The 72,089-nt window shown below is 40.4% G+C and overlaps 2 protein-coding genes across 5 annotated transcripts; both read left to right on the top strand.

The window, feature by feature from the left end:
• Window positions 1-8,528: 8,528 nt before the first annotated feature.
• Lair1 (leukocyte associated immunoglobulin like receptor 1) lies at window positions 8,529-48,717 on the top strand. Of its 4 annotated transcripts, none has more exons than XR_013108219.1 (9): window positions 8,529-8,638; window positions 10,810-10,845; window positions 28,995-29,321; window positions 39,331-39,447; window positions 39,542-39,584; window positions 39,671-39,708; window positions 39,875-39,924; window positions 40,346-41,279; window positions 48,204-48,717. XR_013108219.1 is itself a non-coding variant. In XM_076927769.1 (8 exons), exons 1-8 carry the CDS (start codon window positions 8,605-8,607, stop codon window positions 40,490-40,492), a joined length of 792 nt encoding a protein of 263 aa, XP_076783884.1. In that variant the 5' UTR covers window positions 8,529-8,604; the 3' UTR covers window positions 40,493-42,534. The 4 variants fall into 4 exon arrangements, 1 of the variants encoding a protein (XP_076783884.1); XR_013108220.1 differs by lacking the exon at window positions 48,204-48,717 and adding an exon at window positions 42,494-42,573; XR_013108221.1 differs by lacking the exon at window positions 28,995-29,321.
• A 1,773-nt stretch (window positions 48,718-50,490) lies between these two features.
• LOC143440874 (leukocyte immunoglobulin-like receptor subfamily A member 5) lies at window positions 50,491-57,142 on the top strand. The gene is made up of 5 exons (XM_076927770.1): window positions 50,491-50,632; window positions 50,798-50,833; window positions 51,021-51,305; window positions 51,445-51,747; window positions 55,018-57,142. Exons 1-5 carry the CDS (start codon window positions 50,596-50,598, stop codon window positions 55,152-55,154), a joined length of 798 nt encoding a protein of 265 aa, XP_076783885.1. The 5' UTR covers window positions 50,491-50,595; the 3' UTR covers window positions 55,155-57,142.
• Window positions 57,143-72,089: the final 14,947 nt, after the last annotated feature.

A 72,089-nucleotide genomic window follows, 5' to 3' on the forward strand; every position in this document is an offset into this window, starting at 1 on the left:
CTCTGGATGGGTAGAGCAGGGCTGGAAGTACACAGAAAACTCTTTTCACCTTCTGGTTGGTTTTTCTGTGGACCTCAAGTTTCTATTAAAATCTATTTTTAAAAATGGATTCAAATGGCTGCTCTTCCAGAGGTTCAGAGTTCATTTCCTGGCAACCACATGGTGGCTCACAACCATCTGTAATGGAATCTGTTGCCTTCTTCTGGTGTGTCTGAAGAGAGCAACACTGCTCATATACAATAGATAGATAGAAAGATAGATAGATAGATAGATAGATAGATAGATAGATAGATAGCTAACTAACTAACTACATCTTTTAAAAAATGAAGTCAAATGAGTCATTTGAGTCTGGTGTCTGCTGGTGGACATTAGTTGGGTAGGCAGGGCTTATGAAACTGCAGGCATTGATCATTGTAAAAAAAAAAATGGATTCCAATTTGGGCCAGTCACTGGACCTCCTTTCCCTCAATATCTTCTCCAGTTTTGTACCTGCCGTTCTTTTAGATAGGGACAATTCTGGGTCAGAGTTTTTGACTGTGGGTTGGCAAGCCCATCCCTCCACTTGATGCCCTGTTTTTTGTTTTATATTTTATTTTTTAATTTTTTTTTAACTGGAGGTGGACTCTATAAATTCCCTCTCCCCACTGTTGGGCACTTCATCTAACGTCTCTCCCTCTGAGTCCTGAGTGTCTCTCACTTCCCAGGTCTCTGGTACATTCTAGAGGGTCCCCCCATCTGGTGAGGTGGGAGTGGTGGGGACATCCTCTTGGAGATGGAGGAGGAAGACTGGGATGAGCAAGTGTCAGAGGATGGATCAGGATGGGGATAATGGCTGAACTGTAAAAAATGATTGAAGAATAATAATAAAATAAAAAAGGAAGAAACTCAAATTCAAGCTAAATCTGGAGGTGGGGTTTGGATACAATCCCTTGTACTCACAAAACAGTATATAAAATTATATATTATACTCCGCTTATTATAGCTGTAACAAACCTGTAGCATTAAAACCAACCAACTGGTTCATTGATAGCCACTGATTGTGAGTGTAACATCGTTGTCACTACTACTAAAAATAAAAAATTATTGATACAAAAAAACAAAGCAAAACAAAACAAAAATACCTTCTAAATGTAGTGGGATCAGAGGCAAGAGGAGCCAAGTTTAAGCGGGTACTTCTTTTGTTCCCGTGAGACATCAGATGATGCAAACAGCACGCGGCGCTGTCTATGGTCACTCAGAGCATCATTATTCTATACACTCACCTGTTATTTCAGGCCTCAGAAATACAGTGACCAGAGCCAATTCTAGTAAAGAAAGTGCCAGTTGGATCCTTCATGTGATGGGACCAGCTGCTAAACATGAAGACCACCTGCTTCTCCACTTAGGAGGGAGTGGGGAAGAAGAAGGATGACACTTCTCTTTGAGGTGAGTGTCTTCAAATCACAAGGCTTATGTGCTACAGGTAAGTAGGCTGGATCTAAAGCTGGGGAATTTAAGCAAGAGTGGATTCTGGCTGAGGTGGGGGAGCATTGCACTCTATTGCTCTTTAAACCTGGCAGAGGAAAATCCTTCCCCTAACACATAGAATCTGTTCTCTTGTCTTACCATGGAGATCCAACTGTGGTTGGTTAAAAGGAAGAACTGGAGAGACTGGGTTTCTCTGCAGTCACCACTGAAACTAAAATCCCAAAAGTCTTCCCCTAAATCTATGGTTTGAGCTGAGTATGCATAGCTAGATTTGGCTTTGTACAGATTTGGATTTTTGGATTGTACAAACAGAGAAGGTGAGCTGAGAGCCACAAGAGTTCATTGCATTCTGCCTTTTGATTGCAGATGCAATGTAACCAGGTACTTCAAGCTCTTGCCACCGTGACTTGCTCATTATAATTGATTGTACTTTGAACTGTGAGCTAAAATGAATCCTGTCTTCACTAAGTTCCATTTGCAGGGGCATCTTATCATGAGAGAAGAAACTGACAAAGTGCTTACATCTTCTCTTTTATGTCAGGTTCTAGTTAATAAAATGTGAAAAGAGTCAGGCATCTCACTCTTCAGCTTATGGCTCTATTCCCCACTGAGTTTTGAGTAAATTGCCAAGAATGCAGCAGTTTAGAATAAGGCAAAATTATTGACTTACAGTTTGTGGGGTCAGAAGTCCCAACTGGTGCTATTTGTTGGAGAATCCAATATAGTCTTCTTTCCGAAATGTCTGTTCTAGTGTCTTCAATAAATTATTTTAAAGTTGTGTGTGTGTGTGTGTGTGTGTGTGTGTGTGTGTGCGCGCGCGTGCACGCATGCACCTGTAGTAGTCAACAGTGGAAATTGAATCCCCTAGAGCTAGAGTTGGAGGCAGTGTGTGCTGCTCAACATGAGTCCCCTGCAAAAGCAACACACATGCCTAACCATTGAACATCTTTCCAGCTCTCAAGGAATTAGGGTTTTAACATATAAGCTTTGATGGGGGAGAGCACACAAGTGTTTAATTTACAACAACATAAAAGAGAGTGTCAGATGAGACCTCAAAGAACTTCTTAAGGTCTGGAGTCTTATATTTTGGCTTCAGAGTTGTGACACTGGGATTTAAAAAACGCATGACACTATTCCCTCTGCCATTTATTTTTTCTTTTTTATTCACTTTACATTCCAGTGACCCCCCCCCCCACTTTCTCTCTTTCCAGTCCCACCCTTACAAATTCCTCTTCCCATTACCTCCTATCCTTCTCAAAGAAGAGGATCTCCCTTTGGGTATCACCCTACCCTGGGGCATCTCGTGCTAGGAGGACTACACACATCCTTTCCCACTGAGGCCTAATCAGGCAGTCCAAGTAAGGGGAAGGGGATCCAATGGCAGGAAACAGAGACTGAGTTAGCCCCCACTCCTCTTCTTAGAAGACCCACATGAAGACCAAGCTGCACATTTACTATAAATATGTAGGGCATCTAGGTTTAGCTCCTGCATGCTCCCTGGTTGGTGGCCCAATCTCTGTGAGTCCCCATGAGACCATGATAGTTAACTCTGGATCTTCTTGTGGTAACCTTGACCCTTCTGAGTTGCTCATTTCTACCCTACTCCTGGATGAAGCCTCTGAGGAGACAGTTATGCTTGATTCCTCTCTGCAAGCATAGCAGAGTATTATTAATAGTGTCAGAGGTTGCCTCTGTCATTTATCTCCTGTAAAGGATTCCTATTGGTCATATGAAGCTGGGCACTCACTATTCATCAATAAATGCATGAATAAGTAAAGAAAATGTATCCTGTTTATACAGTGGGGTATTTGGGCCACAAAGATGAAAGAAATTACATCATTCTCCAGGAAATGCATGGATCTGGAGTTTATTATGGTAAATAAAATAAACTAGACACAGAAGGGCAGATATCCTATGTTTTTTTGTCATATGTAGAACCTTTATTATATACAGTGCGCACACACACACACACACACACACACACACACATACACACACACACGAGAATATAAAATAAAATACAAAGTAAGATAAACTGGACCACACAAGGATTCAAGAATTCTGTTCTTTAAAATGTGCCAGTGAGAATGAAAGCTGTCAGATGGAAGTTGATATTTATAAATTATGGATTTGACACAGAACTCAAATGTTTGGCAAGAAAAGAAACTTCTTCCTATTTAACTAAAATATAACTTGCTTTTAAGAAAAGAGGAAATGAGAAAGACTTCTCAAAAATCCAAATATCATATGAAACTGGTCTCGATTGTGTAGTCACAGGAATTCAAACAGAAAAAAGGCCATCATTCCAAAAAGTGATTCATCTAAGATGAAAAAGCAGAAGCTTCAAGAGCCAGTGGAGCCATGAGGCGACCAGACAGACCACTCACTGTGCTTGGTGGGGGTTGATGATTTTGGAAAATACACAATAGCAATGAATGAAGTGAAAACAATTCAGGCCACATACAGCAACTGTAAGCTCACACCCACCAACAGACATGAGCATGCAGACCCAAGTTCTGCCTTCATGGATTCAGCCAACGGTGTATCACCCTTCCCACCCTCATCCCCCACAAGGCAGGTACTGCAAACATGGTCAAATCCTGTGGCTAGGAACTGAACCCTAACCCCGACCCCAACCCATGGCTACTGAGGTCAGTAGTCTTAGGGGAGAAAACGATAGTTGTTTTGCTAAATGAACGTGTTTTCAAAGAGCCTCTAAATATTTTTGTTTATGGCAGTGTATTTGTGCTGTTCTCAAACTTGGTCAGAGAAGCTTCTCATTGCAGTGCGAAGGGGTTAATGTTGACTCTCATAGCTATGGAAGATACTGAGGATAAGCAGTAGTGAGGGCTCAGCAGTAGATGGGAGAGCTGTCCTCTGTCTCAAGGCTCAGAAAGACAGCAATAGATGGGATAGCTGTCCTCTGTCTCAAGGCTCAGAAAGACACCATAGAAGAGGGGATAAAGCCAGAATGTGGGTCAAGAAAGTTGGGACTGAGTAACCAGACAGAAGAACTGGTAAGGCTGAGCAACCTCAGACCTTGGAGAATCTCAGACTTGAGAATGGCAGGAGTGGATCCAGCTCCCTACCAAACTACCTGATTTGGAACATGTAACCATGACACCCCACTAAGAACACCATGGCAATTAGTCATCTAGCATAAAAACCCGAAGTTCCCCATGCTAATGAGATATCTAAACAGGCCCCAAGTGTTCAGCCAATGAGCTTCCCTTCCTGGGCATTCCTTTCTGCAAAAGGAATTTGCTCCCTGGGTCACCCTGAGGAGAGTGCATACATTCACAATTGCCATCAAATAAAACAGTTTGGAAAATCAAGGGCCTTCTCCTTTATCAAAGATTGCCAGGGCCCCGGGGGATGGGGAGGGCTCTATTGGGAGCTGGCCTAAAGCTCTAGGAGATGGCCTGGGTAGTAGATACCCTGATAGGAAGCGCTGACCCATGGACCGAAGTTCCTAACTCAGCAATATGAGGGTGACACCTGAGTACACAGGATGCTGGGAACCACAGCATCCATCTCAGATCCTTGTGAAATCCTCTGTAAGAAAAAGAGGGTTCATTCCTAACAACCCTCAATACATAACGTTTAATCTACATTATCACTTGGTCACATTTGGTCATCTGAGCTTCTTTGGACAAGCTGGGCCTGGTGGCACAGACCTTGCAATCCTAGCTACTCAGGAGGCTGAGGTAGGACAATTGCAAGGTCAAGTGCGGGTGACATGTTGGACTGTTGAAATTGTCTTAGCTCAAACCTCAGTTCCTCTCTGTCCACCCTCAAGGGCTCAGAACAGATCTACTTACACAGAGCTAGGACTTTATGAGTAGGACAATTGAGCACATGCTGTTTTGTCAACCACCAACTGTGTCAGCTGGCAGGAAGGTGGGGAGTCATCGTGCCTGTCTTCAGACACTGATGACCTCAGTGACTCTGTAAGAGGATGCCACTACTCATCTTTTGCTCATGGTACACAAAGCGCTGCCTTTTCTCATCTTGACAGATGGCCATCCATCTGTCTCTTTTTTTTTTTTTTTTTTTTTTGATTTTTTTATTGGATATTTTATTTACATTTCAGATGCCATCCCAATTTCCCCAATTCCCCAGAAAACCCCTATCCCATGCCCCCTTTTTCTTTTTGCTTTTATACAATTTTTAAAAAATGTTAATCAAAGGTTTATAAGTTTGGTAATGCTCAATCAGAAGTGTAACCCAATACCCAACCTAGATATAGCAACCATTTTTGACTGGTGGAGACACGTGAACATCTGCCTCCATGTCCCCCTCTCTCTTTCTCTCTCTCATCACCTAGCTTCTCCTCTCCTTCTTCTCCTCTCCTTACTCCTTCTCTTCCTCTCACCTTAGCTCCTCCTACATATCACCCTTCCTGTTAAAATAAAACTTTTCTCTCAAAATACAATTAGAGCATAATTATCCCAATCTGTACCAGTGAGGTACAAGATAGTCCTAATACCCAGTCCATCATTTTGTTGACTATAGGTCTGTCTTTTGTGTATTCAGTTTCTTTAGGATTTTGTTTATGCTACTTTGTACCATCTAGTTTCAATGGTACTGAAGAATAGAGAGAGGAAGGGGAAAGTAAAGAGGAGGGAAAAAGGAAGAGGGGAGATGGGAGAGAGGAGAGGAGAAGATAGGGGAGAGAGAGAGAGAGAGAGAGAGAGAGAGAGAGAGAGAGGAGGGGAGGGGGAGGGGGAGGGGGAGGGGGAGGGGGAGGGGGAGGGGGAGGGGGAGGGGGAGGGGGAGGGGGAGGGGGAGAGGGAGAGGGAGAGGGAGAGGGAGAGGGAGGGGGAGGGGGAGGGGGAGAGGGAGAGGGAGAGGGAGAGGGAGAGGGAGAGGGAGAGGGAGAGGGAGAGGGAGAGGGAGAGGGAGAGGGAGAGGGAGAGGGAGAGGGAGAGGGAGAGGGAGAGGGAGAGGGAGAGGGAGAGGGAGAGGGACAGAGGGATCGAGAGAAAGAGCTAATTAGTGTTTTGTCAACTTGACGCAAGGCAGGATTATTTGGGAAGAGGGAACCTCAACTGAGAAAATACATCTATCATATTGGCCTATCTATGGGCCAGGCTGTGAGACATTTTCTTGATTAGCTATGGATATGGGTTAGCCCACCACACTGTGAGTAGTGCATGCCCTGGTGTGGTGCTCCTGGGTTGTATAGGAAAGAAGACTAAGCAAGGCATAGGGAGCAAGCCAGTAAGCAGCTTTCCTCCATAGCCTCTGCTTAACCTCGAGTTCAGTTAAAGTCTTACTGGAAGTCTAAGATGAAATAAACCACTTTCTCTCCAAGTCGCTTTTGCTCATGGTGTTTTATCACAGCAATGGAAATCCTAGCTAAGACAGAAAAAAAAACCCATAAAAATTTATTCTCTTAACATTTTAACTGCACACTTTACTAATATTGACTATAGATGCTGTGTTGTCTTAGAGTTATTCATATTAATTGACTAAAAGTTTCTGTCTATTGATAAATAACTTTCCTATGTTTTCCCTTCTGGTAGACAACATTCTAAATCTTGCTTTTATGAATTTGGCTTTGTCTATTTTAGTTTTTTGAGACAAAAAATATTGCTATATAGCTCAGGTTGGCTCAGAACTCATTATGTAGTGCAGGCTGGCCTTGCACTCATGACAGTCTTGCCTCATTCTCCCAGGTGCAGGGGTTACAGGAATGGATCAGCATGCCCAGCTTGAATATGACTACTTTGCATACCTCCAATGAGGAGAACAACTCATCACCCGTCCTTCTGGGTCTTGTTAATTTTACTTATAGCCATTTCTTGAAGGTTCAGCCACGGCTTTTCACAGGCAGCATCATAATCTCCATTCCACTGGCTATGTACACATTTTCTTCAGCCACTTTCAGAATGATTTCTCTATCACAGATCTTGTGAATAGAGTTGCAATGATTATGTGAGTGCTGACATCTCACTTCCATACTTCCCCCGACTACTGGGGTTCTATTTTTAATTTCTTTGTGTGTATGAAATCATAATGCTATTTCTAAAGAAGAAGAAGAAGAAGAAGAAGAGCATTCTTCCCTGTGGTTTCCACTTTTTTTTCCTTTAGTGGCATGGAGGGAGGTCATCAGTTTACCCAAAATGATCCTGACTCATCTGACTCATTAACTTAACTCAGAGGCAGCATTCCTCACAACAGTTGGGGCCCTGTTTTTTGTTTTTTGTTTTTTTTTTTTTTGAGACAGGGTTTCTCTGTGTAGCTCTGGCTGTCCTGGAACTCACTCTGTAGACCAGGCTGGCCTCGAACTCAGAAATCCGCCTGCCTCTGCCTCCCAAGTGCTGGGATTAAAGGCATGCGCCACCACACCCAGCCGAGGCCCTGTGTTCTTGTTATCAGTAAAAAAGATCAATCTATATATACTTCTGACAATATTTATTAGATTTTTAAAAACATTATCTTTTCAGTGAGATGGCTCAGTGGGTGCTTGCTTTTGAGTCTGACATCCTGAAGTTGATTCCTAGGACTTACACTGTAGAAGGAGAGAGATGACTTTGGTGAGTTGTCCTCTACATTCTCTCTCTCTCTGTCTCTCTCTCTGTCTCTCTCTCTGTCTCTCTGTCTCTCTCTCTCTCTCTGTCTCTGTCTCTGTCTCTCTCTCTCACACACACACCCCAATATTATTTAATAATAAAAGCATTATTTATAGGACACATGTAATGTGTAAAATATCTGGTTGAGATTTTTTATAAAAAATCATAACATCAAACGTTTCTCATTTTAAACATAAAGAAATATGAGCTTAGCGTATTGAAATGTCTTCCATAAACTGGTGGCCTTTACTTTCTACAATGGGGACTGATGTGTACAATCTTATTCTTGCATATTTACAGAGAGGCAAACAAGTTGAGGAATGATCTCAGCTGCATCTAAACTTAGGGGTCTGAAACAGTTTTGAGGACCTGACACCTTCTTGTGAACCAGTGGCTAAGGGAAAGAGTGAAAAGTCCAGAAGAGAAACCACTTCCTCTTCATGTGAGGAACCTCATATAGAAACCCTGTAGTGAGCTGCAGTGCACACATCCTGCTTCTTGTGTCTGCTGCTGGAGTTCTGCTCCAGCCAGACCAGGTAAGGCTGCTGGAGCCCGAGACATGTCACTTCATCCTGTCATCGCGCTGGTGCTCTGTGAGTCCTGGGAAAAACTGAGGGATGGGGAAGGGACTTTATTCCTTACTCAGGCTTCAAACCAGCCCAGGAGATTCTGGAGCCCCTGGGAAGAGAGTCTATAGGCCCCCATCTCCTACTCGGAAGAAACCTCTGCAGACTTATTGTTAGGAACAGTGATGGGGCATGAGGCCAAGTTCAGCTTTAAAAGGAGTTAGCGAGAGCTTGTTTGTTAGGGAAGATGACTCGGGGACATTTATTTTTTTCCTGGTTCTGGAGGTTGAACTCAGGGCCTTGTGCATGCTGGGTAAGCACACGGTAACTAATTTTATCTCCTACATCCCAACCCTCTTTATATTTTACAACCACAAATGTTATGTAGTATTGATTATCCTGCTCAGAATTAAAAAAAAAAAAACCTTTGTTAGTTCTTTGAGAGTTCCTTACATTATTCACCCTCAACTTTTCCAAGATCTACCTATCTCTTCTCCCTACCCTCTTAACTTTATTTCATTCTTTGTAAGCACTTTAAGACTAATTTGTGTTGCCCAAATACTCTTAAGTATGTGGTCTAGCACCGGAGCATGGTTGACTTTTATTTTATTTTATTAATTTATTTAATTTTATATTTTTGAGACATGGTCTCACTATGTAGCCCTGGTTGTCCTGGAACTCATTATGTAGTCCAGGCTGGCCTCAAATGCATAGATCCACCTGCCCCTGTCTCCCAAGTGCTGGGATTACGGTTGTGAGCCATTAAGATCAGCTTTAGGGGCTACACTTTTAAATAAAACAAAGAAAATTGACTCTCCCTCTTTTAGCAGTCAGCAATTTTCAATAGCTCTAAGACTAAAGCAGGGAGTGTGTGCCTAATTTCCCTTCCAATTCTGGTATTTGGTGTTGCTTGGCTTTGCATAGGTCTTATGAATGCTGTCACAACGGATGTGAGTGATGTGTGCATCTGACTTTTGTGTTCAGAGTACACTGTATTCCCTGAAGTCGTCTACTGTGTCTGCCTCTAGCATCTCTAGCACTCTTTCCATCAACTCTTCCTAAATGCTCCCCGAGCCTTGTGTGGAGATCTGTGGTTTGTATGTTCCCTTTAAGGTTGAGCATTCTGCAGTCTCTTTATATCTACACCTTGGACAGTTATGGGTCTCTGTGTTAATCTCCATAGAAGCTGCTGAGATATGGGTTGGGATGCATCAATCTATGGACATAGTGATAACTAAATTCTTGTTATTTAAAATAACTTTTTATTTTTATTATTTGTATATTTTTATTTTATTTTAATATTTGTATTTAAAATACCTTTTTGAGAATTTCTTTCTTTTTTTTTTTTTTTGAGATTTCTGACATTTATTTAAGAGTACTGAGAAGGAAGCAAGCAAACTCCTATGATGTTATGAAGCTAAGGAACAGAAATTATATACTAAGATTATAGCTTTATTAAGCCTCTGGTTACTGTGGTCTTCATAACAGGAAATATATTCTTTAGGCTTCTCTAAATAGTTAATAATCCTCAGATAGGATTTCTATTATAGAATAATTACCAATGACTAGAACCATCTGCCTAAGGGACAAAGGCAGGGGTTTTTGAGAATTTCATAGGTGGATGCAATGTGTTTTGATCACATTCACCTCCACTTGCTTGTAACCTCATACTCACTCACTCCCTAATTCAATATTGTGTTATCTTTAAAAAAATTATCCAATGAATATAATTTGTGCTGTCCATCTACACAAGGGTGTGGGACCATCTGCTGGAGCATGGTCAACCTACCAGAGGCTGTATCCTTCTGTAATACTGACCCTTTCTTCCCCAGAACCTATCAACTGTCCATAGCTCCTCCAGCTAGGGGTTGGGGCTTGTGAACCTCTCTCCCCCAACCCAGCCCTCATTTTATTTTTGGTTTTAAGACATAGTCTCACAAACATGCTCAGACTGATTTGAACTAATGTTGGAGTCCATATAATACTTGAATGTTTCCACCTGTGGCCTTGGGGATAATTTAGAGTTCTTACAAAACAAGATGGAGGATTATACTCTGACATTAATGTGGAAGAGGAGAGGAGGAATGTTTCTGTAATCATGGGAGGCTGGATGTCCCTACCAACATTTAGTTCTTCCTAGATCCTCATCTCTAAGCAAACTGTGGGTAATGTCTTTCTCACTGGAATTTTTCTTTCAGTGCTGTGCCTGGGATGGAAAATTAACACACAGGATGGTGAGTTATGTCTTCGGTTGCTTCTGTACCCATGGGCAACTTTGGAGGGGATCATGTGCACCTGGGACATCAGGAGGGAGACACTTGAATATTTCCTGTAATCATACACACTCCCAACTATGTAAGCTTCATCTATCTTCCTTTTTTTTTTCCTGCCTGCCTTCCTTTGTTGTCTTGTTTGCAATATTTTAGCTGACAAATAGCAATGAAATATACTTATGGAATGGAGCATGCTGTTTTGATGTTTATTTTACACTGCTATGATTTTTTTTTAAAATTTATTTAATCTTTTAAAATTGATTTTTATGTTCTATTTTATTATGAAGATGGCTTACTAAATTTTATACTAAAAAACTTTAAGTAATTCAATGGAAGGAGCAGGTAATATGACATGATGATATATTTAAATTAATTTTATGTTACATGTATGGGTATTTTTTTGCATGTATACCTGTGAATCTCACCGATGGAGTATTCATCAAGAACAAATATAGGTGTTGTTTAACCTTGAACTAGAGTTACAGATAATTCTATTCCATTGATCTTCCTGCCTGTCTCTGTACCAATACCATGCAGTTTTTATCACTATTGCTCTGTAGTACAGCTTGAGGTCAGGGATGGTGATTCCTCCCAAAGTTCTTTTGTTGTTGAGAATAGTTTGTGCTATCCTGTATTTTTTTTTTGTTATTCCAAATAAATTTGCAAATTGCTCTTTCTATCTCTATGAAGAACTGAGTTGGAATTTTGATGAAGATTGCATTAAATCTGTAGTTGCTTTTGGCAAGATGGCCATTTTTACTAAGTTAATCCTGCCAATCCAGGAGCATGGGAGATCTTTCCATCTTCTGAGATCTTTGATTTCTTTCTTCAGAGACTTGAAATTCTTGTCATACAGATTTTTCACTTGCTTGGTTAGATTCACACCAAGGTATTTCATATTATTTGTGACTATTGTGAAGGGTGTCATTTCCATAATTTCTTTCTCAGACTATTTATCCTTCGAGTAGAGAAAGGCTACAGTTTTTTTTTTTTTTTTGAGTGGATTTTATATCCAGCCACTTCACTGAAGTTGTTTATCAGGTTTAGGAGTTCTCTGGTGAAAGTTTTAGGGTCACTTAAATATACAATTATATCATCTGCAAATAGTGAAATTTTGACTTCTTCCTTTCCTATTTGTATCCCTCTGACTTCCTTTTGTTGTCTAATTGCTCTGGCTAGGACTTCCAGTACTATATAGAACAGGTAGAGAGAGAGTGGGCAGCCTTGTCTAGTCCCTGATTTTAGTGGGATTGCTTCAGGTTTCTCTCCAGTTAGTTTGATGTTGGCTACTGTTTGCTGTATATTGCCTTTACTGTTTAGGTATGGGCTTTGGATTCCTGATGTTTTAAATACTTTTACCATGAAGGGATGTTGAATTTTGCCAAGTGGTTTCTCAGCATCTAGTGATATGATCATGTAGGTTTTATTTTTTGAGTTTGTTAATATAGTGGATTATATTGATGGATTTTGGTATATTGAACCATCCCTGAATTTCTGGGATAAAGGCTACTTGATGATCATGATGGATGATTGTTTTGATGTGTTCTTGGATTTAGTTTCTGAGAATTATTGAGTATTCTTGCATTGATATTCATAAGGGAGATTGGTCTGAAGATTTTTTTCTTTGTTGAGTCTTTGTGTGGTTTAGATTTGAGCGTAATTTTGGCTTTATAGAACCAATATAGTAGTGTTCCTTCTGCTTCTATTTTGTGGAATAGTTTGAAGAGAATTGGTATTAGGTCTTCCTTGAAGGTCTGATAGAATTCTGCACTAAACCCATCTGGTCCTGGGCTTTGTTTGATGTGGAGACTTTTAATGACTGCTCCTATTTCTTTAGGGGTTATAAGACTATTTAGATGGTTTATGTGCTTTTGATTTAACTTTGGTACCTCTTATCTGTCTAGAAAGTTGTTCATTTCATCCAGATTTCCCAGTTTTGTTGAGTATAAGCTTTTGTAGTTGGAGCTGATGATTTTTTGAATTTCCTCAGTTTCTGTTGTTATGTCTCCCTTTTCAGTTCTGATTTTATTAATTTGGATACTGTCTCTGTGCCCTTTGTTTAGTCTGGCTAAAGGTTTATCTATCTTGTTGATTTTCTCAAAGAACAATCTCCTGGTTTTGTTGATATTTTGTATAGTTCTTTTTGTTTCTACTTGTGTTCCGTGCCCCTTTTCGAGTCCCCTTCGCCCGAGAAAGAGACACGTGAGGCGGTGTTCGGGTGGTTACCACAGTGAGGCTTTATTCTTGTATAAGCAGAAGCGGAAAGACCCAAAGCCCGGGAAAGGCACTGCTATATGTACCCTAGACTGGTGTGTTCACTTCTGATTGGCTGTTCACTCATCACCCCATATTACGCCCTGGGATGGGCAGTGACTTTGGCGTGCTTTTTGCCTTTTGCACCTGCGCAGTCAGTTGTTTACTAGTGGGAGGACAGGATGCCCGAGCCATCTTGGAATGGCGAATGTTGTCACACTCACACGGCTCCCAACATACTTGATTGATTTCAGCCCTGAGTTTGATTATTTCCTGCTGTCTACTCCTCTTGGGTGTATTTGCCTCTTTTTGTTCTAGAGCTTTCAGGTGTGCTGTCAAGTTGCTACTGTGTGCTCTCTCCAGTTTCTTTTTGTAGATACTTAGAGCTATGAGTTTTACCCTTAACACTGCTTTCATGGAGTCCCACAAGTTTTGGTATGATGTGGCCTCATTTTCATTAACTTCTAAAAGTCTTTAATTTCTTTCTTTATTTCTTCCTTCACCAAGTCATCATTGAGTAAAGCATTGTCCAGTTTCCATATGTATGTTTGCTTTCCATTGTTTTTGTCATTATTTAAGACCAGCCTTAGTCCATGGTGATCTGATAGCATGCAAGGAATTATTTCAATCTTTTTGTATCCGTTGAGCCTGTTTTGTGACTGATTATATGATTTATTTTGGAGAAGGTACCATGAGGTGCTGAGAAAAAAGTATATTCTTTTGCTTTAGGATGAAATGTTCTATAGATATCTGTTAAACTATTTGGTTCATAACTTCTCTTAATTTCATCGTGTCTCCATTTATTTTCTGTTTCCATGATCTGTCCATTGCTGAGAGTGGGGTGTTGAAATCTCCCACTCTTATTATGTAAGGTGCAATGTGTGCTTTGAGGTTTAGTAAAGTTTCTTTTATGTATGTGGTTGCCCTTGCATTTGGAGCATAGATGTTCAGAATAGAGAGTTCATCTTGGTACATTTTTCCTTCCTTATCTTTTTTGATTTCCTTTGGGTGAAAGTTGATTTTATTTGATATTAGAGTGGCTACTCTAGTTTGTTTCTTGGGACCATTTGCTTGGAAAATTGTTTCCCATTCTTTTACTCTGAGGTAGTGTCTGTCTTTGTCACTGAGGTGGGTTTCCTGTATGCAGTAAAATTCTGGGTCCTGTTTATATATTCAGTCTGATAGTTTACATCTTTTTATTGGAGAATTGAGTCCATTGATATTAGGAGATATTAAGGAAAAATGATTGTTGTTTCCTGTTATTTTTGTTATTAGAACAAAATTATTATTCTGAACAGAATGCCTTCCTTACTCGTCATGGAATATGCATTATCAAAGGCAATGCACTTCTGCCTTAGTTTGGTAAGGCTTTGTGCAGAATCTTACCCATCCTTGGCTTGCCAGCTTGTTAATTTAATAACTCTGTCTGGGAGTCCTTTATCAGGTTCAAGCCATGTACTTTGGCTGCCAACATGTTGATGTTAAAGATAAGCTTTAACACGATGGGCAGGAATAAAAGTACTCCCAGGACAAGAAGAGCTAGCCTGATCAAGCCATATATGACATTCCTGAGGTTTGACCAAAATGGAAATACTGACCTCAGGCCATGGATAATTTTATCAGTATCATCTGTAGCATCAAAGGTCAGCAGAGCAGTATTCTTTAAATTCATAATCTCACTATGCAAAGTTAACATACCCAGAGAGGTGTTAGGATTATGCCCAATACCCTACAAGTATCTTTAAACATTTTTCTAATTATAATGACAATCATTGTGAATTTCAAAAGTAACACTACTCCAATGACATTTGTCATGACACTTGGGATGGCTCCTAGCTCTTGAATCCTGAACCTCCTTCAGATTATTTGAATGGGTTTTAGAGCATCATTTGTTGTTCCAGATCCTTTTGTACACTCAATACATTAGTAACATTTTTTTTTTTGCTAGATGGTTAACAAAAACAGTTGTCTTAACTTCTTGTGTCAAAAAATCAAGCCTGCTACCCCCTTGCTTCTGCTTAAAGCCTAACTCAATTCTTCCAGCACTTTCAAGCTTTTTTTCAGAGAATCAAGGTTTTCTAATACTCAGGGCAGTGAGACGAAAGCTCGTTGATAGACTCCCGTAACAGACATGCCAGGTTTCAACACACTAACATAATTGGAAATTATACAGTCAATGCAACTTACAATAAATACTGTAGAAGAGACAAAACCAATTTTAGCTTGACAATTAAAAGAGCCTTAAAACATGCACTAACCCTTGTTTGAAATCTAGACCCTGTCTCAACATTATCTCTTGCTATCCTAACATCATAGTGAGCTACAGCTAGCTTCCAAATATGTTCCTGACAAAGTCCAGATCCAGTCTTCCAAATGTAGACAGTTATTTCCCATATTGGATTGATTTCTAGACCAGTACATGATTGAGTCCTGATAGCTGGTCACCTTTAAGAAAAACACAAGAGACATAATTTCTCTTTTCGATTCTCTATCCCACAAGGTCTTACAACTTGAGGCAAGGCAGCTTGTCCCATCTGGGATATAGTCAAGCAAACGTGGATCAGGAACATATGTCCAATACAGCTTCCCAGTCACCCTTGTCAGGGCACTCAGCAAGCTCAAAGGCTGGTATCATTCTTTGTCTCAGCAACAGTATGCCTCACCAATCTTTTTAAAGTTCCATGGGCTTCTTCCACAATACCTTGTCCGTAAGGATTATACAAAATCCCCGTTAATAAGTTGTTGACAGCCGGGCAGTGGTGGCACATGCCTTTAATCCCAGCACTTGGGAGGCAGAGGCAGGCAGATTTCTAAATTCAAGGCCAGCCTGGTTTACAGAGTGAGTTCCAGGATACCCAAGACTACACAGAGAAACCCTGTCTCAACCCCCCCAAAAAATAAGTTGTTGACAAAAAGTCTTGACTGCTCAACTACAATTGCCAGACCCATTATCTGTTTTTTTTTTTTAAAATTGGATATTGTATTTATTTACCTTTCAATGTTATCTCCTCTTCCATACCCCCCAAACCCGTTATCCTATCTTCCCTCCTATTTCTATGAGGTTGTGTTGTGGGAGAGGGTTCTTACCTGATGCGCTGAGTGCAGTGGTTTCTCTAGAATGGCTCAGGATATGGTGTCTTCCCAGGAGCAGACCAGCTAGGTGTCTGCCCCAGCCAAAAGGTCCAAGTGAGGGGCAGAAGGCTAATCTTTTTTTTTTTTTTATGGTCCAGATTTTATCTTCCTTCCAGTCCACCCTATGACTGTTCCACATCCCCTCTACCCCCACGTCTCTACGAGGATGCTGTCACCCCCTCACTCCCACCCCCAGACCTCCCCACTCCTTGGGGCCTCCAGTCTCTTGAGGGTTAGGTGCATCTTCTCTGACTGAGTCCAGACATGGAAGTCCTCTGCTGTATATGTGTTGGGGGACTCATATGCTGTATATATGTTGGGGGACTCATATGCTGCCAGGTTGGTGGCCCAGTGTCTGAGAGATCTCGGGTGTCCAGGTTAGTTGAAACTGCCACTCCTCCTACAGGGTCACCCTCCTCCTCAGCTTCTTCCAGCTTTTCCCTAATTCAATCACAGGGGCCAGCAACTTCTGTTCATTGGTTGGATGTAAATATCTGGATTGGACTCTTTCGGCTGCTTGTTGTGGCTTTTGAAGGACAGTCATGATAGTGTCCTTTTTGTGAGCACACCATACCCTCAGTAATAGTGTTAGGCCTTGGGGCCTCCCCTTGAGTTGGATCCCAAATCGGGCCTGTCCTGGGCCTCCTTTTCCTCAGGCTTTTCTTCATTTTTGTCCCTGCAGTTCTTACACACAGGAACAATTATGGGCAAGAGGTTTTTGGTTTTTGTTTTATTTTGTTTTTTTTTTTAATTTAAATTTACTTGTATTTTTTATTGGTTATTATTTATTTGCATTTCAAATGTGACCCCTCTTCCCAGTTTTCCCTCTACAAACCCTCATCCCTTCCCATCCTCTGCCTTTATGAGGGTGCTCCCCTACCCTCCCACCCACTCCTGCCTCAGTGCCCTTGCATCCCCATATGATGGGAGCCTCCACAGGACCAAGGGTCTCCCCTCCCAGTGATGCCCAACAAGGCAGTCCTCTGATACATATCCAGCTGGAGCCATGTGTCCCCCCATGTATACTCCTTGGTTGGTGGTTTAGTCTCTGTGAGCTTTGAGGAGTCTGGTTGGTTGATATTGTTGTTCTTCCTATGGGGTTGCAAACCCCTTCAGCTCCTTCAGTCCTTCCCCTAACCTCTCCATTGGGGTCCCCGTGCTCAGTCCAATGTTTAGCTGCATGTATCTGCATCTGTATTGGTCAGACTCTGGCAGAGCCTCTTAGGGGACAGCTTTACTAGACTCCTGTCAGCAAACACTTCTTGGCATCAGCAATAGTGTCTGGATTTGCTGTCTGCAGATGGGATGGATCTCTAGGTGAGGAAGTCTCTGGATGGCTTTTCCTTCAGTCTCTGCTCCACATTTTGTCCCTGCATTAGAAAGAATACTGGATCAATATTTTTGAGTTGGGTAGGTGGCCCCATCTCTCAACCGTGGACTGTGCCTATCCACTGGATATGGTCTCTACAGGTTTTATCTCCCCTTTGATGGGGTGTTTTGGCTACTGTACTCCATGTTGAGTCCTGGGAATCTCTTGGGTCCCTGGCATCTGCCATTTTCTTTCTTTCTTTCTTTCTTTCTTTCTTTCTTTCTTTCTTTCTTTCTTTCTTCCTTCCTTCCTTTCTTTCTTTTTTTTCGAGATACCTGCCATTTTCTAGTGGCTACTGCTAGTTGCCCCTCCCCAACTGCTACACGCCTCTTTTCAAATCCCTGATTCTCTGTACTTCTCACCTGTCTTCTACTATATCTGAATCATCCCCTTCTTTTCCCTCCTCTCTCACTCTCAAATCCTCCTCTCCCTCTACTTTCTGAGATTGTCTTCTTCCCCCTTCTGAGTAGGACTGTAGCATCCACACTTTAGTGTGGTCTTCTTTCTTCTTGGGTTTCATATAGTCTGTGAGTTGTATCATGGGTATTCCAAGCTAAATATCCACTTATCAGTGAATACATACCATGTGTGTGTTTTTTGTGCCTGGGTTACTTCACTTAGGATAACATTTTCAAGTTTTATACATTTGCCTGCAAATTTCATGAAGTCATTATAGCTGAGTAATACTCCATTGTGTAAATGTACCACATTTTCTGTATCCATTACTCTGTTGAAGGACATCTGGGTTGTTTCCAGCTTCCTGCTATTATAAATAAGGCTGCTATGAACATAGTGGAGCATGTGTCCTTGTTAAATGCTGGAGCATCTTCTGGGTATATGCCCAGAAGTGGTATAGCTGGGTCCTCAGGTAGAATTATTTCCAGTTTTCTGAGGAACTGTCAGACCGATTTCCAAAGTGATTGTACCAGCTTTCAATCCCACCAGCACTGGAGGATTGTTCCTCTTTCTCTACATTCTTGCCAGCATCTTCTGTCACCAAGTTTGCCATTCTGACTGGTGTAAAGAAGAATCTCAGGGGCATTTTGATTTGCATTTCCCTGATGACTAAGGATGTTGAACATTTCTTTAAGTGCTTCTTAGCCATTTGAGATTTCTTAGTTGAGAATTTTCTGTTTAGCTCTGTACTCCATTTTTAAATTATTATTTGTTTCCCTTTATTGGATATTTTATTTATTTACATTTTAAATGTTATCCCTTTTCTTTGTTTCCCCTCTGCAAACCATCTATCCCATCCCCCTTTACCCTGCTTCTATGAGGGTGCTCCCCCATCCACCTACCCATTCCCACCTCACTACCCTAGCATTCTTCTACACTGGAGGATCAAGCCTTCACAGGACCAAGAGTATCCCCTCTCACTGATGCCAGATAAGGCCTCTGCAGCTCCTTCTGTCCTTCCCCTAACTCTTCCAATAGGGTTTCTGTGTGCAGTCTGATGGTTGGCTGCGAGCACCCATATTTATATTGGTTAGGGTTTGGAAGAACCTCTCAGGAGACAGCTGTATCAGGATCCTGTCAGCAAGAACTTCTTAGCATCCGTGATAGTGTCTGGGTTTGGTGTCTGCATGTGGGAGAGATTCCCAGGAGAGACAGTCTCTGGATGGCCTTTCCTTTAGTTTCTGCTCTACTCTTTGTCCCTGTATTTCCATTTTTTAATAGAGTTGTTTGGTTCTCTAGAGTCTCACTTCTTGAGGTCTTAGTATATTTTGGATGTTAGCCCTCTATTGGATGTAGGGTTGGTAAAGATCTTTCCCAGTCTGTGGGTTGCTGTTTTGTCCTACTGACAGTGTACTTTGCCTTACAGAAGCTTTTGAATTTTATGAGGTCCCATTTGTCAATTGTTGATTTAGAGCATAAGCCACTAGTATTCTGTTCAGGAAATTTTCTCCTGTGCCAATGTGGTCTCGGTTCTTTCCAACTTTCTCTTCTATTAGATTCATCGTATCAGGTTTTATGTGTAGGTCTTTGATTTACTTGGACTTAAGCTTTGTATAAGGAGATAAAAATGGGTCAGTTTGCATTCTTCTACATGCTGACCGCCAGTTGAACCAGCACCATTTGTTGAAAATGCTGTCTTTTTTTCTGCTGGATGGTTTTGGCTACTTTGTCAAATATCACGTGACCAAAGGTGTGTGGGTTCATGAGTTTTTGACTGTGGGGTGGCAACTCCATCCCTCACTTGATGCCCTGTCTTTCTGCTGGAGGTTGGCTTCACAAGTTCCCTCTCCCCACTGTAGGGCATTTTATCTAAGGTCCCTTCCAGTCCTGAGAGTCTCTTACCTCCCAGGTCTATGGTACATGTTGAAGGGTTCCCCCACCTCCTACCTCCTGAGGTTGCCTGTTTCTATTCTTTCTGCTGTCCCTCAGGGCTTTAGTCCTCTTCCCTCTACCCAGTGCCTGATCATGTTCCCCTCTTCCACCCCCTGTCCCCTTGTCCACCCAGGTTCCTCTCTCCCTCTCCCCTCCTTCCTTTCTTCTCTCTCCAAAGTGGGATTAAGGCATCCTCACCCAGGCTTTCTGCTTGTTAACCCTTTTGAGTTCCATGGATTGTATACTGGGTATTCTGTACTTTTTTTTTTTTTTTTTTGCTAATGTCCACTTATTAGTGAGTACATACCATGCATATCCTTTTGGGTCTGAGTTACCTCACTCAGGATGATATTTTCTAGTTCCATCCATTTGCCTGCTAAGTTGCATGTAAGGCTTTTCTGACACTCATCTCTTTTTAAAGTTTAAAGCTACATATCTACCATTATTGGAATTTTGAAAGAAACAACCTGTCACTGTCTGCTTAGTAGTTCTCTAGAAATGTAGTCCACCTGTGAAATCTATTTCCCCTCTCCAGAGAGATCCTTCCATTCCCCCATACCATCGGCCATGCAGATCCCCTTGTTATTTAGACTTTCTGGGTCTGTGGGCTGTAGATGACTGTCCTTTACTTTACAGCTAATATCCACTTATAAGTGAATATATAACATGTTTGTCTTTCTAGGCCTGGGTTACCTCACTCAGGATGATTTTTTTTCTAGTTCCATCTATCTAGCATACAAATTTCAAGAAACTATTATTTTTAACCACTGATTAATCCTTCATTGTTATTGTACCATATTTTCTTTTTCCATTCATCAATATCTAGGTTGGTTCCAGATATCTAGCAATATCTAGGTTGGTTCCAGTTTCTGGCTATTATAAATAAAGCTGCTTGCTATAAACATAGTGGCTGTATAAATTTGCACACCCTCCAGCAGTGGAGGAGGTTTTCACTTGCTCCACATCCTTGCCTTGTCACCTGGGTTTTTGAGCTTAGCCATTCTGACATGTATAAGCTAGAATCTCAGAGTTGTTTTGATTTGCATTTCCCTGGTGGCTAGGGATGTGGAACAGTTCTATCAGTGTTTCTCAGCAATTTGATATTTCTCTGTTGAGAATTCTCTGATTAGATCAGTACCCCATTTTTAATTGGATTATTTAATATATCGATGCCTGTTTTCTTGTCTTCTTTAATTATTTTGGATATTAGTTTTCTGTCAGATAGTAAAAACCCTTTCCCATTCTGTGGGCTCCAGTGTGGTCCCATTGATGGTGTCCTTTGCCTTACAGAAGCTTTCAGTTTCATGAAGTCAAAATTTATTGTTATCTCAGTGCCTGTGCTATTGGTGTTCTGTTCAGGAATTTGTTTCCTTTGCCAGTGCCTTCAAGGCTATTCCCTATTTTCTGTTCTACTGAGTTCAATGAATCTAGTTTTATGTTTAGGTATTTGATTCATTTGAACTTGGATTTTGTGCGGGGTGATAAATGTGTATTCATTTGCCTTCTTCTACATGCCGATATCCAGTTAGATCAGCACCGATTGTTGAAGATGCTTTTCTTTTTTCCATTGTATATTTCTGGCTCCTTTATAAAAATCAGATGTGCATAGGTGAATGGATTTTTTCATCTGTTTCTTTGATTTGATTCCACTGATAAAAATGATGTGTCTGCTTTTATGTCAATACCATGCAGTTTTTATTACTACAGGTCTGTAGTACAGCTTGAGATCAAAGATGGTGATATCTCTGTAAGTTTTTTTTTTTTTTTTTTTTTTTTGTTGTTGCATAGAATTGTTTTAGCTATGTTTGCTTTTTTGTTTCTCCAATAAAGATTTAGTATTGTTCTTTTAAAATCTGTAAAGAATTGTTTTGGAATTCTGATAGGAATTGTGATGAATTTTTAGATTGCTTTCGGTAAGAAGGCCATTTTTATTATGTTAATCCTACCAATCTCTGAGCATGGGAGATCCTTCCATCTTCTGATATCGTCTTCAGTTTTTTTCTTCAAAGACTTGACATTCTTGCCATACAATTTTTTCACTTACTTTGTTAGAGATACTGCAAGATATATTATTTGTGGCTATTTTGAAAGGTACTGTTTCCATGGTTACTTTCTCATCCCATTTGTTATTTGCATATAGAAGGGTTACTGATTTATTTTTTATTTGTTTTGAATGAGTCTTGTATCTAGCCATTTTGTTGAAGGTGTTTATCAGCTGTAGGAGTTATCTGGTAGAATTTTTGGAATTGCTTATGTATACTATCATATCATCTGGAAATAGAGACACTTTAGCTTCTTCCTTTTTTCTATCCCTTTCAGCTCCTTTAGTTGTCTTATTGCTCTAGCTAGAACTTGACATCCCATATTGTGTACATATGGAGAGGACAGCCTTGTCTTGTCCCTGATTTTAGTGAAATTGCTTTGAGTTTCTCCCATATAATTTTATGTTGGCTATATATAGGCTTGCTTTCATTATGTTTAGGTATATCCCCGAGTTTCTCCCATATAATTTGATGTTGGCTATATATAGGCTTGCTTTCATTATGTTTAGGTATATCCCTTGTATTCCTGACCTTTTCAAGACTAAACATGAAGATGTGTTGGTTTTTTTTCAAAGGCTTTTCAGATCATGTGGTTTTACCTCCCCACCCCATCCCCAGTTTGCTTACATGGTAGATTACATTGACAGATTTCTGTATGTTGAACTATCCCTGGGATGAAGCCTACCTGGTCATGATCAATAATCATTTTCTCCCATTAGTCAATTAACTTACTTATTCACTTAAAATCCTGATTGCACTCCTCCTCCTCTTCCTCCTCCTCCCAGTGCTCCCATCACATGACCTCTTCCCTTATCTCCCTTTTCCTTCACCTCTTCAAAGAGAAAGGTCCCTTTTGTGGAACCAACCCACCATAGCACCTCAAGTCACTGCAGGACTAGGCATATCCTTTCCCATTGAGGACAACCGTGCTAGGGGAGTGGGTTCTGTTGGGGTCTGAGATATGCTCCACAAACCACATGAACTCCTCCAAAACAGGGATGTTTTATTGAAGGCATACCCTAATACTGATTGATAAGGACTGTAGCTCAGAATTCAGGACTGAGCCATGGCAACAAACATCTTTTTCAGTCATCACACACACACACACACACACACACACACACACACACACACACACACATCCCACGAATACCACAGTGAGCTCACATGCAGGAGTAGGAAGTGCTGCCTATTCATTGGCTCTGACTCAATTCATTTTAGATATAACAGTTTATATTGACCTTTAATTTGACGAGCCCTACATAAAGCTTTGTGGAATTCTTTAAGATTAATAAAGCTCAGTGTAGGACCGTGAAAGGCAGCCTGGTTATTGGTTGAGTTAAGGCTAAAAACCCTGGTGACCTTAAAGGGATGACAGGCATTTTGCTTGGTTCCTAGACACTAGGCTCCTGACAGGAGGTTGCAGTGCTCCATAGATTTGTGGCCATAAGTCATGTAAGAACAATACCTCAAGGCCCTCCATAGGTAGAGTATGTGACCACAGGTCACAAGCCAGATCTCCATTTTAATGAGGTACCTAAAGGCCTGAAGGGCTTAGACAATTAAGCTTCCTTCCCAGACACTCCTTGCAAAGGGTATTTAACTTCAGGCTCACCCTGAGAAGTGGGTACGGTTTTACTCATCAACTTTCCTCCATAACAATAAGTGCCTTAAAACCATAGCCCATCTCTTTTCACTAGAATCCACCCTGGGGAGCCATAGAGAAGGGCCACAGGGCTTGTCCCCTCTGAAAGGCAGGATGCCAGAAGTTTTGACTGCGCTTACCCCACCCTCTTTTATTAGACCACCATGGGTTAAAGCTAGATTTCAACAAAAACAGAAACAACAGAAAGCCTACAAACTAGGGAAACTGAACAATTCCCTACTGACTGACTTTGGTGTCAAGACAGAAACAAAGATAGAATTAAAGACTGCCTAGAATCCAGTGAAAATGAATGCACAGCATACCCAAACTTACGGGACATAATGGATGTAGGGCTAAGAGGAAAGTTCATAGCAAAAAGTGCCTTCATAAAAAATCAGAGGGAGGAACGGTCCTTTGGTGAGAGTGGGAGACTGAAGTCTACCACTATTAACGTGTGAGGTTTGCTGTGTGATTTAAGTTTAGTAATGGTTCTTTGCCAAATGTGGTTTTGCTGAGTATGAAAGTGCCCTTCTGTGGGAGAACTCTGCAAATTGAGGTTGAAGTTCACAATGAATGGATACTCTCTGGCCTCAGTGCCATATGGGAAACTCCCTTCAAGTGGGGCTTCTCCTTCTTTGACCTTGTCTGGGGAATTCTAAGCCCCTACACATGCTTTTATGTAAGGAATGTCGCATAGACTTAGGTGACAGGGTCAATTTCCTTTATCCTCACAAGAACATATTCAGCTAGCACTGAGATTCCTGGAATGCTTCCCCATGTTAATGAGGCATTTTGGTGCCCTAAGTCCTCAGCCAATGACCTTTGCCCATCTTGGCTCAGTCTCCCCAAACTTTATAAGCCCTAAATAAAGTTGATTTGCCTTCTGATAGCTGGTCTCAGTGTGGTCACTCACTGTAAGAACTCACGGGGATTCTGAAACCCGCCCCATCCCTACTGTCTCTGCTGCCACTGCCCTTGTGGATCATACACATCCTTCCTCATCTCATCTGATTAATGCTGGTAGAAAGTGTATTTTGTTAGACATTAGAATAACTACAATTCTAATAGCTACAATTGCTTCTTGGGCCTGTTTGCTTGGAAAATTGTTTTCCAACCCTTTACTCTGAAGTAATGTCTATCTTTGATATTCAGACATATTTCTTTTTATGTGTCCTCTTTTTAGGTTTTGCTGGTGTGATATTTTTTATTGCCTCTGTTTTCATGGGTTTAGTTAACCTTCTTGGGTTAGAGTTTTTTCTCTAGTACTTTCTGTCAGGCTGGAGTTGTTTAAGTTTGACGTTGTCATGGAATATCCTGATTTCTCCACTTATAGTGAATGAAAGTTTTTGTGAGTGTAGTAGATTGGGCTGGCATCCATAGTCTCTTAGAGACAGTTGAAGAGCCCCATACACGGGAGATCCTTCCTCAAGCCTCCAGAAATCGCGACCACCCAAAGATCACAAGAAACCATACCTGGATGCAATCAGCAGAGGTTTATTAGGGAAAGAGCCGGCAGTCAAAACGACAAGCTCTTTAGCTCCAAGAGCAGGGTTTTGGCCCCGAGTGGTGGGTTAAAGGGTCTTTTATAGCATGGGGTGGGGGGAGAAAGGCATTTTCGCGTGCTTACACATGAATGGTTGCATTTTCACGCACTTACACATGATTGGTTGTTTTACAAATTTTGAACATAGCACTGGGAAGACCAAGGGAGGGGTAACCAAGAACAGTGGAACATTTCAGAGAATCTAGCCCAAATGATCTAGAGTCATGTGAAAAATCACTGCACACTCATCCTTCTCAAAAATGTGGTTTTTACCATGCTATTGTGTCCTATCCTGCCATTTACCAACTATTTCAGATGAACTATCTTCCGGCTATAGCCCCACCTAGGTGGCAGCAACTTTATTTGTAGTCAGGAATGCCTTCCTGCCTTGGGTGAGGCTTGGGGAATGTAATCCAGCAATTACATGTGAATGTGAAGGCCTGAAATCTTATTTTCAGTTCCACGTTCTGTAAGGCGAAAAATCTACACATATTTTATAAAACGGCCTTTATAATTTTTCACTCTACACAGTCAAGGCCCTTCTTTCTTTTAGAGTTTTCATTGAGAAGTCTGGTGTAATTCAACAGGCCTGCCTTTATCTGTTACTTGGCCTTTTCCCTTCCAGCTTTTAATATTATTCTTTGTTCTGTATGTTTAGTGTTTTGATTATTATTATTTTATCCAGAAGTCTTTATTTATGTTTTATCCCAGAGGCTTCATATGTTTATCTCAACAGTCTTTTCTGGCCCTGTGAACTAGGCATCATCCACCTTAATTTTTCTTAATTTTAACTTATTTTTAATTAAAATATAATTGCATAATTTCCCCCATCTCTATAACCCCTAACCCCTTCTATGTCCCTCCTTTTTATGATCCCTTTCAAATTCATGGTCTTTTTTAATTATTGATACACACAACACAACCTGCTGTTTAATGTTTAGTGTTGCTGATATGTATGTGCTTTCAGAGATTGCTGAATGATATTGGATAACCAATTAAGAGGCTCATCTCTGAGGAAAACAAATTCCTCTCTCAGCAGTCATTAAATACTTTCAAGTCTTTATCTAGGAATGGCTCCCCATGAGATCCCTCAGCCAAGCTGGGATGTGGGATGTCAACTGATGTTTTTGTTCAGCGCATGTTTAAGTAGCCATATTTTTGTCACGTGGGTAGCTTCCCTGTTATATCAACATTTGATTCTTCTTGTTCCTGTTCGCTTTGTGCAAGGAATTTACTCTTGTCTCTTGGATCTCAGTAGAAGTATCTCTTTCCTGTCATCCCAGGGAGTGCATCTCTGATCTTACCTGTCTCTCGAGATTCATATATGCTCAGCTCCTCACATAAATTGCAGTCTTGCTGCCATTATGTTGGACAACTCTTTTCTCTCTTTTTTTATTGGATATTTTATTTACATTTCAGATGCCATCCCCTTTCCCCATCCCCCTCCCCCCTGGAAGACCCATATCCCATGCCCCTTTTCCTTTTTGCTTTTATACACCTTTTAAAAAAATGTTAATCAAAGGCTTTATAAGTTTGGTAATGCTCAGTCAGAAGTGTAACCCAATACCCAACCTAGATATATAAACTGTCTTTGACTGATGGAGACACGTGAACATCTGCCTCAATATCCCTCCCCTTTCTCTCTCTTTCTCTCTCTCATCACCTAGCTTCTCTTCTTCTTCTCCTCCTCTCCTTACTCCTTCTCTTCCTCTCACTACTCCCACCTTAGCTCTTCCTACACCCTTCCTGTTAAAATAAAACTTTTCTTTCAAAATACAATTAGAGCATAATTATGCCAATTTGTACCAGTGAGGTACAAGATAGTCCTAATACCCAGTCCATCATTTTATTGACTAACCAGAACCTCTGTCATCTCTCCTAACTAAAACACTTAGTTCTGAACCTGGCTTTTTCCTTGGCTTTAGAATGAATGTCATCTGAAAACCATCCACTCAAATCTTTTCTCTCAAGGAAAAGAGCCAGGATTGGCTGTGAGACTATAAGTTTTCATTCCCGTCAGAAATCCAGAATGACTGAGTTAACTATAATTGTGGGAAGCACAAAGCATAGCTTCTAAAACTTAGCCAATTTATAGAGACCTCTGAACACCCGGACACTCCCTATACCACAAAATGTTGGAGCATCTGTTCTTCCACCTTCTGGCCCAGGATCATCTGACAGACCTTAGTGATGCAGAATTATTAAGGGCTGATTACTCTGTCTAGGCAGATATAATCAGTCAACTGTTCTGCAAGTGTGTCCTTTTCTGGACAGTAATTTGTCTGTAGATGGAAAGAGGCAATTCTTGCCTAGTGGCTGTCTCACCACAACTGGAGTAACTCCAAAGATGCTCAATTTCTTCTTGGAATCCAATACAGTAAGTTGTCAGGAGCAGACAGGTCTCTAATCAAAATGAACATTAATACAGAAATGTTTGTAATGTCAATCCCATGGACTTCTGACGTTTTGAAAACCAACTATCCATGTAAGGTAATCTGGACTGTTATCTGTTAACTCCTCTCAGCTATTTGTAAATAAAACATAGAAAACACCCTAACAATAAACTCCAAGTCATGAATTTGCTATAGTCCCTTAACTCACAGGCTAACCCTCTCAAATCTGTTAAAAAAGTTAAAGAAGGACTGGGTCTAAGCCTTGTATTCCTAAATGTGTTATACAGGCACAATGCCCATGAGAGTATCAATATTCATCTCCCTTTTATATCAATAAGAAGCTCGTACCAATGAAAACCTTAAATTTGTAATCAAAGTAAATTTTGTACCATTTAAGAAATTATAACTTCATCTTAATAACAATTATACATATTTCTACCAATAGGTTATTGCTATGCAATAAATCCTAGCTAATCCTCCCTGTTCCCACAAAACCACTCCTTTCCCCTAGAAAGACAGCCTAATATTTACCACCTTAGTCCCCAAGCCCAGGGAATAGGGGCGCTGACTCTTCATTAACTTCTTCAAGGACAACTCTTTTGTTAACATCAGTTTTCTCTCCCATCCTTTACCCTCAAACGGAAGAAACTGTGTTCTTGTATAAATCAAAACATGGGATCATAGAAGGCATCTCTAGAAGATATTGAAAATGGTGAAAGAATGATTCAAGGGAGGAGAGCAGACTAGAGAGTGTTGGTCTAAGGGCACATAATCCCATTTACTCATAAATAAGGACTGGAGGCTTATTGTATGTTATGATTAGCATCTACACATTTGTAAGCTTGGAAATTGATAAGGGCGGGTGTGGTAAATAATCCACGTTATCTTCATAAAAAGGTAAATTCACATGCTTTAAATTTGTCTCTTGACGTAAGTATATATATATGTATATATATATATATATACATGTATGTATATATATACATATATATATATATATGTATGATTTTAGGGGGTGCTCCTGCATCTAGATACTTTGAAGCAGGTAGGCTTTTAAAGCTTCAATAACAGAATGCAAAGAAGGTGGAGATAAAGGTAGAGACTGCAGAGGTCTCTGGAGTAGGCAGGGGGTCAGTGGGCTCTGCAACAGACATGTCTAGACTGTTGTTCTGAGACTGCCTTGGATCGATCTTTACCAGACACAACATGTGCTCAATAAAGTCCTTATTGCCAGGTGATGGGTATTAATGCAGACAGAAAGTGGAGATATTATAATGCTGGAGTTTGATCATGTCTACGGAAATCTAAATTTGGTAAGAAAATGGAATGGTGTGCGTACATTGGTTTTCTGTTATGGCACTGTCCTCACTGTGTATCCTGAGATTCCTGCTCTGCTCTTTTCTAGGATCTCTGTCTGATGTCACCATCTACGCTGACCCAGGTCCTGTGATCTTCCCAGGGAGTTTTGTAACTGTTGTGTGTTCAAACTCTCATAACTATGCCAGAGTCCGCCTGGAGAAGGATGGCAGGACCTTTATGGAAAAGGACACTGAGCCTTCTATGAGGGAGGAAAGATTCCGCATTGGGCCAGTGAATAAAACCATCACTGGACATTATTACTGTATTTATTGGAAAGGGGACACCTGGTCCAAACGCAGTGAGAAGCTGGAGCTAAAGGTGACCCCAAAAAATGTCACTCAGGTTCCTGCCCCAGGTCCAACAATGACCTCAGGTTTGTTCTTAGAACCCTGGATTCTAACCATAGCTGTTATTCCCTGCCTCCATTTCCTTTGTTTTTTTTTCTTAACCCCAAGGCTCCTTTCCCCACCATCATCACATGTCCCCCTTAATCTAACACTTCAGATTCCCTGGAGCTTTACTCTTACCAGACACCATGAATGACTTGAATACAGCTACAGTCTGAGGGGTAGAGTGAAGAGCTGTCACTTCTTACTGGGTAACAACTGAGCCTCAGCAGTGGCAGGGGCAGTGTGCTCTCAAGGTGATTTATGTCTTTTCATTGGGCACAGTAAATTATCCTGTCCTTCTACCAAGTAAGAGCCTGTCATGGCTGCAGGAAATAATCTCTAGTAAGGTCCCACCTTACTAGACAGGTAATGTGATTCATGGATGGCTGGTAGGTAGGCCTGGACCATTGTTCTGGGGGTGTTTTCCAGGAGTTACTTAGTACTGATTCTGTGAGGCCAAGCAGAGCAAATGGGGAAAGAACAGAAGGAAGGGTTCCCCTCCCCAACTAATCCCCCCCCCCCCCACCCCGCAGGAGGGATTGAGAAGGGACTCTGTCAGGTTTCCTGTTTTCCACGTCCTACCCTTTCAGGCGTTTCTCATAGTCTGTGACTGAGTGATTGATAATTCACTCACTATGGATCAATACTTAGGATGGAGAAGAGGTCTACAGAGCCCCTCTCATAAGCTCTCAATCCTTCACCCTGCCTCTGTGCTGGTGCAGTAGTTTATTAGAGTTTATATATATGTTGGGTTGATGTCACAAGAAGCCTTTTGCTTATCTTTGGAACCAGGCATCAGGATGTCATTGATACTATTTATTTTATTTCATTATTTTGTTTTTGAGACTGTTTCTACATAATTCTGGCTGACATGTAACTTGCTATATAGACCAGGCTAACCTTGAACTCACAGAGATCCTCCTGCCCAAGCCTCCTGAGTTCTGGGATTAACAGAGTATACCAGCATGCCCATGCCCAGGGATCCTATTTTTTGTTTTTGTTTTAAGATTTATTATATTCACACTGTTCTGTCTGCATGTATGCCTGTATGTGGGAAGAGGGCACCAGATCTAATTATGTATGGTTATGAGCCACCATGTGGTTGCTGGGAATTGAATTCAGGGTTTCTGAAAAAGCAGTCAGTTCTCTCAACCTCTGGGCCATCTCTCCAGCCTCCTACTAATTTAAGTATGAAGAAAATTAACTTTTGGTCAAAGACACCAAGTTCTGAAGACTCTGGAAAGAAGCAGAAGCAGTCTCCATGGCCTCTATACCACTGTTTGCACAGCTCTATGCTACCCCCTTGTGGTCTGTGTCTCATTATACACATTGTGTGAGCAAGACCATCAGGGCCCAACTTGAGCCAGTTTAGTCTCTATGAAAAATAAGGGAACTTTCTCAGTGTCTGTACCAGACAAAATGGGAAGCCCTGAGAGGAAAGTGCACGGGAAGGGTGTGACCTGTGAGCAATAGTCAATCTGGGGCGCTGTGTGATGTTGAATAAACTTTTCTCACTCTTCCTGTCTCAGGCTGTTGGGCTGTACTTCTCCCTAGGTGCTGCTGCACTGTGGCCACATCCTCTCCGGGAGGAGATATGGTCCCGAGTCTTTAACGCTCATTCTGACCTAGGCTGTGTTAGTGTAAAGCTAAACTCCTAGCTCAGGCAGGTCGGTGGTGGACAGAAACACGGGGTGTGGGAAAAATAGAGGGGACTAAGATAGTGCTGTTTTGCTCAGAGCCTATTATGTGCTATCGTGGTGGGACATGTCATGATGTGTTTCCCAGCTGAACAGACCCAGGTCGCCATTCTAGCTTTGAATTTATTAATAAATATCCTCTCATTTGAAATGCGTTGGTCTGAAAGTGAGTTAAACTAAACACTTTTGGAGAGGGAAGAGAAATGCTCCAGCCCTTCTGAGCATTACTGGGGAGACAGGGCAAATAAAAGAAACACATTAAAATTTCAGATCGAAAACTAAATTTATATCGAATTATATAAATTTATATAAATTATATAAACATATAAGCAATATTATTGGCGTAACAGTGTAATGTACCTTTTTTTTTTTTACATTGCATGGTGTTTCTTTTTTTTTGTTTTTTTTTTGTTTTTTAAATTTATTTATTAGATATTTTATTTACAGTTCAGATGCCACCCCCTTTCCCCATTCCCGTAATGTACCTTTTAAAATTACATGTTATACTTTATTTTTAATTGGTTATTTTATTTATTTACATTTCAAATGTTGTCTCCCTTCTCAGTCTTTCCTCTGCAAACCCCCATCCCATTCCCCGTCCCCTTTGCCTTTAAGAGGGTGCTCACCCACCCACCCACCCCCTCTGGCTTCACCCCTCTAGAATCCCCCTACACTGGGCAGCAAGCCTCCATAGGACCAAGCGACTACCTCCCATTGGTGTCAGATAAGGCAATACTTTGCTACCTGGAGTCATGGACCCGTCCATGTATATTCTTTGGTTGGTGGTTTGTCAATGGAAGCTCTGGGGGTGGGGGGGTTCAGGTTAGTTGATATTGCTGTTCTTCCTATGGGGCTGCAATCCCCTTCAGCTCCTTCAGTCCTTCTTTTAACTCTTCCATTGGGGTCCCCTGGCCCAGTCTGATGATTGGCTGTGAGCATCTGCATGTGTCTTAGTCAGATGCTGGCAGAGCCTCTCAGAGGACAGCCATGCTAGGCTCTTGTCTGGGAGCACTTCTTGAATAGTTTCTGGGCTTGCTGTCTGCAGGTGGGATGGATTTGAAGGTAGGGCAGCCTCTGTATAGCCTTTTATACAGTCTCTGCTTCATATCTTGTTCCTGAATTTCCTTTACACAGAAACAATTCTGGGCTAAACATTTTGAGGTTGGTGGGTGGCCCTGTCCCTCAGCTGGGGGCCATGCCTGTCTACTGGGGGTAGTCTCTTGAGATTATATCCCCCCTCTGTTGGGTATTTCAGCTAATGTCATCCCCATTGGGTCCTCTCGATGATTCCCTGGCATCTGGGATTTTCTAGTGGTCCCCCTGCCCTCCCATTTCCCTACCCTGCACGGCTATATATTTCTATTCATTCACCTGGCCCTCTGGACTTCTCTCCTATCTCTTTCTATACCTGATCCTGACCCCCCCTTTTCCCTCCCCCTATAATCCCCCTCTCAGGTCTCTCCCTCCCTCTACTCCCATCATTATTTTGTTCCCCCTTCTAAGTAGGATTGAAGCATCCACACTTTGGTCTTTCTTCTTGTAAAGCTTGATATAATCTGATTTGTATTGTGGGTATTCTGAGATTTTAGGCTAATATTCACTTATCAGTGAGTACATACCATGTGTGTCCTTTTGAGCTTGGGTTACCTCACTCAAGATGATATTTTCTAGTTTTATGAATTTGCCTGCAAAATTCATGTGAAGTCATTTTATAATAACTGAGTAGTACTCCATTGTGTAAACATACAGCATTTTCTGTATCCATTCTTCCACTGAGGGATACCTGGTTTGTTTCCACTTCTGGCTATTATAAATAAGGCTGCTATGAACATAGTGGAGTGTAGGGCCATGAAAGGGGTCTTGGTTTTGGTCGAAATGCTGGCTGGAAATAGCCCGGAGACTCAACAGGTGTCCATTGTCTGTGAGAGACGGGCATCTATTCCACCATGCTCCCAGAATCCAGGCTCCTGACACGCCATTGACCTACATCGTTCAGTCATGTAGGATACAATCCCACCCAAGAAGCACAGGTAGATGGCGGGACTACAGGCCTCAGGCCCTAGAGAGATTTACATACTAATGAGATGCCTGAAGGCCAGAGGGCGGAGCCAATTAAGCAATTCTTCCCCAGACCCTCCTCCCCTTTTCCCTCCCTATTTAAGTCAGGTCTGAGCTGAGTTTCACCCGGGTGCACAACCAGATTCAACTACTATCTGCCATGAAAATAAAGCCTGTAAAACTCATGTACCTTTGTGTGTCATTGGGGCTGTGCTGTGAGGAACCATGGAGAAGGTCTTTAATGAGCTTCTGTAGCCACAACTGCCATGCCTAACTTCCTGCCTGGAGGAACTTTCAGCGTTCCTAGCCACCCTACCCACAGTGGAGAATGTCTTTGTTATATGTTGGAGCATCTTTGGGTATATGCCCAGTAGTGGTATATCTGGTTCTTTAGCTAAAACTATTTCCAATTCTCTGAAGAACTTCTAGATTGATTTCCAAAGTGCTTGTACCAGTTTTCAACCCCACCAGCAATGGAGGATTGCTCCTCTTTCTACACATCCTTGTCAGCATCTATTGTCAACTGAGTTTTTGATCTCAGCCATTCTGATTGTTGTAATGTGGAATCTCAGGGTCATTTTGATTTGCATTTCCTTGATTAATAAGGATGTTGAACATTTCTTTAGGTGCTTTTCTGCCATTCGATATTCCTCAGTTGAGAATTCTTTGTTCAGCTCTGCACCTCATTTTAAAAATATGGTTATTTGGTTCACTGAAGTCTAACTTTTTGATTTTTTTCTTTTACGTATTTTGGATATTTGCCCTCTATCAGATGTAGGCTTGGTCAAGATTTTTTCCAAATCTCTAGGTTATTGTTTTGTGCTATGGACAGTGTCCTTTGCCTTACAGAGGCTTTTCAATTTTATGAGGTCCCTTTTGTCAATTGTTCATCTTAGAACCTGAGCCAGTGGTGTTCTATTGAAGAAAAATTTCCCTGTGCTGATGTGTTTGAGGCTTTTTCCCACTTTTTCTTCTATTACTTTCAGTGTATCTGGTTTTATGTGGAGGTTCTTAATCCACTTGGACTTAATCTTTGTACTTAATCAGTTTGCATTCTTCTACATGCAGACCGCCAGTTGGATCAGCACCATTTGTTGAAAGTTCTTTCTGTTTTTCACTGGATGGTTTTGGCTTATTTGTCAAAAAATGATGTGACTATAGATGTTTGGGCTTATTTCTGGGTCTTCAATTCTATTTTATTAATCTCCCTATCTGTCTCTGTACCAATACTATGCAGTTTTTCTTACCACTATTGCTCAGCTTGAGATTAAGGATGATGATTCCCCTAGAAGTTCTTTTATTGTTGAGAATGGTTTTTGCTATCCTGGTTTTATTATTATTCCAGATGATGTTGAGAATTTCTCTTTCTATTTCTGTATAGAATTGAGTTGGAATTTTGATAAGGATTTCATTGAATCTGTAGATTGCTTTTGGTAAGATGGACATTTTTACTATGTTAATCCTATAGATCCATGAGCATGAGAGATCTTTCCATTTTCTGAGGTCTTTGATTTCTTCAGAGATTTGAAGTTCTTGTCATACAGATCTTTCACTTGCTTGGTTAGAGTTACACCAAGATATTTTATATTATTTGTGACTACTGAGAAGGGTGTTTTCCTAATTTCTTTTTCAGCCTGTTTACCCTTTGAGTAGAGGAAGGCTACTGATTTGTTTGAAGTTGTTTATTAGCTGTAGAATTTCTCTGGTGTTATTTTTGGGGTCGCTTATGTATACTCTCATATTGTCTTCAAATAGTGATATCTTGACTTCTTCCTTTCCAATTTGTATCACTTTGACCTCCTTTTGTTGCCTAATTGCTCTAGCTAGAACTTCTAGTACTATATTGAATAAATAGGGAGAGAGTTGGAAGCCTTGTCTCTGATTTTAGTGGGATTGCTTCAAGTTTTTCTCCATTTAATTTGATGTTGGCTATTGGTTTGCTGTATATATATATGTATATATATACATATATATGTATATGTATATATATACATATATATGTATATATATATGTGTATATATTCAAGGCACATACCTAAACATAATTATATATATAATTATATATATAATTATAATGTAATATAATATAATATTATATATATTATATATAATAATATAATATAAAATATATTATAATATAATATTATATTATAATAATTATATATATTATATATATATATATATATATATATATAATATATATATATATAATTATGTTTAGGTATGTGCCTTGAATCACTGATCTTTCCCAGACTTTTAACATAAAGGGGTTTTGTATTTTTTCAAAGGCTTTTTCAATATCTCATGAAATGATCATGTGTTTTTTTCCTTTGAGTTTGTCTATATAGTGGATTACATTGATGGATTTCTGTATATTGAACTATACTTGCATCCCTGGGATGAAGCATAGTTGATCATGGTAAATGATCATTTTGATGTGTTCTTGAATTCAGTTTCCAAGAATTTTATTAAGTATTTTTGTATTGATATTTATAAGGGAAATTGGTCTGAAGTTCTCTTTCTTTGTTGGGTCTTTGTGTGTTTTAGGTAACAGAGTAATTGGGGCTTCATAGAATGAATTAAGTAGTACTCCTTCTGTGTCTATTTTGTGGAATAGTTTGAGAAGTATTGGTATTAGGTCTTTTTTGAAGGTCTGATAGAATTCTGACTACATCCTACTCCTCTCTGTTGTATTCCCCCCCCCCGTTTTTTGTTCTAGAGATTTCAGATGTGCTGTTAAACTGCTAGTGTATGATCTGCCCAATTTCTTTATGAAGATGCTCAGTAGTTAATAGCACTGACTGCTTTTCCAGAAGTCCTGAGTTCAATTCCAAGCAACCACATGGTAGCTCACAACCACCTGTAATGGATCCAATGCATTCTGGTGTGCCTGAAGACAGCTACAATGTATTTATATAATACAATAAATAAATACAATCATTTTAATAAAACTATGGCCTATAGGAAAAGGTAGAATAGAAGGTGGAGCATCCTTGAGGCAGAAAGAATTCTGTGTTAGAGACAGGTGCAGAGTTACCAGTAAAGAGGTGAGGAGGACAGATGCATGGCAACCAGCCATGTGGCAGAATTTAGATTAGTACAAATGGGTTATTCTAAATCATTAGCTAGTGAGGGAATGAGCCTAGCTATATGGTCTCAGTACTTGTAAATATATATTTGAGTCTGAGTTGTTATTCCAGGAGCTTGGAGCCAGAAAGAAAACAGCACATTACACCTAACTTCTTTCACACATCTCCAGCCAGGCCATACGTTTTTTTAATTGACAGATACAATACCCAATCATACAATACCCAAGATATTCTTTTTTTTTTATTGGATATTTTATTTACATTTCAGATGCCATCCCATTTCTCCATTCCCCCCCTTAGAAAACCCCTATCCCATGCCCCCTTTTCCTTTTTGCACTTATATATTTTTAAACAATGTTAATCAAAGGCTTTATAAGTTTGGTATTGCTCAGTCAGAGGTGTAACCCACTACCCAACCTAGATATATCAACTATCTTTGACTGGTGGAGATATATGAACATCTGCCTCCCTGTCTCCCCCTTCTTTCTCTCTTTCATCACCTAGCTTCTCCTCTCCTTCTTCTCCTCCTCTTTTTACTCCTTTTCTTCCTCTCAGTACTCCTCCCACCTTAGCTTCTCCTACATATCACCCTTCCTGTTAAAATGAAACTTTTCTCTCAAAATACAATTAGAGCATAATTATGTCAATTTGTACCAGTGAGGTACAAGATAGTCCTAACACCCAGTCTATCATTTTGTTGACTAACCAGACCCTCTGTCTTCTCTCCTAACTAAAACACTTAGTTCTGAACCTGGCTTTTTCCTTGGTTTTAGGATGAATGTCAGCTGACAACCATCCACTCAAATCTTTTCTCTCAAGGAAAATAGCCAGGATTGGCTATGAGGCTATAAGTTTTCAACCCCGTCAGAAATCCAGAATGACTGAGTTAACTATAATTGTGGGAAGCACAAAGCATAGCTTCTAAAACTTAGCCAATTTATAGAGACCTCTGAACACCTGGACACTTCCTCTACTACAAAACTTTGGAGCATCTGTTCTTCCGCCTTCTGGCCCAGGATCATCTGACAGACCTTAGTGCTGCAGAATTATTAAGGGCTGATTACTCTGTCTTGGCAGATATAATCAGTTGACTATTCCGCAAGTGTGTCCTTTTCTGGCCATTAATTTGTCTGTAGATGGAAAGAGGCAATTCTTGCCTAGTGGCTGTCTCACCACAACTGGAGTAACTCCAAAGATGCTCAATTTCTTCTTAGAATTCAATATAGAAAGCTGTCAGGAGCAGACAGGTCTCTAATCAAAATGAACATTAATACAGAAATGTTTGTCACGTCAATTCTGTGGATTTCTGATGTTTTGAAAACCAACTATCTATGTAAGGCAATCTGGACTGTTGTCTGTTAACTCCACTCAGCTATTTCTAAATAAAACATAGAAAACACCCTAACAATAAACTCCAAGCCATGAATTTGCTACAGTCCCTTAACTCACAGTTGGCATATAATTTTATTTTATATATTTTTTTTACTATTTTTTTTAACTTACCTAGATATGTGTGTTATGTACATAGGTATGTTCACTGTGTTGGCATGCATGTCGGTGCAGGTGAATATATATGCATGTATAAGTGTGTAAGTCCACAACTGATGCCAAACTTATTATTTAAGTGTTCTCCACCTCCCACATTGAGGTATAATCTCTGATCTCAGAATTTACTGTTTCAGCTAGTCTGGGTAGCCAGTTTACTCAGGGATTTTTGGTCTTTTTCTCCTTGCATTGAGATTATAGGTAGGCATTCACATCCAGTTAACTCTTTCTGTGGGTTCTGGGAATCCAAACTCTGATTCTCACTCTTGTGTATCAAATGGTTTACTCATTGAGCCGTAGCCATACCACATTAGCTGTGTGTATTTACATTACATGTGAATGTAATAGGTGTAGTAGACAATGCTGTTTTACTTGATGTCAATCATGGGTCACTTAATGCTGCTTTGTTCTGGAACTTGTATCCATAGGCAAAGTGGTCATGTGACATCTGTGTTCTGAGAAATGCATCATTGATAGCCATTGTATCATTGTGTGAACAAGATGGTATTTATAGCAGCTTATAAGACACAGTCCTTTGCACACCTGGCCAAATGGTATATAGAGTAAGCAACTTTTAGACTGTAGTCCTGAAGAAATGTTACACCAAATGCTGCAGGCAGCCAAGACTCCATGGCAGGTACAATGCCACTAGGGCATAGAAAATTTTTAGCTCAGTTATAATCTTACCACAAGTCCATGGTTAATTGTAATATCATTGTACATCATGGGTGACTCCATTTGCATATGTAATATATAATTATAAATGTATCATGTGCATGCATATGACATGTCTAATTTAAGTTGTGATATGGTATGTGGGAAAGACAGAATAGCATGTATGATTTTGAGTTGGACATAGGCAAGAGGTTGAGGGAACAGCCTCTACAGAGACTTTGTCTGACTTTCATTAAAGGACATTGTAGATTACGGTCCTACAATTCTACCTCAAGAACAAGGGAGGGGAGTGGGTACCATACATGAAGGGAAAGCAGGTGGACTCCATCTTGTGTGGTCACCTATATAGTGGAGAAGGGTGTATTTAAGGAAGAGGATGAGATGGGCACTAGATACTGTCTTCAGGGCATCAGGCAACAGGACAGCATTGGGACTGAGTTTGTTTCTGTCAGGGGCTACCCTGAGGAACAAGCAAGATGGGGATTTTTAACCTCAGATGGAGAGACTCCAAGGTGGGTTTGCTGAGGGAGTCCTGCTTCTTTTCTTGTTGGTTGTCAGTCTCTACAAGGCTCCACAGGGTATAGTGGACAATGCTGTTTTACTTGATGTCAATCATGAAGTTAGTGCTCTTAGCTGTGGGAACCCGAATGGATGTCATCAGCCACATCTGACTTCTCAGTCCTTAAAATAGCACTGTCAGTGGCTAGCATGCCCCAGGGCACAAAGCAGGTCAACACTTATCACAGGTAACACAAGGATACTGATTACATGTTTCAAGATTACTGTACATGCAAAATTTTACATAGTCACAGTCTCATGTAAAAATTTACATAGTTACATGCTCATGAATACTACCCAGCGTATGTGTGCTACTCCAAAGGTACTCAATAAATGTATGCTGATGGTAACTTGGTTCCTATCTTTCCTAGATACGTCTTGGCTGAAGATGTACGGCATTTATATCCTTACTGTGGTTTCTGTGATTTTCCTCCTTTGTCTTGCCCTCTTTCTGTTCTGCTTCCGAAGTCACCGTCAGAAAAAGCAGGGTAGGTATTTGTGGTGGAAGCTGGCTTTCAAGGGCTGTCGGACATGCTGGGAACAAAAAATTCCTCCTAAATGTGGACTACTGACTATTCTTAGGACTCCCAAACAATGAGAGACAGCAGCAGAGACCACAGGAGAGGTGAGACCCCTGGAATGACTCCCATTCCATTGCCCAGTCTTTTGCCTCCAACCAGTCTCTAATGTTCATCTATCCTTTCTGCTCAGGCTCAACCTAGCTACTAATGGCCTGGAGACAACCCCAGGTAAGGGATCTGAGGAGCAATGAAGGAGATATCCAGTATATTTGGAACTAATTTGGACAAAAAAAATCTAGAAACATTCTAGGGGGTGGTGATATGATATAATGTGATAATAATTGTCTTCTAGTGTCCACCAGTGAGTACTTATCCTGTGGTGTCTTTTCTATAGACATAGTTGCCGATGACAGGCTTCTCGAGGACAGACAGACAGAAACCTGGGTAGGTATTTGTCTTCAGCATCTAGTGCTAACAAAACTGCTTCCAAATTAGGAGCTTAGTAACATGTCTTCAATCTCTTGGATAGGAATCTAGGGGCAGAAGAATTAAAAAAGTGTTGACTGCAGCTACTGTCACCTCAGACCTAGTGGATAGAGGATCCTTGTGCTGAGTGGCACATTCTAATGGCTACAGGCAACAAGGCTCTCCATAGCATCTGACTTTCCGCAGAGAGAGCATCCAAGATAAGAGAGAGCAGAGGTTACTTTTGCCATGTACCTGGGCCATGTAATCCAATCCCAACACCATTGGTAGAGAAACACAGAACAACACAGCTATGACTCATAGAGCAGGTTAGCTTCTCACTCCACAGCTCCGCTCCTCTCCTCAGCTACCTTAACTCTCCTAGACTCCTTTCTTCCAGACTTCAGTTGCAGGAGACCTTCAGGAGGTGACATATGCCCAGTTGGACCATCACTACCTCACACAGAGGGCAGTTGGAGCTGTGACCCCACAGAGCACAGATATCATGACTGAGTCCAGCACATATGCAGCCATCATCAGACGCTGAGCCTGGACACACCTGGAGACATACATGGTCACTATTGGAAAAGCCTGAAGAAACCACCAAGGCCTTCTCTTGGGATAAGCTTGGTGTGGAAAGCTAGGTCCCTGTTCCCCATCCAGGAGTTGAATTGTATATGTGGTAGTGTCAGCCCTTGGAAAGACTATATTGCAGTAACTTTCAGAGCCCTAGTTACATTCACTCAGCTGTTTCCAGAGACACAGTTACAGCGCTAGCTGTTTTTTCAGACCCATGCACATCCCATATTATTTTAATGAGTAGCACTGTAATTGTCCAGCAGCCTTTACACCCCCAGTTGTGTAATGAAACCAGTGAACCCTATAGGCTTCCTTGGATCTCCTTGATGACTCTGATTGGGATGTACACATGCAGTTGAAAGCTGAGTCCCTTCTCTATGCCAGACCTTATGGAGTGCATCATGGGTATTTTTGAAGATGGAGCATCTACAGCCCATGTGGGTCTTGGACATACAGACTGTAAGGACTCAAACTCTGTTTTCAGTTGTTCAGAGATGAGTGGAGAAACAAGGGCTACAAAGGGGTGCATATGATTTCCTTTTCTTTAAAATATATGTTTAATTGACCAAGACTGTGCACACTCAAGTGTGAACTATCAGGACTCTGTGCGACATTGTGTGTGTAGCCATCACTACAAACACTCAACACTACTGCCACCTCCCACGGGATTACCTGAACATGTTTACTGATGATTGAACTTTGGGTCGGTGTTTTTTGATCAGAAATGGAAGAAAAAGGAGCAGTGAAAAGGAAAGGTAGGCTGAGGGTGGGTAGAGGGAGGTGTTTTATCTACACACTCCTATATACAAGGATACACTGGGAGATTCACAGATGCAAATATGCACACACACATGTGTATACAAGGATATTCATGCACATGGAGCAAAAGAACACTGAATCACTGTGAGATTACACTTATTAGTATCTCTCCTCTACTCTCCTTACCCAGCTTCAGATTCAATGATCCCATATCCATGCACATATGTTCAGCACTGATTAGACTCAGAGATTGATTAACAACAACAAGGACAACAGTAATAACTTAAAATAGAAAATTTTAAAAATAAACTTAAAATATTAATTAAAAAAAGAAAAATACTCATATGAACTTACAGAGACTGAAGCAACAATCACAGGAACTGCATGGGTCTGCACCAGATACTCAATATATATATTTATATATATATTTCCATTTAGAGTATTTATGAAACTGTTGAGCATGTGAACAAGTGGATATCTGATTTTTCTGCTTTCTCTTAGGCTCTTTTTTTTCTGTTGGCTTGCCTTGTTTAACTTTGATGTGATTTTTTGATGTAATTTTTATGCGATGTTTTCTGTTTTGTCTTATTATAAGAAGAGAAAAGAAAAATACTTAGAGGACCATCACCAACAACAAACACCCTCCCGACCCCCAAACTTAACAATAGTTAAACTTTAACAATAGTTAAAACAAACAACCCATTTCTGAAAAATGCTCATTAAGAAACCCTCTCGCAAAGAGAAAATTAGATGGTGTCACTCTGGCAGGATGCAGAGGCAGACCTACTGACATATACACATGAAAACATAACCTGCACAGGAGAGATAGCTCTATGGTTAAGAGCACTGGCTGCTCTTGTAGAAGCCCTAGGTTTGGTTATCAGCACACACATGTCAGCACACAACCATTTCTAACTCCAGGTCTAGGGGATTTGACACTTTTTTTGCTAGTAATCATTTTATTTCTATGTCCTTCAGTAGTACATTAGTATTTGGGCTTCCTTTATATTTCTTGTACATCTAGTCTCAGGTTCATGGCACTTTGTACAGTGTCAGGTACAGGTACCATTTCTTCAAGTGCCAATTACATATTGGTTGGTTAGTCCCAGAAGCTTTGTATCGCTATTGCACTAGCCCTTCTTGCAGGCAGGTACCGTTGCAGATGGAAAGGTTTGTAACAAGGTTTGTGTTTACCTTTCTTCTTTTGTAGTGTGCACTGTACCTTATAGTACTTTGACACTTGTCAGTATGGATGAAGGCTCTAGGTCATCATTAGCTCAACTTCTTCATGCTCAATTGATTTTGAAGGTGTAGTGTTCTAAGGTAATACACTGCAGTCAATTTGTAGAGGGTAAGCAATGGCTTTGGAAATAGACTTGGTTGTTTGGGGGGTTTCATGGGGCTCTTTTGACCAACACACCAAATAGATGTAACCCATTTCCAGAGTGGGAGGCTTCGTTTTTGGAGTGTTGTTTTTGGTTTGTTTGTTTCATGATGCTTTGTCAAGGCTCTCTCTCTCTCTCTCTCTCTCTCTCTCTCTCTCTCTCTCTCTCTCTCTCTCTCCTCTTTCTTCCTTTCCTTTCTTTCTTCCTTTCTTTCTTTCTTTCTTTGTTTGTTTGTTTGTTTCTTTCTTTCTTTCTTTCTTTCTTTCTTTCTTTTCACCTTTTATTCCTTTGAGTATACATTATGGTTTCCAGCTTTGTGGTTTTCTTTTTTCTTTTTATTACATTATTGTATTTATTTACATTCCAAATGTTGCCTCCCTTGCCAGTTCCCCTTCTCAGAGTTCTTCACAACATCCCCCATCCTCTTTGCCTCTGAGAGGGTGCTACCCTACCCACTCAGTCACCCACCCTATCAGTCACCTATCCCCAACTCATCCCACCAGCATCCGTCTTCCTTAGGGCATCAAGTCCTTACAGGATTTGGTGAATCTTCCCCTACTGCAGCCAGACAAGGCAGTCCTCTGTTACTTATGTGCCAGGAGCCACAAACTTGCTCATCTATGCTCTTTGGTTGGTGGTTTAGTTTTTGGAAGTTCCCAGGGGTCCAGGTTAGTTGATACTGTTGGCCTTTCTATGGGGTTGCTATCCCCTTTAGCTCCTTCAATCTTTCTCCTAACTCTTCCATAGGGGTTCCTGACCTCAGTACAGTGGTTGATCCTAAGTATCTATCAGTCAGCTGTTGTTCTCCATGCTGCACAGCCATCTCTCCTACTGTGGGAACACAAGGGATCATTTTCAAGTCACTAAAGAAGGCAGGTCTAAAGGTTCCCAGATGCAGGATGTCTGGCTGTTCTGAACCAGTCAGGCTGTGTTTTTTTTTTTTTCTGGAAGCCTCTATTCAGTCTCAGAGGTAGGTGTTCCACTCCAAAGAGTTTTATGTGTGCCAAGTGTTTCTGTTTTTGTTGCACCCCATTCTTAATTTCTTTGGGAATCTGCTTTCCAACCCTGTTCTTTTTTCTTCATATTATTCTATGATATCAGCCTGTATCACAATATCTATCTCCTTTCCATGTCTGTGTCATTTATTAGTTTTCAACATGATCTCCATGGGATCTCCCAAAGTCAAGTGGGCAGAAGTGCCCAGGAGCATTGACAGATAAGACCCCTAACTCACAACTCCAGCCAGCCCACAAACACCGGGTAGAGCCATGTCTCATTCAGCATGGCCAGTGCAAGTAGCAAGGCTGCTGGGGAAGACAGGACAAAATTTATACAAAAGAAATATATTTAATATATACTAAAAGCTCAGGAAGTTAGACTCCAGAGGACCAAATAACCCTATTAAAAATGGGGAACAGAGTTAAATAGAATTCTGAACTGAGGAAATTGGAATGGCTGAGAAGCACTTAAAGAAACATCACATCCTGAGTGAGGTAATTCAGTCACAAAGGACCACACATGATATGTACTCACTGATAAGTGGATATTAGGCAAAGAGCGTGGGATACCCACAAGACAACTTATGGCCCCATGAACATCAAGGGGAAGGAAGGCCAAAGAGTGGATGCCTCACTTTTACTTAGAAGGGGGATTAAAATAATGGAGGGAAGTAGAGGGTGAGAGGGACTTGAGAGGAAGAGAAAAGAGGGAGGAGAAAAGAGGGGGAAGAGTCAGGTATTGGAAGAGATGAAGGAGATGTACAGAGGGTAAGGAAATACAACAAAGGTGTGTAGCAATCGGGGATGGGGAACTGGGTGTAGCAACCAGAAAGTCCTAGATGCCAGAAAAGCAAGAGCCTCCCAGGACCCCAGGGGGATGACATTAGTTGAAATACTCCACAAAGGGGAGGGAGAACCTGTAGAGACCATATCCAGATATTATGCACTCTGTATCCCCCTCTGCCTATTGAGGGATGGGGCCACTCACCCATTTCTACATTTTAACTCAGGACTGCTCCTGTCTAAAGGAAATATAGGGACAAAGAGTGGAGCAGAGACTGAAGGAAAGGCCATACAGAGACTGCCCCACCTGGGAATCTATCTCACATATAGACCCCAAACCCAGACACTATTGCAGATGCCAAGAAGTGCTTGCTGACAGGAGCCTGATACAGCTTTCTCCTGAGAGGCTCTGCCAGATCCTGACCAATACAGATGTAGATGCTTGCAGCCAACCATTGGACTAAGCACAGGGATCCCAATGGAAGAGTTAGGGGAAGGACTAAAGGAGTTGAAGGGGCCTTATCTGACATCAATGGGAGGGGAGGCCCTTGGCCCTGTAAAGGCTTGATGCCCCAGTGTAGATGAATGCTAGGGCAGTGAGGTGGGAGTGGGAAGGAGGGTGGGGGAACACCCTCATAGAAGTAGGGTAAGGAGGGATGGGATATGGGGTTTGCAGAGGGGAAACTGGAATAGTGGATAACATTTGAAATGTTAATAAATAAAAGATCCAATTTTTTCCCATCTCCCCTCATGCTTCTATGAGGATGTGCCCCCACCTACCCCCTCCAACCTCCCCACCCTTTAATCCCCTCCCCCCACTCAGTGTTCAGCCTTCATGGGACCAAGAATCTCCTCTCCCACTTATGCCCGACAAGGCTATCCTCCCCTTCATGTACAGATGGAGTTATGGGTCCCTCCCTATGTGCTCCCAGACTGGTGGTTTAAACCCTGGGGAGCTCTGGTTGGTTGGTATTGTTGCTCTCCTCATGGGGCTACAAACCCTTTCTGCTCCTTCAGTCTTCTCTCTAACTTCTCCATTGGGAAACCCTTGATCAGATCAATGGTTAGCTGTGAGCATGTGCTTCTGAATGTGTCAGACTCTGGGGGACCTCTAAGGAGACAGCTATATCAGGCTCTTGTCAGCATGCACTTCCTGACATCCACATCAGTGTCTACCTTTGGTGATTGTACATGGGATGGATAATCAGGTGAAATGGTCTACAGATGGCCCCTCCTTCAGTTTCTGTCCCACACTTTGTCTCCATATTTGCTCCCTTAAGTATTTTTGTTACTCCTTCTAAGTAGGACCAAGGCATCCCCACTTGGTCTTCCTTCTTCATGAGCTTCATGTAGTCTATGAGTTGAGTCTTGACTATTCCAAGCTTTTGGGCTAACATCTGCTTATCAGTGAGTAAATACCCTGTGTGTTCTTTTGTGATTGGGTTATCTCACTCAGGATGATATTTTCTAGTTCTATCCATTTACCTAAGAATTTCTCAAATTCATTATTTTTAATAGCTGAGTAATACTCCATTGTGTAAATGTACCATAGTTTTTGTATTCATTCCTCTGTTGAAGGACATCTGGGTTCTTTCCAGCTTCTGTCTATTATAAATAAGGCTGCTATGAACATAGTGGAGCATATGTCCTTGTTATATGTTGGAACATCTTCTGAGTGCCCAGGAGTGGTATAGCTGGGTCCTCTGGTAATGCTATGTCCAATTTTCTGAGGAACCACCAGACTGATTTCCAGAGTGGTTGTACCAGCTTGCAATCTCACCAACAATGGAGGAGTGTTCCTTTTCTTTTTGTTTTTTCAATTAAAGTGCATAGAGTCTTCATCAATCGTGTCTTACCATCTATTTCTAGTGGTCAACCAAGATCAATGGCAGCAAATAATGTTGTTTTCTGAGCTCTGGGCTTCCCAGGAGCCTCCCTTATCAATAATTTGAGATGAAGTATCCCACACCTGGCTCTCTGATTTTCATTTAACCATCTATGGCTTCAGAAAGCAGCAGCATCTACTCATGCAAGCTATTTCATTCCAGCTAGTCTTCAATATTTAAATTATCTTGCAAAAATCTATAAAGATTTTTTTTATGTATCCTTAGATTTTATTAACCTTCCACTTATTTTGAGGATTGCAATGCAGATTTAAGCCCTCCCAGGTTTCTGGCCTGACTGCACCCCACATTATTCCTGTAAGAGAGTACATTGCCCTAAAACTACCCTGAGCAAAGCTCTTACCTGTCTGAGACCAAATATTGGTAAATGTTATCCCTCATATCTTACATGGAAACAAGAAATTTCTTCCATAGAGTATTAGTGTCCTGAGAACTGGGACAGAATTTACTGTGTTGATCCATCAGTGTCTCTTGTGGTCAGGAGAACAGAGTTACTACAAAGAAATCATGAGGAAGTTAGAGAATGTGGAGAAGCCACTGTCTATTATAGTAATGAGGAAGTAAGAGGAAGGAAATTACCAGCAACTAAAGCACAAGATTCATCATGAAAAAGGTTAACTTTTCTCTGCAGGAAAAATAGGTTTGAAACCTCCTCTTGGTACCATCTGTGGTGGCCACATTTGATTCTCTGATCAAGTCAGACAGAGAGTAGATTCAGTTTCTCTTTTCGTTTTAGCACAAACTTTAAAAACATTCCACCCTGAACTACCCATGTTGTTCTCTCCAAGGTCAGTTCTGTCCAGGTTCAATGAGACTCAAGTTGACATGTTAGTATCATCACTCCATCTACCTCCTGCCCTCATCTAAGCTCCAGTGACCACACTAACTCATTTCTCTTACCACTCCAGAACTTCTTGTAAGAACCATTGCTCTCTCATGCTTAATCCTTCCATAGGCCTTGCTCTTTCTGACATATCACATAGTGCCTCATTTTGCCACTCATGGTCAGCTAAGCTAGTCTCCTCCCTCACAAACCCATGTCATTCTTAGAGGCAGAACTCAGCTCAGGAACAGCAACATCTATTCCTCCCAGACACATTTTTTAGTCACTAACTCACTTATGTCTTTCAAAGTCACCTCCCTGAGGCAGCCAGAGACTATCAAATACCTTCTAACCACCTCAGTATAAAAGCAGAGAACTTAAAGAAAGGATACAGAAAATGTGGTACATTTATACAATGGAGTACTACTCGGCTATTAAAAACAATGACTTCATGAAATTTGCAGACAAATGGATGGAACTAGAAAATATCATCCTGAGTGAGGTAACCCAGTCACAAAAGACACAAATTTAAGGATTAAATCAGTACTCACTGATAAGTGGATTTTAGCCCCAAATCTCAATATATTCACAATACAATTCACAGACTATATGAGTCTAAACAAGAAAGAAGACCAAAGTGTGGATGCTTCAATCCTACTTAGAAGAAAATAATCACCGGAGGTACAGGGAGAAAGGGACCTGGGAGGGAGAAAGGAGAGGGAGAGGAAAAGAGGGGCAGGATCCGGTATGGGAAGAGACAGGACAGAAGTCCAGATGGTCAGAAAAATAAACAGAAATATGTAGCAGTGGGAGGTGAGGAACTGGGGGTCGCCACTAGAAAGTCCCAGATGTCAGGGAAGCAAAAGGTTCCCAGGACCCAGTGGAATTGACATGAGCAGAAATAGTCAAAAAATGGGAGATAGAACCTGTAGAGACCACCTCTAGTAGGTAAGTATGGCCTCTAGTTGAGGGATGAGACCACCTACACATCTCAAAAATTTTAATCCAGAATTGTTCCTGCCCAAAGGAAACACAGGGACAAAGAGTGGACCACAGACTGAAGGACAGACAATCCAGAGACCACCCCACCTTGGGATTCATCCCATCTGCAGGCACCGAACCCTGACATTATTGCTGATGCCAAGAAGTGCTTGCTGACAGGAGTCTGGTATAGCTGTCCCCTGAGAAGCTCTGCCAGCACCTGACTAGTGCAGATGCAGATACTCACAGCCAACCATCACACGGATCCTGGAGACTCCAATGGAAGAGTTAGGGGAAGGACTGAAGGACCTGAAGGGGAATGAAACCCCATAGAAATAATAACAATATCAACTAACTGTTTTCCCTAGAGCTCTCAGGAACTAAACCACCAACCAAAGAGTGGTTGTGTAGCTGTGCATTGCCTTATCTGACATCATGTGATGTGTAGCAGTGGACTGCCTTATTTGGCATCCTTGGTAGGGGAGGCCCTTGGTCCTGTGGAGACTTGTTGTCCTAGCATAAGAGGATTTTCGAGGGGTGAGGCAGGAGTGGGTGGGTGGGTATGTGAGCACCCTCTTAGAGACAAAGGTGAGGTGGGAAGGCATGAGTGGTTTGTGGAGGGGAGACCTGGAAAGGGGGACAACATTTGAAATGTAGATAAATAAAATAACCAATACATAATAAAATAAAATATCAGTATTAAAAGTTCAATATCTATTAGTTGCAGAAAATGAACCAAAAAATAGAAATGACCAAAAAATCCCAACGTTAAAAAGTAATCATTATTCTATTCTATCATATGTTTATAGTTATTTTTCATACACCTATTCACTATTTTTCATACACCTGTATATGTATCTACTTAGCTATATGTAAATACATTTAATATAATTTTATTATACATCAATTTATACTTTGAACATGTATTTGAGTATTTATCTACTACAATGTACTTTTCAACAGGTTTCCTACTTGCCAGGTAATTGTAAACAGTTGATGAATGAATGATTAAGTCGATGAAATTCAATTGATTTGGGAAATAAAGAACTGTACCAGCTCAAATTAGACCAATTCCCAGCAGAGTTGGGGAAAATGGCACAAATTTCCAACTCCAGCTATGGAACTATTGATAATTGGCAGTTTGTCAAGAAAGGCATAAAAACTTTAGCCCCTGGTAAGTCTACCACGCTCCAGTGGAAGGTCATACACCCAAGACTAAACTGGACGTGATAGATTTTCAAAAACAAAACACAAAGGACTTGAGTTGATCATTAGGGAATGGTGTGCCTCTAGGAAGAGCTGGGGAGAGGTAAACATGATCAAAATATATTGCATGAAATTCGCAAAGAACTCATAACAATTTTAAGATTTTTCTATGTTCTTAACTGTGAAACTTCAGAACACACCCATTTTGCAAGAGGGAGATGAGGCCTCAGAACCTTGCATAAGTTTCACTTCTCTTTACTGAGTAACCATGCTGACATTATCCTTGACATCTGGTAATGTCTGGGTCTTTTCCTCTAGTGAGCTTGCATCCTAAGGACTCAGTTCGTTTAAATTTCTACTGAGTGTTAACTTTTCTTTTTTCTACTTTCTTGTAGTATAGAATGCTATAGAGGGTTTCCGCACATCTAAAATGCCTATCTTCTTCCGGTGAGATCCCTGAGGCCAAGTAAGGAACTTGTAGGAATTAGCAAGGATACTTGGTACGGTCCTGGAACTGACAGTCACATATTGAGGGCTAAGGGACAGTGGTTGATTGCATGGGTAGTGAAAGAAAAGAACAAGTCTTGAATTTAAAAGGTGTTTGGGAGAGGTGACACTTTGTCAGGCATGTAAACATCCTATAATAATCTCAGAACCAGCTCTATGTGAGCCATACAGACAGATGCTTGCTGTTTCTCTCTGGTGCTGTGAATCCACACTGCAACATCAGTTTGCATATTCTGCAATGCACCTTTATAGTTGAAGATATAATGAGGATGATAAAGGCACCATGCTATTGTAGATATGGACAGGATGAAGGGGAAAACCCATGCAGAGGCTCTTTCTCTTCAGTCACACTCACCTGGGAATGGTTTCTCAGGAAAAGATGAGGTTTATTTGAAGCCGTTTACTGATCTTGGAAATATGAAGAGAACTAGAGCTAAGTAAGACCTTGTTAATCATTTTTGGTGTCATCAGTAGACCTTATATAGCACTCTTGAGGAGGACACTTCCTTTTATTTTTGCTTTCAATGCTGTGTCCACAACCTAGGACTTTTTTTTAGTTAAGTATGCATTCTATCAGTGAGCCAATTGCATAAGACTTCCTCTTCTTGGTGTGGGAGTTCATAACATAAAGTACAGTATCTGCAGAGGTCAGCTTCTGTGTTTCTTTGTCCTGATGGTCACTGAAGTCTCATTTATTTGCACATTTGGGACCCCTGGAAGGAGACATGATGATTACTGCATTCACAGTGCTGTTCTACCCTGGTGAGATCTGGAGGGCGGGGGAACACCTAGGAGAGGTCTAGGAGAGACCTCAGGCCTTAACCAAGCTTTAGATCATCAATGGATCCCCATGGTATTGGGTGGCTTTGTAGAAGAGACGATCTACTCAAGCTTCATGAAGAAAATCTCACGAGAAATCTCTTTTAGGACTGAGTCTGGACCTCAGGAACACAGTTGTGGCAGGTGAGTCAGTTCCCCTGTCTTACCAGATTCTGTTTCCACACTGAGATCAGAAGACCATTGGTGAGCACTGGATTTGGACCACAGCATATGTGGGTTGATGCTGGGGATACTTTAAGGGTCCTGGGGCTTTGTGGTGGAATATAAGAGAGGAATACCCTGGGACATATTTTTTTTTGTTTCCTTGTAGGCACACTTCCCATACCCACCCTTTGGGCTGAGCCAGGCTCTGTGGTCACCAAGGGACAGTCAGTTACTATCTGGTGCAATGGTACTCAAGATGCCCAGGAGTACAAGCTGTGTAAAAAGGAAAATTCAAAAGCCTGTAAGACACAGACCTTACTTGAACCTGGGAACAAGGCGAACTTCTCTATTTCATTCATGACAGAGTACTATGCAGGATTCTATTACTGCTACTATTACAACTCTGCTGGCTGGTCAGGATACAGTAACATCCTAGAGATGGTGGTGACAGGTAAGAGAACTTTAGGGTCCCAAACCCAAACTATGCCCTGAGTAAGGGATTCTGATCTCAGGGCATTTTCCTCTCACAGTCCAGTCTTTAGTCAATGTAGAATATGTTTTTCACTCAACATGATTGCCCCCTCCTTTAGGATTCTACAGCAAACCCAGCATCTCAGCCATTCCAAGCTCCCTGGTCACCTCAGGAGAAAATGTGACCCTCCAATGTAGTTCACACCAGGGCTATGGAAGGTATGCCCTGACTAAGGAAGGAGAAGAAAATGTGTCCGGGATTCAGGACTCACAGAAACAACCCAATGGGCATTTTATGGCTCTGTTTCCTGTGGGCCCAGTGACTTCCAAACACAGATGGGCCTTCAGATGTTATGGCTACTACAAGAGAACCTCCCAGGTGTGGTCAGTTCCCAGTGATACCCTACAGCTCCTTTTTTCAGGTGAGACAATCATATCTGTGACATTTATTTGAAACTTATAAACTTGCTGTCATGAACCCTGTTGCCAAGGGAGTACAATAAAGTTGAAATGTACTTAAGGCAAGATCTGCAAGGAAGGATGGAGAGGAAGGTGTTTGGCATGACTCTAGTCTCAATACCTGGCCCACTTTCCTTCTTAGATCATCTAGGAAGCTCTCCATTTTGACCCAGCAAGGCACAGACTCCAACCCTTCAATGTCAGGGTGACACTTCCTGTGATAAATTTGTTCTACCCAGTGAAGGAAAACATTAAATCTTATCCTGCCCTAGCCAGCAACTGTAGACTAAGCTCTCTCAGGCTAATGTCATTTTGGTACCTGCAAACAACTCCCCCATTGGTCAGTACACAAGGTGTGAATATACCATAGCCTCCATGTGGCCATTTACCTATGACCTGTGGTTATCCTAAACACAGAGGATCCCTGGCCCTGTAAGAGACCCAGATTCTTAAAAGACCAAGCTGTGAAGCCCATGAGTAGAATGAAGGGTGAGGTCTCTGGAAAGATAGGAGACAGAAAGATCGGAGTTTAAGAAGTGAAAGTGAGTGAGAATGATAGGCAGGGGAGACATGCCTGGTATAGAGTCATGTAAAACAGACACACATACTCAGGAGCCATGCACTTGGTTTTAGATGCAAGATCTCACCTGGTGTGGAGCTTGCCAAGTAGTCAAGCAGGTTAGCCAGTGAGTACCAGGGCAGTGTTAGAATTACAGGGGCCAACCACAACACACACACATTTTGGTTTCATATTTAGATATGATCTTTGTTTGAGGGAGCTGTTTTAAAACAGTATCTGATTGTTTTTTATTTTTTATATTTTCATATGTGTATAGAATCAAATATGATCATATCAACTCCCATTCTTTGTCCTCCAAACTCTCCTCAAACATGCCACTCCCACTTAATCTTTTCTAAAACTCATTAATTCAATTCTTCCTGTCTGCATGTGCATAGGTGTGGGTCAGCTTGAGCATAGAAAAATTTATTACTGTCCACACCTTCAAAAGATGATGATTTTTTCTCCTTTATCATCTTCCAATTGCCAATAACTCTTCAATAGTAAGAAAAGGGATGTAAATATCAACTACCTATTTGTGCTAGAATTTTAGCTGGCCTGATTTTGTATAGGCCTTGTTTATTATTTGATACTTTCATGCATTTATAAAATGCAATGTATGTTGATCACATTCTTCTTCCATTACTACCTCCTTCCAACTCTCTTTTCTCCACTATCCCTCTCTTCCAATTTTAGATCTTCTTTTAAAAAGTAATTGAAAAGTAATTATAGGTAGAAAATTAAATCTTAAGCTAGAACAAAGAAGTAGGCTTCAGGCATAAAAATGACTTCAGGCTAGGACAGGGAAGTAGGCTCAGATATTTTGATCATCCTGATAAGCCCTTAGAAATAGTGATCACAGGTGTGATTATGGAACTCTGTTTATTGTAGTGCGTGTTCTTTGACTATCTGGGTTTATTGTCTTGCTTGTTCCTTGACTATTTGCATCTATTGTATTGCTAGTTCCTCAACCTAGAAATGACCTTAATACTTGCATGTAATTTAAACAGTATAAAGGCAAAAATGGAGGCGGAGGGATGGGATAGGGGATTGATGGGGGAGGAATGAGGAAGGAAGATGGCATCTGAAATGTAAATAAATAAAATATCAAATAAAAAATGGAAAAAATTATTTTTAATATCCTTATGTGTATGTATATGGGACCACCCACTAGGGCTTGGTCAACATATCATTGGTTACATCTGCAAAAGAGATTGACTCCCCCACTGCCAGCAGCCATCAATGCCAATAGTTCTTCAGCTAGGGGTGAATCTTTGAGGGCCCCTTCCCAATATATGCTTTTAAAAAATTGACTGGACTAATCTTGTGCAGGTCTTATTCAGGTAACAACAGTTACTGTGAGCTGATGTGTGGAACAGTTGATGTAATACCAGAGTCAGCATTTCACAGCTCATCTCCCTGTCTTCTGGCTGTTATACTCTTTCCACCCCCTCTTCTATAATGTTTCCCAAGACTTGACTGTAAGGAGGTTGATATGGATGTTCCATTCATAGATGAGTACTCATGGTTAAATTTCACACATTGAGCCATTTGGAATCTCTCCTTTAATCACCACCCAGGAGGAAAGATATGTCTCTGACCAATGTTGAGAGTAGCACAAATTTGTGTGTATAAATATATACAGATAGAATTCAGTTTGACAGCTTGACCATTTAGCAAAAGAACAACAGTGACTTTCCCACACCTAGGGCCTATTATCTCCACAGTCCTGGCCTTTTGTCCATATTTACAGTACCATCCATGAAATCCTTTCTGTCCATTAGGCCTTATGTTCAATTACAAAGCTGATTACACCCATAACTGCCATGTCAATGCTGCACCAGTAGGCAACATTACCGAAGAGGTCACTATTACAGGATGCATGGAATAAGAGCTAAATAAGACCATTGATGTCATTTCTCACCCTGAAGCATGCATAACACTTTATGGATCTTTCTAAGCTAGCCAGCAGGGAGAGAGCTTCCAAGTCAGTTTAAGATTGCTTTCTCTATGTCCTGCTACCCAAATGAGTGGCATCTTTAAAAAGAGATGCTTACAATTTAGGTACAGTGGAAAACCAAGAACATTAGCTCTTATATTTGTTTGGGTACTTATTGGGTATCCGTGACCAAAAGCACATAAGGAGATATAGTGTGCCTGGTGATAATATTTTCAGTTAATAACCCATAATTTTTAAAAGCAGCATTGTCCACTCATAAGGATGCTTTTGTTTAAACTACCTTTTAAGTATATTATATACAAACTAATAGATTTTCTTAAAATGCCTTCATATATTCTAAGTTTTACTTAACCTAACCCCCTTTTCCCCAAGTTCCCATCTCTACTTATATCTTTAACCCTGAGTAGTCTCTTTCTCATGCTCATGCAGGAATAACTTCAGTGTCTGAACTGTGTTATCAGCCTATGCTGTATATTATTAATGAATATACTGTATAAAAATAATGAATATAATACTTTGAAATTATTGATAAAAGTTGACTATGCTTAGGAAAATATTAGTGATTTTTCAACTAATTTAATAATTAAAACAAGGATTTTTGTGAACTTATATTTACTAAATAATATTGTCTCATTGATAAAGGCATCTATCTCCTCTACTTTTTTCACTTTGGGACTGTATTAATTTCATTGTCCTGGTTGACCAAATTTCCAGATTCAGACTCACAAGATCACACAGTGGAGAATAGCATCAGGATGGCTGTGGCTGCCTTGGTTCTGGTGGTTCTTGGGATTCTGCTCTTTGAGGCTCAAAATAGCCAGAAGATACCCCAAGATGAAGTGAGGGGGTAAACCAGAGAAGACTGTATCATTTATTGTGGTAGAAACCTTGGAGATGAATGAAATGAATAGAGAAAATCATGGAAGAAAATTTATGGCATAAGTGTATGAACACTGCTGAGGACCCTGAGGACAAGACCACCTTTGGGTACAGGGGAACTGTCTGAGAGATCTGTGGAGAGAACTCTGCACCAACTAAATTGGGACAGTTTTGTGGCTTGAATGAGATGACCTCCATAGCCACAGGCATTTCAGAACTTGTTCCTCATGTGGTGGAGCTGTTTGGAGGGACTTAGGAGGTTTGGCCTTGTTGAAGGAATTGTGTTAGTGGGGGCAGGCTTTGACAGTTTAAAGACTCCTCATTTCTAGCTCACTCTTCTGTATCCATTTCAAATGTGTTTGAAACATTCCAACCTACATAAACCCTCCTTAACCCAAAAGGTAAGCAACTCAAAATATCTCCAGGAAGCCTTTGAAACTGACCAAATTCACTAGGTCCCTTTCTTTCAAAAACAAACAAGAAAAGCTGTTGAGAGTTGCTCCCTTTTTAAAAATTATTTTTATTTATTAATTTATTTTTCCATTAATTAATTAATTTATTCACTTTACATCCTGATTGCTGCTCCCTCTCCTTTTCTCCTCTGAGAGGGTAGGGCAGATCATGAGTATCCCCCCACCCTGGCACATCAAGTCTCTGCAGGACTAGGCTCATCCACTTCCACTGAGTCCTGAAAAGGCAGTCCAGCTAGGGGAGTGGATTCCTCAGAGAGGCAACAGCATTAGGGTCATCCCATTCCAGTTGTTGGGGGACCCACATGAAAACTAGGTTGCATGACTGCTACGTATGTGCCAGGGTCTCAGTCCAGCCATGTATGCTTTTTAGTTCATGAATCAGTCTCTGAGAGTCCTCAAAAGTTCAGGTTAGTTCACTATGTTGGTCTTCCTGTGGAGTTTCTATTCACACTGGGGCCTGCAATCCTTCACCCAACTCTTTCACAAGAGGGCCCAAGCTCCATATAACATTTGGCTGTGGGTTTCTGCATCTGTGTCAGTCAGCTGCTGTGTGGAGCCTTAGAGGAAAGTTATGTTAGGCTTCTGTCTCCAAGCATAACAGAGTATCATTAATAGTGTCAGGGATTGGTGCTTACACATGGGATGGGTCTTAAGTTGGACCAGTTACTGATTGAACATTCCTTCAGTCTCTGCTCCATCTTTGTCCCTGCATTTCTTAGAGATAAGACAAATTGTGGGTTGAAACTTTTGTGTGTGAGTTGGTGTCTCTATCCCTCCACTGGGGGTCTTGCCTGGCTATAGAATGTGCCCTCTTCAAAATTCATATCCCCACTGTTACATGTGTCTGGTAAGGTCACTTGCATTGATTCCTGAAAGGTTCCCACATCCCAGGTCTCTGGCACATCATAGCGATGTACCACCCTCCCTCCCCTGCCAGCTGCATATTTCCATTCATTGTTTGAGGGCCCTCTGTCCCTATGTCCATCTGTCCTTCCACCCTGTGTTTCCCCATACCTGAGTTTAAAATCCCATATTTCCCTCTGACCCCCTCTACTACAAAGTTAACAACCTCCATCTGCCTTGTATGACTATTCCCTCTTGTGAGATTCAAGCATCCTTTCCTGGGTCTTCCATCTTTGTTAACTTCTTTGGGTTTGTATAGTATAGTGTGAGTTTCCTGTACTTTACAGCGAATATCAACTTATAAGAGAGTCACTCTTAAACAAGGCAAGTTTTGAAGAAGAATCTGAGACCAAGCCAGCTTTCTGGAGTTAAAAAAAAACCAACTGTGCTGCCTGGAAGAGGTTTAGATCAGAGTCACTTGAAAAAGACACTCTAGAACCTCTTGAGCTTGTCTAAAGGCTCTGTAGTGTCCTATTTTTGAGTTGTCACTCATACTTGTGTAAACTTTGATCATACAGCTGACTCTAAGTCATTTCTGCTACTGTAAATAACCATAATAAAGCTCATTGTTTTAGAAAATTGGACTTTGGTGGTTATCTGTTCTTTGGTGGCTTGCTGTCTAGAGTGAGTAGGCATGTTTGTTGTGTCTCCCTGAAAGTCTTGCTACACAACAACTCTTTCCTCCTTGTGTTTATGATTCAAGATGTGAATTGTCAGCCTTTTTCTGCTCTTACCACCATGCTTTTGCTCTTTTACCATGGACTCTAATCCTCTGGAAACGTAAATGCAAATAAACAATTTCTTTCATAAATTGCCATGGTCATGCTGTTTTGTCACAACAATAGAAAAGTAAATAACACAGGAGTCAGTATTGAGAGTGAGACATTGCTGTGACAAGCATGGCCAAGTTGCTTTTCAGAGGAACATGGAAGACTTCATGGGTTTGTAACTGAAAAGAAGTTGAGTGTTGTAAGAAGAGATTATTGGCCATCCTAGTGGGAGCCCTGGAAGACAGTGATGAAAGCAATACACAATATAGGGGCCTGAAGATTATTTCAAAGTAAGGACTTTAGCAGCAGCATAGATAAAGAGCATTTCTTTGATATTCTAGAAAATGCCTTCTGTTCTTGTCCTAAGAGCTTGTCTGAGACCAAATTAAAATTTAATGGACAGCATCCCTGTGAGCACACCAAGTACACAAGTCCAGGGAAAATGGCAAGCTAACTGAAGACCTTCACCACTTACTCCTCCCCTCCAAATATAATCCCACAATCCCATCCCTATGTCTGAAACAGAATACCAGCTTCATCCTACCTCATTCACTGCCCATATTTCCTGCAGATGCCACAGATCTTCCCCATCTAACATCCATTCTCCACTTGTTGCTTTATAGCATTCTCTAACTACAGCAGGCACCCCTGGCTTGCCTATAAGCCATGCCTTTGAGGAAACCAGCTAGGCCTGCTGCAGATATTCCCTTTCTTTTTTCCTCATATCCAGACCCCAGCCTCCTCCCCAGCTCTGCAGTAGAACAAATGTGGAAGCCGTCACTGTTTCTGTCTTCATCTCTGGTAAGTAACAGAGCTTCCCCATCCAGCCACCTTCCTCCACTTACTGCTTTATACTGGACTGCAACCCAGTGGACAACCCCTGCTAACCTAAGGGCCTCTGTTGCTAGGTCAACAAGTAATCTGAAGGCATATCCACATCTGTCCTTCTGCCCTTCCAGATCAGATTCCCTCAGCCTCATCACCACCTCTGTAGCAGAAACTCTTGGATAAAGTCCCTTCATTGTCTCTCCCAGTTCCAAAGAGACAGAATAGGCAGATCCTGGTTGAACATTCTGCTTGTATCCATTATGTGACCCCATTCAAACACGTAGCCTATCCCCATTCCTAAGTTCCACTCACTAATATCAAGAAACACATTTGATCTGGAACCCATTGTGATCACAACATTCAGGCCCCAAAAATTTCTACCTGGCAACACACAACCATCACATTTTGAAAATACAGAGAGAAAACAGAAACCAAAGAATAAACAACAATACAATAAAGACAAATCCAGAAATTAGGACCAGACCTATAGTCATCCCAATACCAGGTACATAGAAACAAGCCTAAAACCACAATTTATAAGAACCCAGGCAATATATCTCCAATAGAGCTAACTGTCCTATCACATCATACCCAGAAATTAGCAACATAGCTGATGCAAATTAAAAAGACCTTAAAACTACCTGTATGAAGATGACAGAGGCCCTTAAACAAGCAATGAATAAATCCCATTTGGAAATCCAGGAAAACATAAACAGTAAGAAGAAAAGAATTAAGACCTGAAAATGGAAATAGAATCAATAAAGAAAATCCAAACTGAAGGAATTTTGGAAATGAAAAATTTAGGAATATAAACAGAACTACAGAAACAATGATCACCAACAGAATAAAAAAGATTGAAGAGAAAATCTTGGGCACTAAAAGTACTATAGAAATACTGATTATATCAGTTAAAGAAAATGTTAAATCTAAAAATTTTCTAACACAAAGTATACAGGGAATCTGGGATGGAATGAAAAGGACAAATCAAAAAAATATAGGAATAGAAGGAGATGAATTCCAGCTCAAAGGTGCAGAAAATATTTTTTAAATTAATTAATTTATTTGTTAACATCCCAAATGCTGCTTCCCATCCAAGACCCTCTCTCACATAAACCCTTCCTCTGATGCTCTGAGGTGTAGGGTACCCCTGGGGATGCTCATACCCTGGCATATCAGTCTCTGCCATATTAGGCATATTGTCTCCCACTGAGCCCAGACAAGGCAGCCATGAAGAAAACTGAGTTGCATGTTGGTTACATATGTTCTAGGGTCCTAGCTCCAGCCCATGTATATTTTTTGTTTGGTGGCTCAGACTCTGAGAACTTCCTGGGATCTAGGTTTATTGATGCTGTTGGTTTTCCTGTGGGGCTCCCATCCCATTTATGGCCTCCAATCTTTCCTACAACTCTTCCATTAGTATCTTTGACCTCCATCTAAAGTTTGGCTATGGGTATCTGCATCTGTTTTATTCCACTGCTGGATAGAGCTCCTCCCTCAAAGGACAGTTATGTTAGTCTTTTGTCTGCAAGCACAACAGAATATCATTAGTAATGTCAGGGATTGGTGCTTGCAAACACAATGGGTTTCAGTTGAGCTGGTTATTGGTTGGTCTTTCATTTGGTCTCTGTTCTATCCCTAGATCCAGAAAATATTTTTAACAAAATCATAGAGGAAAAAAAATTCCCTAAAGTAGAAAATTTCTATCAAAGCACCAGAAGTATACAGAATACTAAGTAGATTGAACTAAAAAAGAAAGTCCTCTCTTCACATAATAATAAAATACTAAATGTATAGAACAACAAAAAAAATATTAAAAGCTTCAAGGGAAAAAGATCAAATAACATACAGAGGCAGATTTATTAGAATTACACCTGTTATCTCAATGGATAGATGTGCTGCAACTGTTAAGAAACCCAGAGATGCCAGACCAGATTATTGTACCCAGAATTTAATTAATTAATTAATTAATTAATTAACATCCCAAATGTTCTCTCCCTCAGTTATGCCTTCACAAAGTCCCTCCTTCTATTCCCCTCCCCTATGCCTCTGAGAAAACGGGCACCCTCTGGGTATCCCCCTACCCTGGATCATCAAGTCTCTGCAGGATTAGGTGCAACCTAACCCACTGAGGTCAGACGAGGCACCACTCTGCTAACATATGTGCTAGGTGCCTCAGGCTAGCCCATGGATGCTTTTTGGTTGGTGGCTCTGTCCTGAGAGCCCCCCCAAAGGTCCAGGTTAGTTGACTTTGTTGGTCTTTCTATGAGACTCCTAACCCCTTCATGGCCTTCAACCCATCCTCTAATTATCCCGTAGGGGTTCTCAACTTCTCTCCAAAGTTTGGGTATGGATGTGTGCATCTGTTTTAGTCAGCTGCTAGATAGAGCCACTCAGAGAACAGTTATGCTAACATCCTGTCTGTAAGCATAACAGAGTATCATTAATAGTGTTGATTGGTGTCTGTCCATGGGATGGTCTCAAGTTGGGCCAGTTGTTGGTTGGCCATTACTTCAGTATCTGTTCCATTTTTTTCCTTGAATTTCTTTTAGATAGGACAAATTTTGGGTCAAAATTTTGTGGGTGGGTTGGTGTCTTTATAACTCCACTGGGGGCCCTGCCTGGCTACAGGAACTTGCCTCTTCAGGTTATCCATTGTTAGGCATCGCAGCTAAGGTCACCAGCACTGACTGTTGGAAGCCTCCCCGGTCCCAGATTTCTGGGAACACCTAGAAATTCCCTCCACCCTAACCTTGGCAGCTGCAGATATCCATTCATTCTCCTGGCTCTCTGGGTCTCTCTCTTGTCTCCCCCTATACCTGATTATGTACCCCCATTCCTCCCCTTTTCCTCTTTCTAACTCATTTACCTCAATCCCTATGTCTCCCATGACTATTTTGTTCCAGTGGGATTCAAGCATACTGGCTTGGACCTTCCTTCATGTTTAGCTTCTTTGAATTTGTGGGATGCACCCTGGGTATTCTGTACTTAATGGTGAATATTCACTTATCAGTAAATACATACCATGTATGTCCTTTGGGGTCTGCATTACCTCACTCAGGATGATATTTTCTAGTTCTATCCAATTTTTCTTGCAAATTTCATGATATCCTTGTTTTAATAGCTAAGTAGTATTCCATTGTGTAAGTGAACCACATTTTCTGTATCCATTCTTCATTGAGGGACATTTGTGTTGCTTCCAGTTTCTGGATATTATGACTAAAGCTCTGGGGAACATGGTGGAGCCTGTGTCTTTGTGGTATGGTGGAACATCTTTTGGGTATATGCCCAGGAGTCTTATAGCTAGATCTTCAGGTAGAACTATTTCCAACTTTTTGAGAAACTGACAGATTGATTCCAGAGTCCTAGACCAAGTTTGCAATCCAGTCAGCAATGGAGGACTTTTTCCCTTGCTTCATATCATCACCAGCATGTGCTATTGATAGAGTTTATTTTTTTGCCTTAGCCATACTTGCTGGTGTAAGATGGAATTTCAGGGTGGCTTTGATTTGCATTTTCCTGCTGGCTAGGGATGTTGAACATTAAGTGCTTCTCTGCCAGTTGAGATTTCTCTGCTGAGAATTCTCTGTTTAGCTCTGTATCCCATTTTTAAGTGGGTTGTGGAGGCTTAGCATTTTAAAAACTTTAATAAGCATTCTCAAACACTTTCACCCCCCTCCCCAGCTTGCAATCCAAAGGTAGGAGAGATAAGAAGGTAAATAGGACAATCAGATGTGGACCTGTTTAGAAGTAGTTCTTTGGGAGTGATTCCAATCTCTGTGAGGATACTAGCAGTCCAGTTCAGTAGCACCAGGATGTCAACAGTCCAGTGTGGGGCCATGTAGAGTGTCTTGTTTTTGGTGTGGTATAGGCCTCAAACCCTGACCCCAATGGGGCAATGGCAAGTGTTTGGCCACAGTCCCAGAATCCCGGGTCCTGACACGCTGTCTAAGACCTCCATTTGACTTGTGCTTTTCAGTCACATAGGAACAGCCCCTCCCAAAGAGCATAGGTTAGAGGGCATGACTACAGGCTTCAGCCTCAAGAGATTTCCATATTAATGAGTTACCTAAAGGCCAGAGGGTGTAGCTAATTAAGTATTCTTTTCCCAGTGCCTCCTTTTTTCTCCCTTCCTATTTAAGTCAGGTTCCCCCTGGCTTAAGTGGTGTGTGTGTGTGTGCACATCCAGACCATCTATCATCCGCCATGTCAATAAAACCCTTGAAACTGGACTTTCTTGTGTTATTGTGGCCTGCTGTCGTGTGGCCATCATGAAGGACTTCCCTGCATTGCAGCCACTGGGACCCTCAGTCTAGTTCAAAAGTGTCAGCAAACATGAATCAGCAACAGTGTTAAGATCCAGCAGAAACCTCCAGACCTCTGCTGAATTGGCAGCAGGAGCAACCAGGACCAGCCAGAATGTCAATAGTTCTCTGTCATGACTCTCTCAATAAAGTGAAGATCAGCAAAGACATGAAGAATTGCACAACTAGCTATGCAAGCTCCTTGTCACTGTCTGTTGAGTCCTACTTATACTCTCTCCAAATATCACATGTCCCCTCATAGGCCTTGCCTCAGCAATTCATCATGTAAGTCTGTTTCAGCAAAACATCAGGTGAGTCCTTATCACATGATACAAACAGAAATTTTCATTTCAGGGGTATTTGGTTTGTTGGATTTTTTTCAAATATATTTTGGATATTAGCCCTCTGTCAGATGTAGGGTTAATGAAGATCTTTTCCCAAACTGTAGACAGCTGTTTTGTCCAATTGGCAGCATCCTTTGCTATACAGAAGCTTCTCAATTTCATGAGGTCCCACTTAACAATTGTTGATCTTAGAACCCGAGTCATTGGTATTCTGTTCAGAAAGTTATTTCCTGTATCAGTGAGTTCAAGGATATTTCCCAGTTTCTCTTCTATTAGATTTAGTGTATCCTGTTTTATGTCAAGCTGTTTTTTGATCTACTTGGACTTGAGGTTTGTGCAGGATAACGAATGTGGATCAATTTGTATTCGTCTACATGTAGACTGCCACTTAGACCAGAACCATTTGTTGAAAATGCTTCCCCCTCCCTGTTGTATGATTTTGGCTTCTTTGTCAAAAATCAAGTGTTCCTAGATGTATGGATTTATTTCTGGGTCTTTGATGCTATTCCATTGACCAACCTTTCTGTTTTTGCTTCACTACTATGTGGTTTTATCACTATTGCTCTATAATAAAGCTTGAGATCAGAGACAGCGATTCTTTCTTTTTATTTTCAGAATTGTCTTGGCTATCCTGAGTTTTTTGTTTTTCCATATGGAGTTGATACTTGCTCTTTCAAGGTCTATAAAAAAACTGTGTTGAAATTTTGACACACACTTTATTGAATCTGTACATTGCTTTTGTTATGATGGCCATTTTCACTGTGTTAATCATAGCGATCTATTAGCCTGAGAGATCTTTCCATCTTCTGATATTTTCTTCAATTTCCTTCTTCATGGATTTGAAGTTCTTGTCATATAGATCTTTCACTTGCTTGGTTAGCTACAACAATATACTTTACATTATTATTCACTATTGTGAAGAGTGTTTCTTCCCTAATCTCTTTTTCAGCCCACTTATCATTTGTATAATGGAGGGCTACTGATTTATTAAAGTTAATCTTATATCCAGTAAGTTTGTTGAAGTTGTTTATCAGATGTAAGAGTTCTCTGGTAGAATTTACCCAGCAAAATTTTCAGTCACCAAAATAACCTAGTACATGAAAACACCACATTTTAATAGCATTTGTCAACAACCTATCACTGCAGAAGTTGATAAAATGGAAACTAAAACTTACAGCACCTAACTATAACCATGAAAATACAGAGAATAAGTAATCTTGGAACAGCAAAATTAAATAAAAGAAGTACACCCACCCCAACAAAATAACAAATCAATAATCATTGTTCATTGATGTCTCTCAACACCAGTGCTCTCAATTCTTCAATAAAAAGATACAGACAAACAGAATGGATAGGACTGAAGGATTCACCCTTAAGCATCAAGTGTAGATATTACTTTTAGGTAAAGATTGTAAAAAGGATATTCCAAGCAAATAGAACTAAGAAGAAAGCTAAAGTAGCTATTTTAATATCTAGCAAAATAGACTTCAAATAAAAAGTAATCAGAAGAGATAGGGAAGGACATTGCATACTCATCAAAGAAGAAAAATCTACCAAGGAAACATTTTAAGTTTTAACAAGGGCACTCAAATGTGTAAAAAGAAACAATGTACATCTGTACCTGCACTCTTGGATTTATATTCTACTTCCTAGGCCACAGCTCCGCCTTTCTCCCTGGAGGCCTGCTGCCATCTAGGACAAGTAAGCGAGATGCCCACACTCCAAGCCCCCAGTTGCTGGGCCAGCAGCAAGCCTACCAGCTGGGTGCTTCTACCATTCCCTCTGTACTCCATCTTCTGATCTACACCTCTACCTTCAGTCCTAGATCTGCACTCTACTTCCCTGGCTGCACCTCAGACTGCCTCATTGGAAGCTAACTGCCACCTAGGAGAACCAGAACAACCATCTTTGCCTGCTTCCCTGAAGGCCTACTGCTACCCAAGACAACCAGAGTCCTTCTATCATTAGGAAATACCAACTCCACTTGCATTTCCAAAGGCCTGCCACCATCAAGGCCTACTATGCCAGCAAACACCAGAGACAAAAAATGGCTAAAGGCCAGTCTAAAAATACCATCACCAAAGTCAGGGCAATATGGCACCATTACAGCCCAGTTCTGCTACCACATAAGACTTAGGTATCCTAATACATTGGAAGAGCAAGACTGACCTTAAATCTCATAAAGATTTTAGAGGCCGTTAAGGAGAAAATAAATAAGTTCCTTAAAGAAATACAGGAAATTACAAACATGCAGGTGAAGGAAATAAATAAAACTGCTCAAGACCTGAAAATGGAAATGGGAGCATAAAGAAAACACAAACAGAGGTAACCCTGGAGATGGGAATCTAGGAAAGTGAATAGGAAATAGAGACACAAGCATCACCAACAGAATACAGAAAATAGAAGAGAAAACCTCAGCCATAGAAGATACAATAGAAGAAATTGATAAAGCAGTCAAAGAACATTCCAAAACTGAAAAGTTTCTAACATAAAACACGAAACTTGGGACATTAAGAGCAAACCTAAAAATAAAAGGACTAGAAGAAGAAAATTCACAATTTAAGTCTCAGAAAATACTTTCAACAAAATTAGAAGAGAAAATTTCCCTAACCTAAAGGAAGAGATGCCTATAAATGAACAAAAAGAATACAGAACACCAAAGAGAGTGGAATAGAAAAGAAAATCCTCCAATCACATAATAATCAAAACACTAAATACACAGAACAAAGAAAATATTAAAGGTTTCAAGGGAAAAAGACCAAGTAACAGATAAAAGCAGAGCTATCAGGATAATACTTCTCACCAGAGACTCTAAAAGCCAGAAAAACCTGCATAGATAGCTTACAGACTCTAAGAGACCACAGATGTCAGCTGAGACTACTATACTGAGCAAAACTTCCAATTATCATAGGTGGAGAAACCAAGATATTCCATGACAATATAAAATTTATACAATATCTTTCTACTAATCCAGCCCTAAGGAGGATACTTGAAGGAAATCTTCAACATAAGAAAGGTAACTACACCCAAGAAAACATAAGAAATTAATAAATTCACAGACAAAAAACAAAAGAAACACACACATGCACATTCACATGCACATACAATAACACCACCAACATAAAAGTAATTGGATGTAACAACAATTGTTCATTAATATCTCTCAATATCAGTGGATTCAATTCATCAGTAAAAGGCACAGGGTAACAGAGTGGATGTGTAAAGAGCATCCATCATTCTGCTGCATGCAAGAAACACACTGAGGAAACAAAGACACATTACCCATGGGGTAAAGTGCTGGAAATTTTTTTTTGAAGCAAGTGGACCAAAAAACAAGCTGGAGTAGCCAGCCATTCTAATATCTAAAAAGTAGACTTTCAACCAAAAGCAGTAAAAAGTACAGAAAAGGATAGTTCATACTTACAAAAAGAAACATCCATCAAGATGATGTCTCAATTCTGAACATCTATTACCCAAACTCAAGGACACCCACATTAATAAAATAAACATTACTAATGCTTAAATCACACATCATGTCCCACACATTATTAGTGGAAGATGTCAGTATATCACTCTCACCAATAAACATGCCATCAAAAGAGAAACTAAACAGATAAATAGTGAAAACAACAGAGGTTATAAATCAAATGAACCTAATAAATATCTACATAATATTTCACCCAAACACAAAAGAATATACGTTCTTCCCAGCACCTCATAGAACCTTCCCCAAAGCTGACCAAGTACTCTGTCACAAAGCAAGCCATAACAAATATAAGAAGATTGAAATAATGTTTAGTATCTTATCAAATAACCATGGATGAAAATTGGGCTTCAACAACAAAAGAACCAACAGAATGCTCAGAAACTCATAGAACCTGAAAATTTCTCTAGTTTTCGGTCACTGGGTCAAAGAAGAAATAAAAAAGAGACAAAAGGTTGCTAGAATTCAATGAAAATGAAGGCACAACATATCCAAACTTATGGGACACAATGAATACAGTACCACCTTGACACCTAAACCACTTAAAGACTTAACAAAGAAAGAAAATTTCAGACCAATCTTCCCTAATATTAGTGATGCTAAAATATACAATAAAACACTTGCAAACCAAATATAAGAACAATTGAAAAAAATCCACTATGATCAAGTAGGCTTCATTTCAGGGGTGCAGGGGTGGTTCAATATAAAAAATCCTCTATATAATCCACCATAGAAACAAATTAAAAGAAAAATCCACATGATCATTTTATTAGATACTGAAAAAGCCTTTGACAAAATTCAACACCCCTTCATATTAAAAGTCTTGGAGAGATTAGGAATACAAGGCACACACCTAAAAATAATAAAGGCAATATACAGCAAGCCAATAGACAACATCAAATTAAATTGAAGGAAACTTAAGGCAATTTCAATGAAATGCAGGATTAGGCAAGGCTGTCCAGTCTCTCCGTATGTATTTAATATAGTACTTGAAGGTCTAGCTAGAGCAATAAGTCAACTAAATTAGATCAAGATAGTACAAATTGGGAAGAAAAAAAGTCAAAGTATAGCCATTTGCAGATGATATAATAATATACATAAGTAAGCCCAAAAACCCTATCAAAGAACTCTTACAGCTGATAAACATCTACAGCAAATTGGTTGGTTACAAACTTAACCCCCCAAGCCCCAATAGCCCTCCTGTATACAAATGATAATCAGGCTGAAAAGGAAATCTGAGGAACAACAACCGCCACAATAGCCACAAATAATATGAAATCTATTGGTGTAACTCTAACGAACCAAGTGAAAAACCTATACTACAAGAACTTCAAGTCTCTGAAGAAAGAAATTGAAGAAAATATCTTAAGATAAAAATATTTCCAAGTCTCATGGATTGGTAAAATTAACATAGTAAAAATGACTATCTTACCAAAAGCATTCTACGGATTCCATGCAATTCCCATCAACATTTCAATGCAATTTTTTTTTTTTTTTTTCGAGACAGGGTTTCTCTGTGTAGCCCTGGCTGTCCTGGAACTCACTCTGTAGACCAGGCTGGCCTCGAACTCAGAAATCCACCTGCCTCTGCCTCCCAAATGCTGGGATTAAAGGTGTGCGCCACCACCGCCTGGCTCAATGCAATTTTTTTCAGCCATTGAAAGAGCAGTTCTCAACTTTGTGTGGAGAGACAAAAAAGCTAAGATAGCTAAAATAATTCTCTACAATAAAAGAACTTCTGGAGGTATCAGCATCCCTGATTTCAAGCTGTATTACAGAGCAATAGTAATAAAAATTGTATGGTATTTATCTTAGTCAGGGTTTGTATTCCTGCACAAAACATCATGACCAAGAAATGTTAGAAAGGAAAGGGTTTATTCAGCTTAAATTTCCACATTTCCTATTCATCACCAAAGGAAGTCAGGACAGGAACTCACCCAGGGCAGGAACCTGGAAGCAGGAGCTGATGCAGAGGTCATAGTGGGGGGATGCTGCTTACTGGATTGCTTCCCCTGGCTTGCTCAGCTTGCTTTATTACAGAACCCAGGATTACCAGCCCAGGGATGGCACTACCCATAATGGGTTGGGCCCTCCCCCTTGATCTAGTGATTGAGAAAATGCCTTACAGCTGGATATCATAGAGGTATTTCCTTAATGGAGGCTCCTTTGTCTGTGATAACTCCAGCTTGTGTCAAGTTGACACACAAAATCAGCCAGTACAATATTGGTATGGAAACAGATAGGTTGACCAATGGAATCAAATAGAAGACCTAGAAATAATACACAACTATGGACACTTGACTTTTGACAAAGAAGCAAAAAACATACACTGGAATAAAAGAAAACATCTTCAACAAATGGTGCTGGTGTAACTGGTTGTCTGTGTGTGGGAGAATGCAAATAGATCCATATTTATCACCCTGCACAAAACTCAAATCTAAACAGATAGATATTACCTTAAAAACAAATATGCCAAGCCTAATTGTAGGGAAAATGGGAAATACCTTCGAACTCATTGGCACAGGAAATAACTTTCTGAACAGAAAACCAATGCTCAGGTGGTAAGATCAACAATTACTAAATGGAACCTCATGAAACTGAGATGCTTCCAGTTTTCATCTGCACCTTGGACTTAACCCTATGCCACAACTCTCCATATCCAAATCCTGTCCAGAGAGAGCAGGTCTCCCAGGAGTGTTGACACATGTAAGTTCACAGGCTCACAGGCTTACAGGAGAAACAAGCTAGCTAAAGTCAGAGACAACAAGACCAGTTAACACAAGATATAACCAGATGGTGAGAGGCAAGTGTAAGAACATAAGTAACAGAAACCAAAGCTACTGGGCATCATTAGAACCCAGTTCTCCAAGCATAGCAAGTTCTGGATAAAAGATTCTGATTTAAGATCACATATCATGATGATAGTAGAGGACCTTGAGGAGGACATAGATAACTCCCTTAAAAATACAGGAGAACGCATGTAAACAGGTAGAATTCCTTAAATAGGAAACACATAAATCTCTTAAAGAAATACAGGAAAACACAATGAAACAGGTAAAGGAATTGAACAAAACCATCCAGGATCTAAAAATAGAAATAGAAACAATAAAAAAATCACAAAGGGAAAAAATGGAGATAGAAAACCCAGGAAAGAGATCAGGACTCAGATGCAAGTAAGCATCACCAACAGAATACAAGAGATAGAAGAGAGAATCTCAGATGCAGAAGAGACCATAGAAAACATTGCCACAATGGTCAAAGAGAATGCAAAATGCAAAAGGCTCCTAACCCAAAACATCCAGGAAATCCAGGACACAATGAAAAGATGAAACCTAAAGATAATAGTTATAGAAGAGAGTAAAGATTTGAACTTAAAGGGCCAGTAAATATTTTTAACAAAATTAAAAAACAAAACATCACTAATCTAAAAAAAGAAACACCCATGAACATACAAGAACTCCATAGAACTCTAAATAGATTGGAAAAGAAAAAATTCTTCCATCAAATAATAATCAAAACACCAAGTGGACAAAACAAAGAAAGAGTATTAAAAGCAGTAAGGGAAAAAGGTCAGGTAACATATAAAGGCAAACCTATCAGACTACCACCAGACTTCTCAACAGAAACTCTAAAAGCCAGAAGATCCTGGGCAGATGTCATACAGACCCTAAGAGAGCACAAATGCATGCCCAGGCTATTATACCCAGCAAATATCTCAATTACCATAGAGGGAGAAACTAACATATTCCATGACAAAACCAAATTTAAACAATATCTTTCCACAAATAAAGCATTACAAAGGATAATAGATGAAAAATTCTAACACAGGAGGGAAACTACAACCTAGAAAAAGCAAGAAAGTAATCTTCTTTCAACAAACCCAAAAGAAGAGAGCTATACCAACATAATTCCACCTGTAACAACAAAAATAACTGAAAGCAACAGTCACTATTCCTTAATATCTCTTACCATCAATAGACTCAATTCTCCAATAAAAAGACACAGACTAACAGACTGCATATGTAAACAGGACCCAGCATTTTGCTGCATACAGGAAATGCACCTGAGTGACAAAGACAGACACTAGCTCAGAGTAAAAGGCTGGAATTTTTTTTCCAAGCAAATGGTACCAAGAAACAAGCTGGAGTAGCCATTCTAATATTGAAGAAAATCAACTTTCAACAAAAAGTTATCAAAAAAGATGAGGAAGGACATGTCATACTCATCAAAGGAAAAATCTATCAAGACGAACTCTTAATTTCGAACACCTAAGCTTGAAATGCAAGGGCACCCACATACATAAAAGAACCTTTACTAAACTTTAAAGCACATATTGCACCTCACACAATAATAGTGGGAGACTTAAATTATCCACTCTCATCAATGTCCAGATCATAGAAACAAAAGCTAAACAGAGACACAGTGAAAGTAACTGAAGTTATGAACCTAATGTATTTAACAGGCATCTATAGAACATTTCATCCTAAAACAAAAGAATACACTTTCTTCTCAGCACCTGATGGTACTTTCTCTAAAAGTGACTTTATAATTGATCGCAAAGCAAGCCTCAACAAAATCAAGATGATTGAAATAATACCATGCATTCTTCAGATCACCACAGACTAAGGCTGGTCTTCAATAATGTCAGAAACAACAGAAAGCCCCCCCACACATGGAAGCTGAATAACTATCTTCTCAAGGATGACTTGGTCAGGGAAGAAAAAAAGAAAAAAAATTAAAGACTCTTTAGATTTTAATGAGAATGAAGGCACAACACATCCAAACTTATGGGACACAATGAAAGCAGTGCTAAGAGGAAAACTCATAGCTCTTGAGTGCCTCCAAAAAGAAACTGGAGCAGCTTAGCAGCACATGTGAAAGCTCTATAACAAAAAGAAACAAATACACCCAAGAGTTCTCCTCTTGGTGGCAGGAAATAATCAAACTCAAGGCTGAAATCAACCAAGTAGAAACAAAGAGAACTGTACAAAGAATCAACAAAACTAGGAGCTGGTTTTTTGAGAAAATCAACAAAATACATAAACCCTTAGCCAGACTAACCAGAATAATAATTTGTGAGGCATATTTACAGTACTGAGAGCTGACACCAGTTTCTGTTTAAGAGTAAAAAGTGCTCTTAGTCACTATGTCATCTCCCCAGCATTCCAGAACTCCTCCAAACTAAACATTTAAAAGGAAAAAAAGAAGAACTGATGATAAAACATTGTTGATCTTAATTCTTGGATATTGACATGTGCTTTGGGGGGGGATTTTTTTTTCCTTAAGTGTTCTGGCATTTCCCCCCCTGTACTATTCAAAATAGATTACTTGCATTTTTTTATCTGACAGAATTGTGCTAGTGGGTAGTGGGAGAGTATGTAACATAAAGTGATAAACAGAGAGGAGAGAGAGGGTAGAGACAGAAAGAAGAGAAGAAGAAAAAGAATAAGAAGTGGATCCTTGTGTCATAAAACAAATTTCAGATGCTGCCGTATGCAAACATACATGCTTTGAACTCCAGAAGTGGGGTTTTATGATTTTATCACTGAACGTAACTACATAATCAGTTTAGTTGGAAATGAAATTATTATAACATTAACCACTTTATAAATAACAGCATAAATCTCATGTTGATGCATATTATGATTATTACTTATTTGATGTGCATATACTACATAGGAAGAAGATTGGAATCTTCTGTAAAAACACCTATAGATACTATTTTGATATAACTACATTTGATTATTCTGGATAAGTAGAATTGGGGTTAAGACATATTCCAGTACAACAATGGTAAAAGTATG

The sequence above is a fragment of the Arvicanthis niloticus genome, chromosome 30, assembly GCF_011762505.2.
Source record: "Arvicanthis niloticus isolate mArvNil1 chromosome 30, mArvNil1.pat.X, whole genome shotgun sequence".
NCBI classification, from domain to species: domain Eukaryota; kingdom Metazoa; phylum Chordata; class Mammalia; order Rodentia; family Muridae; genus Arvicanthis; species Arvicanthis niloticus.

Coding starts and splice junctions, on each gene's coding strand:
- Lair1 (XM_076927769.1), top strand. CDS start 8,605: ATGTCACTTCATCCTGTCATCGCGCTGGTGCTCT. Junction 10,846..28,994: donor GAAAATTAACACACAGGATG/GTGAGTTATGTC, acceptor GCTCTTTTCTAG/GATCTCTGTCTGATGTCACC. Junction 39,709..39,874: donor TGGCCTGGAGACAACCCCAG/GTAAGGGATCTG, acceptor TCTTTTCTATAG/ACATAGTTGCCGATGACAGG.
- LOC143440874 (XM_076927770.1), top strand. CDS start 50,596: ATGATGATTACTGCATTCACAGTGCTGTTCTACCCTG. Junction 50,633..50,797: donor CACAGTGCTGTTCTACCCTG/GTGAGATCTGGA, acceptor AATCTCTTTTAG/GACTGAGTCTGGACCTCAGG. Junction 51,306..51,444: donor CCTAGAGATGGTGGTGACAG/GTAAGAGAACTT, acceptor CCCCTCCTTTAG/GATTCTACAGCAAACCCAGC.